This window comes from Lycium ferocissimum, chromosome 3 (assembly GCF_029784015.1).
Source record: "Lycium ferocissimum isolate CSIRO_LF1 chromosome 3, AGI_CSIRO_Lferr_CH_V1, whole genome shotgun sequence".
Taxonomy (NCBI): Eukaryota; Viridiplantae; Streptophyta; class Magnoliopsida; order Solanales; family Solanaceae; genus Lycium; species Lycium ferocissimum.
The window spans coordinates 3993941-4065824 of NC_081344.1; the positions used below are offsets into that span (position 1 = coordinate 3993941).

The 71884-nt window shown below is 34.6% G+C and overlaps 6 protein-coding genes and 1 non-coding gene across 7 annotated transcripts; 5 read left to right on the forward strand and 2 right to left on the reverse strand.

The window, feature by feature from the left end:
• Positions 1–3416: 3416 nt before the first annotated feature.
• LOC132049339 (glycine-rich RNA-binding protein 2, mitochondrial-like) lies at positions 3417–5527 on the forward strand. Its single transcript, XM_059440095.1, has 4 exons — positions 3417–3591; positions 3678–3746; positions 4352–4458; positions 4726–5527. Exons 1-4 carry the CDS (start codon positions 3453–3455, stop codon positions 5227–5229), a joined length of 819 nt encoding a protein of 272 aa, XP_059296078.1. The 5' UTR covers positions 3417–3452; the 3' UTR covers positions 5230–5527.
• Positions 5528–12126: 6599 nt separating this feature from the next.
• On the forward strand, positions 12127–17454 carry LOC132049341 (leucine-rich repeat protein 1-like). The gene is made up of 6 exons (XM_059440096.1): positions 12127–12524; positions 15001–15072; positions 15174–15317; positions 15609–15680; positions 15762–15833; positions 17128–17454. The coding sequence occupies exons 1-6, from the start codon at positions 12304–12306 to the stop codon at positions 17198–17200; spliced, it is 654 nt and encodes a 217-aa protein (XP_059296079.1). The 5' UTR covers positions 12127–12303; the 3' UTR covers positions 17201–17454.
• A 1385-nt stretch (positions 17455–18839) lies between these two features.
• On the reverse strand, positions 18840–26334 carry LOC132049342 (uncharacterized). Its single transcript, XM_059440097.1, has 4 exons — positions 25958–26334; positions 22953–25831; positions 20399–22252; positions 18840–20281 (listed from the first exon to the last, which is right to left on the reverse strand). Exons 2-4 carry the CDS (start codon positions 25710–25712, stop codon positions 19199–19201), a joined length of 5697 nt encoding a protein of 1898 aa, XP_059296080.1. The 5' UTR covers positions 25713–25831; positions 25958–26334; the 3' UTR covers positions 18840–19198.
• A 4922-nt stretch (positions 26335–31256) lies between these two features.
• Positions 31257–34417, forward strand: LOC132050842 (replication protein A 14 kDa subunit B-like). Its single transcript, XM_059442190.1, has 3 exons — positions 31257–31412; positions 33442–33704; positions 34323–34417. Exons 1-3 carry the CDS (start codon positions 31375–31377, stop codon positions 34385–34387), a joined length of 366 nt encoding a protein of 121 aa, XP_059298173.1. The 5' UTR covers positions 31257–31374; the 3' UTR covers positions 34388–34417.
• A 1597-nt stretch (positions 34418–36014) lies between these two features.
• Positions 36015–39916, forward strand: LOC132049343 (chaperone protein dnaJ 72-like). The gene is made up of 3 exons (XM_059440098.1): positions 36015–36433; positions 38723–38792; positions 39507–39916. Exons 1-3 carry the CDS (start codon positions 36024–36026, stop codon positions 39567–39569), a joined length of 543 nt encoding a protein of 180 aa, XP_059296081.1. The 5' UTR covers positions 36015–36023; the 3' UTR covers positions 39570–39916.
• Positions 39917–63013: 23097 nt separating this feature from the next.
• On the forward strand, positions 63014–63087 carry TRNAR-ACG (transfer RNA arginine (anticodon ACG)). The gene has a single exon. It is a non-coding gene; the product is annotated as a tRNA-Arg (tRNA).
• Positions 63088–68573: 5486 nt separating this feature from the next.
• Positions 68574–69803, reverse strand: LOC132050769 (uncharacterized). Its single transcript, XM_059442131.1, has one exon. The coding sequence runs from the start codon at positions 69801–69803 to the stop codon at positions 68574–68576; it is 1230 nt and encodes a 409-aa protein (XP_059298114.1).
• Between the last annotated feature and the right edge of the window lie 2081 nt (positions 69804–71884).

Here is a 71884-nt window from a genome sequence, read left to right on the forward strand (position 1 = left end):
ACACACACACACATATATATACATATATATTGCATAATTTGTGAAAAAATAGCATATATATACACATATATATACATATATATTGCATAATTTGTGAAAAAATAGAGACTAGTATATATATACACATATATTGCACAATTTGTGAAAAAATAGCATAAAGAAGTCATCTCAAATTATTTTTATTAATAATTATTGATAAATCTAATATTTACAATAGTTTAGGCATTTTAGTAAATTTACCAATTACAATACAGTATGATACGGTCAATTCAGACAAAAAAAATGTTATTATACAACAAAGAAACGATATAGTCTATCTAAATATTGTATTTACAAAAAAGTAAATCACAATACAATACAGTACATTATGAAAAGATAGGTAACAACGATCCAAACAAAGTGTAACTAGAGTTTGCAGTCAAACTCTACTTAGGGTATAGTTTGCGTTAGGGCAATTTTTTTTTAATCAGTTGGAATTTTTCAAAACTCTATCCCAAAGCCTAACTTTTGCCCAAATAAGCGTAATTTGCTACGAAACTCTGCCTTGCAATTTTTTTGTTTGTTTTGTTTTGACTGAGCCAGGGTTCGAACCCCAAACCTCATGGTATTATGCGAAGGGCAAAAATTAAAGACTAGCAATTTGTGGGGAAAAAAAATTAAAGACCAGTGTCTTTGAAGGGTGATCCGCACAAAAAAATGAAAAGATTTTCGGATATAGGAAAAAAACATTTTTTTGTGCAGATTGTCCTTCTTTTGGGGTGGCCTTTAATTTTTGTCCCTCAATTCGCTGGTCTTTAAGTTTTGTCGTTCGCTTAAAAAGGTGGCCGAAAATACCCCGAGGTTTCAGGTTCGAACCCTCGCTCAGTCAAAAAAAAAAAACTTCGCAAGGCAAGACTTTCGCAAAAAGTCTGTCTTTCGTTAAGACATAACTAAAAATCTGCCTTGTAAGGCAAAGTCTTGCTTATGCCTTAAGGCAAAATTATGCTTTAAGACATAACTAAAAATTTACTTTACAAGACAAAGTCTGCCGTCTCTTGCATGAGTTCTATGTAATTTCGCCCGAATAGGCATAGGATCATAGAAACCTATGCCATGCAAAAATATTATTATTTTTGACACTACTAGGTTCCGAAACCAGAACCTCAGAGTAGGGCTGGGCATAAACACCGAAAATCGGACCTAACCGAATTAATTCGATTTTTCGGTATTTCGGTTCGGTTTTCGGTTTTTTTTAATAACAATTTCGGTATTCGGTTCCGGTTCTTCGGTTTTTCGGTTAAACCGAAATTATTATTATTTTTTTTTTTTTTTGAAAATTTACTACATGAATACAATTTTTTTTTTTGGGAAAAAAACATAAGTAGACAATAATATTATAATATTTACATACTCTTAGCAACTAAATGTTATTAAACATTACATGACAAGTTAAATGTTTTATAGTAAATCAAATTACTATATATAAGGAAACCCTTTCGTACGTGAATAACTCCAATACCTATTTGTTGTTCATAATAGCTTTTATACAATTTCATACTTCCTCCTTATTCTCGCAAGATTTTTTTCCGTTTTTTTCTTACCTTTTCTACTTCCTCCTTATTCTCAACTTCTTTCATTGTTCCATAAAAAATAAAATCTCGCCATTTAACACTACGGATATTGAATACAAGTATACTAATAATTTGAGTGTTGATTTTTATTATACATAGTATAATAAAAATGTTATACAGAGAATAATATTCATATAATTTATTTCACCTATTATAATAAATTAGATATAACTCACATAATTTGATTATACACTATATAAAATTTTATATACCTCGTATGATTTTATTATACGTTGTATAATACATTATATTTTGTATATAGAATTATCTTATGTGTGGATGATCATTATTTTTAAAGATCAAACCTTCAAACATTTACTAGAAACCTCCGTAACTCGAAGCAATCAAGAAGGAAAAATGGAAATAAATGGAGAGATGTTTAAAAAAAAATTAAAAACCGAAACCGAACCGAACCGAACCGAACTAATTCGGTGCGGTGTTCGGTGTCCACTTTCAAAAAACCGAAACCGAAAAACTCAATCGAACTTTGAAAAAACCGAACTCCCACCCCTACCTCAGAGTATTTTCGGCCATCTTTTTAAGCGAACGACAAAAATTAAAGACCAGCGAATTGAGGTGCAAAAATCAAAGACCAGTCTTGTCCAGAGGATTTGAAACTAACAGGCCCAAACTCCATGTAGCGGGTCATACTGAGCCCAAATATTTTGTACCCTATTTAAAGATCATTTCCGCCCTATTTTCAAAATTACGGCTGTCTTCTCCGGCCACCCTAGAAACTTCAAAACACACAGCGTTTCTCCTCTTTAATTTAAAACTCGTAGGTTTGTCTCTTTTCTTGTATTGTTATACTTTTTTTTTTCTTGTAAGTAACCGTAATCCCCTTTTCCAGTTAGTTTTGGTGTAAAAAATAGGAACCATTGATTAGTTTGCTATGTTTATATCTATTCTCAATGCTTAAGGTAAGGTGCAAAAGCTATTTGTTCTCTTCTTTGTCTCTTGCCGTGTCTTTTTGCTCTGTAAGAAACCCTAATCCATTTTTCCAGTTGTTAAAAACAGTAACTATTAATTAGTTTGCAATGGTTGTATCTATTCTCAATGCTTAAGGAAAGGTGCAAAAGCTATTTGTATATTTTATGTGATTTTTACTTGGTTCTTTTTGTTACACATATTTTATAAGTTAGTATTCATTCTTATTGGCTTTAATGCAGGGAGGTTTCAAAGTTGTTCAGTGGAATATAAACCCTAAACCCTAAATTACAAATATGACTAAATTTGCCCATTCATTTTTTTACTTTTGTTCTGGTGTTTTGTACTCTTTGAGCTGAAGCTTTAATTTTTTAGAAATTCTCAACTTTAAGCATTACATTTGTACAAATTTACCCTAATGTCCTTATGGGTCAATCAATAAATGAACATGCTGGTGTATTGGATAACTCTATAACTAATTTTTCTAACGATCATTAGGGAATGAATCGTAGAACAACTGGTCTATGAAACTGTAAAATTCAAATGCTATCTTTTGGCACTAGAAAAAGGTTGTGGAAAAATTGTTTTTCCCACCCTCCTTGTTCGTCTTTCCTTGTGAATGAACTGGCTTGTCCTGAAGGAAACTAAAGGTTACTTGGAATGGTCGGTTGTCTTGTTTGCCACCCCCACGTAAGCTAGGGGTAGTTGACTATATAGAATAATATTGAGACAAGTTCTTATGTAGCTTAGTTGTTGTGTCACATTTATATATTGTATCAAGCATCAACTGAAAGATTAATCTTAAAGTGTAATTTGATAAACACTATGTTCCCTGATCAAAATCTAATCATGTCATTCACACTTTTACCCTTTTCATCAATTCACTGATACGTGTTGTTCTGCCCCTTTTCAGGAATGGCATTCTTTAGCAAAGCAGGGAACATTCTTCGGCAGGCTGTTAGCAACCAGCACATCAATCATGAAATATCTGCATCCAAGCCTTCAATTTTTCAACTTATTAGATGCATGTCTTCTTCAAAACTTTTTGTGGGAGGTGCATGTAGTTTCTCTTATCGCGAAGCACAGTATTCATAACACTTCTTCTCGTGTCTGCTGACTTCCTCTAGTTTGACAATGTAGGAATCTCATGGAACACGAATGACAACACTCTTCAAGAAGCTTTCAGCAAGTATGGAGAGGTCGTTGAAGGTTTGTCTAATCTAAAGCTATATGTAATTTTTGACTATAGAAGTCAGCTGTCATGCTTGTATAATGTTTACAGATTTTCATTTAGAGTCCTTGCAGTTAAATCTGGACTGTTGCAGCCGTGCTTTCTCATGATCACGTGCATTTGCATGCTAGTGCATTGTTTTCCTTATTATGCAGATGGTTATTGCACATAATAAAGAGTGTCTGGGCAGAGTTTGAGTAATTTCGAGGAAGTTTTTTGACAGTATGGAGTACTTTTTTAGTAGATGTTCCCTCAACATGAATTTCCAGATCATTTTGTTTCCAAACTCCAGAGGAGGGCCTTAGTGATGGAGTGGCATTTGGTGTATTGCTGGTTGGACTTATCAAAAAAGTAATGTATTGCTGATTGGAATTAGTAAATGAAGTCGCTTCGACCTATGGAAGAATTACTTCTCCATTTTTTTTTTTTACTAGTTGAAGCTGTATTAGAATTCCGTGTATGCATGAGTTACAAATACTTGCTCATTCATATTTGGTCATGTGAACATATCTGTATACGAAGACATGTGTGTTGGACACTAATATCTACGTGGAATTACTTAAGAAGTTTCAATTTGTTGCAGCAAGAGTCATTTATGATCGCGAGTCTGGAAGGTCTAGGGGATTTGGCTTTGTTACTTTCAATAGTGATGAGGATGCCAGTGCTGCTATCCAGGCTTTGGACCAACAGGTATGTTGGCTTCTCTTCTCTCTGCTGGTGCAGGAATAAAAAGCCATGTGTTTCCTTTGTGTTTGGTTTCACATGATGGGAACAACTTCAAAGGGATGTTCTTTTATGGTATCTGGCATCATTTTATCAGAAACTTGTGTGTTTAAATATGCCTGATAGGTTTGTTTATGGGGACTGAAGAGGGTTATGTTTGCATGTGCCTGTATGCATCCATGCATTTCTGTTTGCTGGTTAGATCATGACAATTAGTTTTTATGCATCTTTCAGGAGCTTGATGGTCGGACGATTAGGGTAAATGTAGCTAATGACAGGACTAGAGGATACGGTGGTGGTGGTGGTGGGTTTGGTGGTGGTTATGGCGGTGGTTATGGTGGCGGCGGTGGTGGTTATGGTGGTGGTGGTGGTGGTGGGGGTAATTATGGAGCCTCTGGTTATGGAGGGGGAGGTAATTATGGAGCTCCTGCTGCTGGTTATGGTGGCAGCGCAGGTGGTGATGCTAATGTTGCTGGTAATTACGGAAGTGGAGAAAACAGTTTCGGCTTTGGGACAGGTGGTCGTAACAACTTTTCAAGTGGTGGCGGCTTTGCCAGCAGTGGAAACACTGATGCTGCGAGCAACAGTTTCACTAGCAGCTTTGGCAGCAGTGATCAACTTGGCACCGACAGTACCAGCAACCAAGCTGAAAGTGGTGATCTTAATAGCCCTGTTGGTGCAGGTGAAGATTACAGAGATGACAATGGGGAGCCCAATGATTATGCCAACAGAGCCTAAAGGTTGTCTTCAAAACCTTCGCTTCCCGATGCTATTGATAAAGGAGAAGAAATCGATGGAAGATGACCTCTCTTCCTTCGATTGTTTAGCAGTTCATCTCTAGCTATATTTCTGTCTTCCGTTTTTGTCATGGACTTGAGAATTTTATTCGCATTTTGCATTTATTTTACCTCGATTTGGATGGTTCATTTTGGCTGTATAAGAGCCAAACATTGTGTTAACTATAATTAGAAGTACTCCACACTTTTAGGCGCTGAAACTAATTTTATAAACAAGTAGTATTTGCATGTTTGGATAATAGTATTGAAACTAATTAACTATCAGTTGGTGTGTTTCGTCTGAAGTGTTGAAGCACTTTTTTGGGGGTAAAGTCATTGAAATGCCCTTAAAAGGGAATGCAATTAACGGCATGTCATATAGAGACAGGTATTCGATTTTTCTACTGTATCGAAAAAAAGCCAGTGGAGATTCAGAATATCTATTTACTGGTGTTAACCAAAGACACCATGAATGTAGTCAAATGGTCAGTTAAGTGAACAAGTCAGATCACAGATGTAGTTGTTCGGAATGTTCGTCAGAAAGCGTTTTCTTATTTCATTTGTTAGAGCCCGTTTGGATTGGCTTATATATTGCTCATTTTCAGTTTTTTTTTTTTGTTTGGTTTGGCTTTAATTAGCTTAAAAGCCATTTTTGTGTTTAAAATAAGTTCAAAAAAATAATTGGGCCTGTTTGGTTTAGCTCAACTTATTTTTTTTGGGCTCACAAGTTGTTTTCAGCTTATAAGCTACATAAATGACAAAGATTTGGGTTAACTCAAGCCACATAGCATATGTTTCACTAATTACATTTTGTAGCAACATTTTAGCTACCAATGGTTGTATACGTTTTTTTCACCGTATTCATTTTTTATTTTCATTGTATTCATGAATACAACAAAAAAAAAAAAAAAAAAAATCCTATTGTTCACTGTGTTCATGAAAATGACTATCTGTATACATAAATTGGCTTGCTGTATTCATAGATATAGCGAGTAAAAATGAATACATAAAAATATAAGTACACCAAAAATTAACAAACACCATATTTTTTGATATGTATACAACAAATACAGGTGTATACAACATAGATACACCAAAATATTAATAAAAACCGGCGAAAAATACTGTATACAACATATGTACACCAAAAAAAAAAAACGAATACACTCAAAATATTGAATACAAAAAATAAAATTAATTGTATTCATTTGTATACAGGTGTAAATACACTCTATTCATTTGTATACAAAAAGATCTTCGAAAAACGCAAAAAATATTATATACCGTGTATGTATACACATATCTAAAAAAACTGTATGTACACACAGATCTGGAGAAAAACTTCCGGTCAAAAATTTTCGATCGGATCTGTGTACTCCTTCTTCTCCTTCACCTTCTTTTCTCTGTCATCATCACCGTCGCCTTTAGATTTGAAAAATTCCGGTCAAAAACTTCCATCTCCAATCGGAATTTTTCAGATCTGTTGCGCCGTTGCTTTCCTTTCTGGCTGTGCAGCCATGGCGGCGTCAAACTTCCGGTCAAAATAGAGCAGCCATGACGGCTTCAAACTGAAAATCCGAGGCTACAGTAGTTACACAACATCCTTCTATCAAACCATTAAAAATAGAGCAGCCATGGCAGCGTCAAAGTTCCGGTAAAAAATGAACTTCTGTCGATTTCGCCGGAGCTCCGGTGGTGATGGCCGGCGACGAACAGTGTGGAAGAGGGGAGAGAGATGGGAGGGTTGGGTTGAAAGTGAATAATGTGATGGGTATTCTACTTTGTGTATATATATATATAGTCACTAAATGTCATTAATATACAAATGTTTGCTATGAGAAGTAATTAAGTTAAACTATAGCTACTAAATGTCAATACCCACTATATGTTTGTTATGTCATGTAATTTTCCTTTTTTGAAGCCTATCCAAACAAGCTATTAGTCTTATTTTATTGTGTTTCACCCTTAATCTTTTCAGGAAAAAGTTCTAAAGTCATCCTTAAATGTTACACTTGTCTTACATTTGTCCCGGTTTATCGATGATCAGTCCATGAAAGCCCTATCATTATTTTTTGTTTCCATATGCCCTCTCTAAAGAGGGTAGCAGGTGGTCCAGTTGGCTCTAACATTTGTCGATTGCCACGTTAGAACTCTGTAGACCAACAAAAGATTCAATTTATCCCTAAATTATCAAAGTGGTTTATAATAATTTGATTTGAAGTATGCTCCCGAATAATTTTAAAAGGTTCACATAAACAATTTGAAAGGTCCAGGTGTATCCCTGCATGGCATCAACCACATTAGCCCAATCGGATCAATTCTCCCACGATTAAAAGCATCAACCATAAACAATTAAAAGTAGGAAGGAGTAAGGACATATTTGAGATAAAATATAAGGTGAGGACTTTTTATAAACCGACAGGTAAAAGGAGGACAAATGCAAAATAAATCACAGACGTTAGGGGCACATTTGACATTTCTCCATCTTTTTATTATATTCAACTAAACATAGGGTCTAGGGAGAGTCATTATACCTATTAAAAAGTTGATGGTTAATACAACTGCTCATTATAATGAGTAGAGAATTCGGTTAGGTGTAGCGTCACGATTAATGTTGTAATAATTATGCGTTTGTAAAACTTATATTAGTATAAAATATAAAATGTTTTAGGCAAGCTGGAAGAGGCAAAATGTGGGGTCTAATATCTTACTATGAAGCCACAATTTCAAAATTTCTATGGCATAGAACTCTCCTTGGATGGAAAATGGCAACGTACTCAAGACTTGTTAGTTTTTCTTCACCAATTAGTCAGATTTACTAGTTCTTTTAGAAGAAAATTATTTCCGACTTAATAGATTTCTTCACCAATCAGTCACGCTTATTAGTTCTTAAAAAAATTATTTCGGACCTTTTTTGGCATCTTTATTTATTTAAAAAATCTATAGAAATCAAATAAAAGCTTAAAATGTACATGTTTGATAAGACAGAGGTAACATCTTAAGGAACCACCACCGAGATTGTGGTGGGATGGATAAACTCCCTCTGCCCTTAGTTTGAGGTCTCGAACTCAAGCCTGAAAATGAAAAAACTCAAGATGACTTCGTCTTTATAAACCCGCAGTGCATATCTCGATTAGTCGAATCAGTAGTTCCGGATACCATATGATTATACAAAAAAAAAAATCTTAAGGAATCATCATTAAGTGGTGTGGTCAGATGGATGAGATCGCTTCATTCTTACCCAGTGATCTCGTGTTCGAAACCTGAAATGAAAAATCTCTTGTAGAGACAGTTCCATTTATGTACCCTATGCAACACAAATCGCGAATAGTCATATCAATAAGTTTCGGATACTAAAATAATTATACCAAAGAAACCTACCAATTAACAAAATTAATTCTATGGGGTTTCATGATGGAAATTTGGTAGATGCTTCGTTGACCCTTAGGTCTTGGCCTCCAATTTGGACCAAGAAAACAATAACTGTACATAGGTTGACAGACGGATTAATTAATTTGATAGTAAAATACACGTTAAAGAAAATGGGACCATCAATTTGGAAAGAACCACAACGTATATTTATATCAAAGTTGACTTGGAAAAAAAATCGAACATGATTCGGTCTTCCTAACACCATAAAATCAAAGGAAAAAGCCAAATCACTAACTAATGCTTTCAAATCATAAACAGTAATATAACGTAGTGCTTAGGGTACTTATTCTTTTCCTTTTTGCAAGCACCCAAAATAAAAGTGATGGAATCGTTTTAAATACGTCTGAATAATTTGGTTGAAGTTTGAAAAAATGGTATTCAAGTTAAAATTGATAATTACTATTTAGAAGATGAAATTGTATTTGACTATGTATTTGATATGGAAAAAAAGAGTTGAAGATCTAAGGGGAAAGATGACTATATTTTACTCGAAATGCTTTTCTAATAGTTTTTTGAACGCATATTTTACTTGTATTTTGACTTTTAAGATATATAAATAGGAGAACATGTACAAGCAAACAGAGGTAAATTCAAGATTTTTAAGCTATGGTTTCTGTATATAATTTTCTATTTATTAAATTATGAATAAATTATTTATTTATGTTAAATAAATAATTTAATATAAACTTAGGATTTGAGGTGAAATAATTAAGTTCTGGCGAACCAATAATTATATCGGTGAATTATTTGAGCAGTTTATGACATACTGCAATATTTATCTACAAATAATATCTTAAAATATATATTAAATTATTTTTCCTTTTTTTGAAGGGGAGAACAAGGCTCTTTAGAAGTTAACTTGACGTGACAAAAGCTAATAATTGGTCCTTCTTGGTAACACATGGAGTAGCAAATTTTGTTTTCACTACGAACCAATTATAGTCTTACTCATTTCTTGTACTGACAATCTAATGATCCTTTCCTCTTAAATCCATAAAAGAACAGATAAATTTTTCTATAAAGTACTCTTTCCACCCATTAGTTTCAAGTATATGTGAAAGAAAATTCAAAATGTTGAGAAATTCGATTTCTACATTATGCTTTTAATCTTTGCAATATAAATATGTCTTTTTAAAGCCTTTGGAAGAAATGAATTTTTGGCCCTTTACAAATTTTTTTTGTTTTATGATCTTTTTATAAGAGATTTTCATTTTTTACACATAAAAGATCTGGAAAAAAACACATAAGAGATCTGAAAAAGATATTTTTTTTCTATTCAATTTTTTTTCTTCTATTCAAATTGTAAGAGGCCAAGAGATTCTATTTCCTCCTTTTTTAACCGTCGAGGTGACATAGTTTTACCCATATTAAGTTGAACAGAGTTCAGGCGAAGTAAAATTAATTATTAAAATTGTATACATATTCATTTCGTTTAGAATTGAGTCTTGAGTCTTGATTGTATTTTATTTAATTTTCACTTTCAGCATTCTTTGGTCAAGATTCACTGATTCAATTAATTTAAATTCGCATTGATAATGTATATGCTCACTATCGAACGTACACTCGAGATTCCTTTAAGTGATGATATGCAATTGTTATTGAAATAACACAACACCTTTCTATTAAGATTAACCATCCGATATTGTTTTATTAGCATACTAAGAAAAAAAATAGGTCCACACACGTGCAATGCACGTGCGAGAAACAAACAAAAAAAATCGGCATACTAAGAGAATAAATTGCTTTTTATTTAAAAGTTTTTCATTCTTGAGACTTGAATTTTGGATGTCTGATTATGGGTAAAGAAATTTCAATTGTATTGCGAAACTTTTTGGCGGCGCGCACTTCACAAACTTCTCTCTATCTCAATCTACATATTACTATATTTTTCTTTTTAGTTATCGCAAGAACAATACCATACGATTTTATTTAGAATTAATTAAATTTGAAATTTTATTATTGATGAGAAAATTTATAATAACACAAATATATACAGCTTGGTTTCAATTATGAGTTTTAGAATCTTCTTTTACAACTGTATTATATTGTTATTCTAAATACAATGATTGTTTTGACTCTTATCTAAACTTATTGTATCCTATTGCTAAATCCGTCACCACGCAACAATAAAAGGTGTCATTTTATGTAACGATCAATTTGATGTGATCGTATTGTTACCTTTCCCCCCTCATCTTACTTAATTTTACTCCCTATCTTAGTTTTTTTTTTTTTTTAACAATAACTTCACTTGTATTGTATTCTTCTTTTTTTTTTTTTTGGTAATAATTTAAATTTATTCTTTAAATTATTGGGGTATAGCATTATGAAACGACAAAAAATATATATAATCTATTCAATCGTTATATTCATCAAAATAATACTACATACATTATAAAACGATGAGTAACAACCATTCAAACAAGGTGCAAATCTTGTGGCGACAATCTAACATCATCATGTAAATCTTGTGGCGACAATCTAACATTATCATGTAAATCTCGTGGCGACAGTCTAACACTATCATGCAAATCTGGTGGTGACAGCGTAACACTATCATGTAAATCTCGTCGCGACAGTCTAACACTATAATAGAAAAGGTAATACTTTATTAATTAAAAGTTACTGAGAATAATTACCTGATGGTGTAAGAAATTGTGTACACCTCCAACAGTGTACATAGAACTCCAGATTTACATGATAGTGTTAGACTGTCGCCACCAGATTCATACCTTGTTTGAATAATGGTTGTTACATATCATTTTATGTACACTCTAATAGAAAAGGCAGTACTTTATTAATTAAAGTTACAGTGAATAATTACCTTTAAAATTATCTGATGGTGTAAGAAGTTATGTACACCAACAGTGTGCAAAATTTAAACTCAAAAAATAAAGCATAAGAATATGGAATAGTTACTCTTTCTGTCCCAATTTATATGACACACTTTCATTTTTAGTCAGTCAAAAAAAAAAAAAAATGACACATTTCCTTATTTGACAACAATTTAACTTTAAACATTACTCCTTCCGGATAAAAAAAAGAGTCGACTTAGCCATTTGCACATTCGTAGATAAAAATAGGTAATTTGACTAAACTATCCCCAATTAAATAGGCATTAGGATTTGATCATATAACACTTAATAGGGGTCAATATGGAAAAATAAGGTTAATTCTTTCTTGATTTGGTAAGTGAACTCTTTTTTCTATCTAAGAAAAAAAGGCTAAATGGACTCTTTTTTTGATTTGGAGAGAGTACCTTTTACACTTGACGAGATTGATTTATAACAATATAAATATCTTTAATTTATTTTAGATCATAAAATTAAAAATCTTTCATTATTTTTTAAATTCCGTATCCAATTTATAAACTCCGTATTGAGTCAAAGTATAACGCGTAAATTGGGATGTAGGGAGTAATAAATACAGAAAGGTATGTGGAAAGTAGAAAAGATTCCCTAAACGCACCCACCACCAAGCTCTTCTCATTCCCAAAACTGATCCTTTTACTCCCCCACTTTACCCTTTTTCTTCTTCCTCTTGTCCAAACAAATCCCTACAAAAATCTAAGCAACACCCAACAATTTTCTTGCTTGTGAGTATAACCATGGCAACCCATAGTTCATTCTTGAAATCATGGGTTTTTTTGGGAGTTGTAGTTGTTCTAGCTGTGTGTGTAAAGGGAAATTCAGAAGGGGATGCTTTGTATGCACTTCGTAGGAGCTTATCTGACCCGGAAAACGTGCTCCAGAGCTGGGATCCGAATCTTGTTAATCCCTGTACTTGGTTTCATGTTACATGTAATGGTGATAATCATGTTACTCGTGTGTAAGTCCTAAAAATTCAATCTTTTTTCTTGTTTTTGGGTTAAATGATTGTTTGGGGTGTTGTTAGTTTTGGGAAATTGGTTGATTTGTATGTATGTGTACACACAGTTACAATTATTTGTTTTAAAGAATTAATAACCAAATCTTGTTAACCCTTGTACCTGGTTTCATGTCACTTGTAATGGAGATAATCATGTTACTCGTGTGTAAGTCTAAAAATTTAATCTTTTTATTTGTTTTTGGGTTAAATACTTGTTTGGGTGTTGTTTCTTTTGGGAGATTGGTTGATTTGTATGTTTGTGTTTGTATTTATGTATGTGTACACACAGTTACAATTATTTGTTTTAAAGAATTGACCTAAATAACCGAATCTTGTTAATCCTTGTACCTGGTTTCATGTCACTTGTAATGGAGATAATCATTTCACTCGTGTGTAAGTCGAAAAAATTTCATCTTTTTTCTTGTGTTTGGGTTAAATACTGGTTTGGGTGTTGTTATTTTTGGGAAATTGGTTGATTTGTATGTTTGTGTTTGTATTTATGTATGTATACATACACTTTCATTTTCTTTTTGTTGTTCTGGTTTGGGTGTTCTGTTAATTTTGGGAAAATTAGTCGATTCATATGATTGTCTTTGTATTATGTATGTGTACACACAGTTAAAGAATTTTTTGGCATATTATATTCATTGTGTTTAGAGATTTGTATGACAGTTTAGTGATAAGCCTGAGATTTAGAGTTCGAGAATCATTAAAAGTAAAAATTATGAGCATTGGTGTAAGGTCTGCATACACGCCACCCTTCCCAGACTCCACTTGTGCGAATACACTGGGTACGTTGTTGTTATTGTTGTATGAGTATTGGAATGAAATGGGTTATGGGTCCAAATATAGTTGGATTTATATATAGAGAGGATTTGTTGTTAAGTCGATTTGTGAGTTTGAAGTTTGTTTTATTTGTTCTTATTCATTCTGGGCTTATTGAGATGGTAAATATTTAAGCTTTCACTTGACTTTCTAGCTGACAAGTCTTAGTTTTGAAATTAGTAGCAAGCTTATTCCTTTTTCCAAGGGAAACAAGTGTCAGTATTACTTTGGTTTAACGTACTCGAGGTTCCTTGTCTTAATGTGTACTCTATGATCTATATGCTAAAGATGGAGACGTGTGGTTTATTAGTGATCTTTGTCGTTGTTATGTTTCTGATCTCACGTGGTTGCACTTTTTGTAATATCTAGGAGATTTTGTTTGTTTTAAAGTGTGGCAAACATTTAAACTTACTCCCTCCGCCTCAATTTGTTTGTATTAGTTACTATTTACAGTCAAAGAAGATATTTTTTACCATAATTTTTTCAAATACTTTCTAAATATTTTGAATTGTTAACTAATGTGACTTATAGTACGTTTTAGTCCCTACTTTTTACGTAGTTTCTAGAAAAGGTAAATTTTATTTCAAAAAAATTGAAGATATATATCTAAATTCACACCGAAAATTAGTTAGTTTGGCTATCTTACTCCGAATCAAGCCACATAAATTGAAGCGGAGGGAGTGTTTGATTGGTGACAGTGTTTCTATAAGGTAGTGCTGAAGTTTTGTGAAATGTTGTAGCAAGCATGATCATTTGCTTATGTATCTTTTTTAGCAAATGATCATTTATTGGAAATTTTTTAGATGTTTATGAATGATTGTATAGAGTTGCATTTCTTGTATATATGTGATCTTGGAACACTTGATATTAGTGGGTGGATTTTTATATTGATTGGGCTCCTTATTGATACATAACACTTAACAGATGATTTATGAAATGAGAATGAGGGCAAACTAATATATTGAGATGCAAAAATCCTTCTTATATCCTCATTACCATGATGTCTTCCACATATTTAAAAAGCTTGAGGTACTCAGTCTGACATTTTTCGTGTACGAAGGAATCATATCAATTTCCAAACCGGAAGTTATTCTATCCTGAGACGAGCAGTAGCTATAACAAATAATTCCTTTCTAATAGTTGTGACATGCGTTGTTTGGCCATTGAGAATTATTCACTTTTTTCCGGAACAATTTTTCATTTTATTTCAAAGTCAGCGTTTGGTTATAAAATTTCCAAATCCAACTTGGAGCTGGATTCCAAATTTGGAAAGTGTTCCAAACTTGTTTTCCAACTCCATCTTCATAAATTCCAAATAAAGTGCTCTCTTCTGTCCTTTGCAAAAAGTATAACCAAACACAACTCCATCTTCAACTCCAACTTCATAAATTGCAAATAAAGTGAAAAATGTTTGAAATCTATGGCCAAACGCCTACTAAAATTTCTGAAATAAACTTGTTTTGCCTAAGATCAAAATTTCATGTCTCCTCCTATGTATTCTCTGCTGGTTAATGGAAATTCTTTTATCTCTCCCTCCCTCTCTCTTATGCGTGTCCTCCCCTCTTCTACAAAGAAAAGTCTGAAATATATCAGGGTGTTAATGTTTCTGCAGGGACCTTGGCAACTCAAAATTATCTGGTCATTTGGTACCTGAGCTTGGAAAGCTTGAACATCTGCAGTATTTGTGAGTAATTATTTAAACTCTTAAATTGACTTGCCATTTCTTGTCAATGGCTATTGGTTTTCAAGGAGTCATAACCATAATTTAATTGTTTGTTGCTTCAGGGAGCTTTACAAAAATAATATTCAGGGAACCATCCCTAAAGAGCTCGGTAACTTGAAGAACCTTATTAGTCTGGATCTGTACAACAACAAAATTTCAGGGACAATTCCTACTTCACTGGGAAAGTTGAAAAAACTCGTTTTCCTGTAAGTTATCCTTTGCGATGTTTCCCAATTTTTCCAGTCATACTTTTTACATATCAGGGGGAAATGAAAAAGAAGGCTACTATTCTGCTTCTTGGGCAGTCCACAGAGTTCCCTTTTCTTTTTTTGACATAAATATTCAGTTTCAGTTTGGCCTTAAATTAGTTAGTGAGGTCCTGAGTGAACAACCCCCTCCCTTCCTTATTGTAAATACCCAAGTACATATGCTTGTAGTGAATTGATTATTGCACAATCCTCTTATGTTGATTAAAAGTTTCTTATCTAATCTATCAGGCGTATGAATGATAATAAGCTAACAGGACCAATCCCAAGAGAACTTACTAGTGTTTCTAGCCTGAAAGTTGTGTAAGTACATATTCTTTGCTTGTGTTATTATCATCATTCTTATGCGAAATAAATTTTAACTTTCTGCATTCTTTCTTCTAGGGATGTCTCAAGTAACGATTTGTGTGGTACAATTCCCACTTCTGGTCCATTTGAGCATATTCCACTGAACAAGTAAGATTTCCTTTTATATCCTACAAGTATTGTCATCGAAATTGAACTTTAGGAGTATTGACAATGGTGCAAATAGTAATTGTGTCTCTGTATGCTTTATGCTATCAAGTATACCTTTAAAAAGGATTCCCAATCAAAAATAAAGTATACCTCTAAAAACAACTATCATCTTGATTTCCATTCATCCAAGTTAAATTTGAGCTTCATATTTTGGACTTGTGGAAGGATTAGGTGAATGATATTGGAAACGGTGACTTCTAATTGTTTTTTGAAATAAGAAGACTTATTTGAAAAGGATTTGGATATGTGACCTTTTATTTCAGAACAGTTATATTGATTTGTTGGGAGGCCTCAAATAACACCTAATTGAAGAGAGTATATACTAACCAAAAAGAGTTTTAAGATTTCCAGTTATTTCAATTAACATTATGGTTGGTACCAATTCGAGCTATACACAAGATACCTTTGACTCCCATTTACTTCAAACCCAAAGGAAGCCCCATTGTATTTTTAGATATGCTAATTATATCTGCAACTCAAATCAATTAAGATGCTTTGTAGTTTGTTTCTCACTTTTTGTTTATCCTTTGGCTCCTTAATTCCCTCATTTCCATATTTATTTGTATTAGATTTTATTATTATTTGGGGAAAGATGTGTTAAGAGTAAAAAAGGGGGAAAATGAGGTGCTGGAAAAATAAATAAAGCAAGACAAGCAGATGAATAAACTTTGCAGTATATGTTTGAGGAAGCAATTGTGCTCTCGAATATAGTAAAAGAGACTACATGTTCCTGGTGCTGCCCATGTGTCATATGTGGAGCCTTACCTGTGTGCCTTTTGGGCTATGTATATTCTTTTTTTATGACTGAGATACCCATCTAGGGCCAAACCTTAGGACCAACCGCAGCCTTCGAAACTTGGAGATAATGGGCCCGCCTGTCTACCCTTCTCTTATGTTGATCTGACTTTTCGAAAATGTTGTCGCATCCATGTTGGATCCTCCAAAAATGCACTATTTGGAGGATCCAAGACACACCCTCACGCATTTTTGAAGAGTCCGAGCAACATAGCGCTTCTCCACTTAAATACGAGGCTTAGTTCGCATGGCGTAGGCTCAAACTTGTGACCTTAGTCATAAGTCCCTCAATCTTTGCCACCTGAATTAAGTACTCGGGGCTTGCGCTATGAATAGTCTTATACCAGTTGTTCTTCCGTTGCGCTATGATTCCTCTATAAGATTACAGTATATCCTAGTTGATTGTTTCTGATGAGTTTACTAAACTTCTAATTTGCAGCTTCGAGCACAATCCTCGACTTGAAGGTCCAGAGTTGTTGGGACTCGCCAGCTACGACACCAACTGCTCTTAGACACTTGATGAATAGGCTCACTAGAACTGCCACTTTTTGTGGAAGTTTACATATTCCCCCTCCCCTGAAAGTTGTTTATTGTTGTACTTACTGTGTGTCCAAGTTGTTGCAACTCTAAGCAAAGATATGATGATGTATGTAAGTTATTAGTAAGTTAATGAACGTGCGTAAAGCGGTCGCTATATATACTGCTACCAACTGTTAAAGTATTTCATATTTCAATGTCTAATGAAATGGTTCAGTGGGTTTAGAAAGGTCTATTTGCTACTGTTACACTGCTAGAGGTTGTTTGGTTGGGGGACAAAGTTATACTTGGACTTCAATATAAAGATTAATAAGCATTGGGTTATCTAGTGCATTTACTTTAATGGCGGATATTTGGTTCATTGCATTAAAAATGAGATATACAATGTATATTCTTTCCTCTGTCCATTTTATATGATATATTTTTCAATTTGTTCAATAAAGAACGATGTTTGTTTCTTCGTGGCTAATATTAGCATCTCTATTTCGCTTAATGATATGACTTTGTTGGGTCTCACTTGATATAAAGTTCATGTTTTAAGGACAGAAAATGAAAAGATATGTGGAACTTCACGACCACTCGTTCATGTTTGAAGAACAGAAAATGAAAAAATTTGTCGAACTTCACCGCCACTCGTTTAAAAGTCGGTCTTTAATTTCATAGGTTTTGTGTCCAAACACCTTGGTAAAAAAGGAATGAATGGACTATGGAGTGCAGAAATTGACAATGGTACCCTTGTTTTTTCAAGTAAATAAAAAATAGAAAGATGAAATAAAGTCTTCTTTTGGTTTTTTAAATGTTTTATTAGTGTAAAGCTTTTACTGGTATAAGCGATTCCATGTTGGATTCATCATTATAAGATAAAACCAGTATTGTTGTATAAAAATATACTGATATTATTTATACCGGACCCGGTATGTCACTATGTTAGCCAAACGCAATATTAATCAGATTTTATATCAATATTATCTTACTCATCCCAGTAACCTGATGGTCCCCTTAATGTGTTTTATAAAGTTAAACTAATTTACATTTTGACAACCAAACTCATCTTTTTTATATGAATGAATTTACCAGTTTACCTTTAAGATAATTTTGAGAACTCAATAGAATAAAAGAAAACGAAACACAGCAAAAGATTAGCTTTCAAAAAGGAAAAAAAGAGATCATAAGTTTTAATATGTTGGAGTACTTAATCCTAACGGACAGTGTGATTACATTCTATCCCAGCTTTGGTGGACTAGAGTTACTTGCTACTACTGGTGCGAGATAGCAGATATTTCGATAGAATTAGTTGAGGTGTACACAAGCTGGTCCGGACACCACAATTATTAAAAAAAAAAATAGTATATATCTTGGAGTAATTTTCAAAACTGACGGATCCATAGTACTACATTGGTACAGTTCTGTTTTGATCATCAGACTAGACAATGAATTGCTGCAATCAAACAAGTTAGGACTTTAGTCGTTGAATAAATTCGATTTGCAATTTTATCAATCAAAATCTCTTTTATTCTTCCTTTTCATCCTGTCCTGTATATTTAAAACACATAATCCAAAAAAGAAAGCTTAAAAGAACTAAAGAAGTGAGGAAAACAGCAAAAAGAAGCAACAGAGGAAAGCATTGAGTCTGCCATTACTTTCAAGAAAACAGTCAACATAAACTCTCATACCAAAAATTACAAAATCCATATACAAGTTTAACAAAACCTTTTCTTCCAACAATCTCCAGAAACTGCTGAAAAGATGAAGAAAAAAAATATAAGAAGAAAGAATGCTTCCAGAAATCAAAACAAAACTCATTCTCGAAGAAAACCATCATTTCACAAAGCCACTCCAAACCATGCAATAAACACAAAAGTAAACCAACTTTAACTCCTGAGCATCTTCATTCTTTGTCGGAGTCGCTTGAACTTGAATCAAAGCTTGAGCTTGAACTTGAGCCCGTCTTGTGGGATTTATCTTTTTAGCCCTTAAGCATCAGCTGTAGTAGGCATATCAACAGCATGTTCTAGTTTTTCAGCTGTTAATGCCTTAGCTTCTTTTACTACAACTTTGTCATCTCCTTTTCCTGTTTCACCTTCACCAAATTCGGATACATCATATCCCCTAACACTCGATTTGATATCATTGGTAGAGCTTGCTCCACTTGGCTGTTCTTCCAAGATTTGTTTCAAATGCAAGTCTGTCTCGACATTTTGTGAATCCGAAGAAGCTCCTATATCTTTGGATTCCCTCATATGCTCAGCACCACCAACAGAATCATGATGGGTGAGTGTCTCATCATCACTCTCAGAGAGTTTTTCATGATCCAAATCAAAATATTCAGTTGGTCTTGTTTCAAGAATCGGTAACTGCATATCCCATGTCACACTTGACACTTTGAGGACCGCTGCATTGTCAGAACTCCCAGAAACTTCAGTTGCTAGCTCAGCATTAGGTTGCTCAAGAACATTCGATTCCTCCATTTCTTTCTCAGATATTCGCCTAAATACCATGTCCATATCTTCAACTGTTTGTGCTTCCAGCGCTGGCATTTCAGAACCTTCCAGTGCTGAACTTGACGTTTCAGCAGCAGCTGCTCTGTTCCCAGATTCTTCAGTTGCTAGCTCAGCATTAGGTTGCTCAAGAACATTCGATTTCTCAGCTATTTCTTGCTCTGATATTTGCCTAAATGCTGACTCAATATCTTCAGCTGTTTGTGCTTCCAGTACTGGCATTCCAGAATCTTCCTGTACTGAACTTGACAAGTCAATCACCGCTGCATCGTCAGCATCCCGGGACTCTTCAGTTTCAAGCCTAGCATTAGGTTGCTCAAGTACATCCGAGTGCACAATTTCTTTCTCAGAAGTAATTCTAAATGCTGACTCATTATCTTCAATTGTTTGTGCTTCCACCACTGGCATTCTAGAATCTTCCAGTACTGAACTTGACGCTTCAAACACCGCTGCAGCGTCCGAACTCCCAGGTTCTTCAGTTACAAGCTTAGCATTCGGTTGCACAGGTACATCTGAATGCACTATTTCTTTCTCAGAAGTAATTGTAAATGGCGACTCAAACACCGCTGCATTGTCAAAATCCCCAGATTCTTCAGTTACAAGCTTAGCATTAGGTAGCTCAAGAACATTCGATTTCTCCACTTCTTCCTCAGATATTTGACTAAATACCAAGTTAATATCTTCAACTGTTTGTGCTTCCAGTACTGGCATTCCAGAATCTCCCACAACTGAACTTGACACTTCAAACACCGCTGCATTGTCGGAACTCCCAGATCCTTCAGTAACAAGCTTAGCATCAGGTAGCTCGAGCACATTCGAGTTCTCCATTTCTTTCTCAGAAATATTTCTAAATGCTAACTCAATATCTTCAACTGTTTGTGCTTCCTGCTCTGGCATTCCAGAATCTTCTGGTACTGTACTTGACACGTCAAACACCACGGCATCGTCAGAATGCCCAGATTCTTCAGTTACCAGTTTAGCATTAGGTAGCTCAAGCACATTCGAGTGCACTATTTCTTTCTCAGAAGTACTTTCAAATGCTGACTCAATATCTTCAGTTGTTTGAGCTTCCACCACTGGCATTCCAGAATCTTCCGGTGCTGAACTTGACACTTCAAACACTGTTGCATTGGTGGAACTCCCAGATTCTTCAGTTACAAGATTCGCATTACGTAGCTCAAGTACATCCGAGTGTACTATTTCTTCCTCAGAAGTAATTTTAAATGCCGACTCAATATCTTCAATTGTTTGTGCTTCCACCACTCGCATTCCAGAATCTTCCTGCACTGAACTTGACACTTCAAACACCGCTGCATTGTCAGAACTCCCAGATTGCTCGAGCACATTCGAATTCTCTATTTCTTTCTCAGAAATGTTTCGAAATGCTAACTCAATATCTTCAACTGTTTGTGCTTCCAGCTCTGGCATTCCGGAATCTTCCCGTACTGAACTTGACGCTTCAACTGCTGCTGCATTGTTTGAACTCTCAGATTGTTCAGTTACTAGTTCAGCATTTGGTAGCTCAAGCACGTTAGAGTGCTCGATTTCTTTCTCAGTAGTACTTGTAAATGCTGACTCAATATCTTCAACAGTTTGTGCTTCCAGCACTGGCATTCCGGGATCTTTAGCATTAGATTGCTCAAGAACATTAGATTTCTCCATTTCTTTCTCAAAAACTTGCCAAAACGCCGACTCAATATCTTGAATTGTTTGTGCTTCTAGTACTGACATACCAGAATCAGCTTCCTCTTTGACTGTAACTTCTTGAGGCACTTCAGTCACTTCAGTTTGAGTAGATTTTGAATTTTCTACCTCAAAGACAGAGTTATGAGCTTCAGCTATTGGCATTCTTGGAACTACCTCTTGAGTATCCAAATTATCCTCGGGCAGTCCTCCTTCAATTGATCTAGTATCAACAGCATTATCAACTTCTGCTTCAGACAATTCTGTATGATATGCATCAATATGGTCAATAATGCTCATTCCAGAATTTTGAATTTCAGAAGCACACTCCTTATCTTCATGCTTATCAGTCTCTTCAACCGTGGATGCATTTAAAATCTCAGGGTGCAATGGGAACTTTCTTTCATGAACTTCAGCATGGGCCTCTTCAGAAAATTCTGTGGTGGCAGAATCAACAGCTTGGAATGCAGACAAACCCTCGTTGATGCTAAAGTCACCAACTGTATCTAATTCAGAGAGAAATAATACCTCATCAATGTCCTCCATACCGTCGGTCTCTTCAACTATATATTGCTCATCATGGTGAAAATCAGCTGTCTCTGGTGGCAATACATAGTTTTCTAAGACCTTGATCTGGTTATCATTTTCCACCTCATCGAGAAAGATGTTCTTTAGACCTACAGCACCTGCTGGGCCAACAACCTCATGCAGATTGGAAGTACAGTCGGGAGTACGTGGGGAGCTGATAATAGGAATTCCATTATCAAGGTCATGGATTTCTGAAACATTCACGTTCTCAGTGGTTCTTGCTTCCTCAATTGACTCAACCAGGATAGCTGGTGGCTCCTGTTTATCAGAAAAAAGATGCACTTAGATTTTACTAGGATTGATTCCCGACTAGAAGCATTTAAAAAGGAAAAAGAAAAAGAGAAGGAAAGAATAAATAAACTTGCTATGACATAAGGCTATAATAATGCATGGGTTTGGAAATAAGAGAAACAATAGTTAATTCTATCACAAACAATATTCCTCAAACACACAAATTAGTCCTAACATGTAGTGCTTCTATCACTGAGTCAGCCTTGGATTTCTACATCATAAAGTTCAGTTCATATCTGTTTACTTTTAATGCTTCTAACATAGTGATGCATTCGATGTGGGTGTGACAGCATTTTTGAAGTATCGGAGCAGCATAGCTTATAGCTTATTATCCAACAGGCAACATCTATATCATGGAACATATGCCAATTTCAGTTCCAGACTGTTTGTTCTTACTATTATAGGAGTCTAAGTTGCAGTTGTCTATTCCTATCAGTTCAGGTAAAGTAAATTATAAATCTTCACGTCATAATTTTGAAAACCAAGTAGATATTTCTTTTTTTCCTTAGCAGCAGGTCACACAATTACAAGTGAAAAATTAATCGAGCAGATTTCAGATTTCTAAGATCAATCCTAGTAAATGTGCTGCTATGACATATGAAATGATAATTACTGAAGAAATAAAAAGAAATGCATAAAAGAAAAGAGATGAGAAGAACTTGTTTACCGTTACTTCCCAATTCTCTGAGGATTGTTCATCTATGGATTTGTCTGTGTGTGCCAATTCTTCTTCATGCTGAGAGATGGACTTTTCTACAGAAGCATGTCCAACAGAGACCAGCTCTTCATCCACTTCAGTGTGATCATCAGTAGCCAAATTTTCAACAACATTTGATGAGCTGAGATCATCAAATGTTGAAAGGGATTCAACTGTCTGGTATGCAGCATGGTTAGACAGAATATGGGTATGTATATCCAATCCTGGACAAGTAATTCGCAGTTGTTCATGCTCAATAATTCCTTCCTCATACACAATATCCTCATTTTCTGATAATTTTGAATCCGCGGATGCCAAACCAAGAACGAACTCAGGCACTGGAGAGGCATTTGCACTGCTAAAGATTTCATCATTTTGAGAAATCTCTGCCTTTGCAACATCAAGCTCATCTTCTGGTGCCAAAATTTCTTCATTCGTTGGAAGGGACTTTTCAATGTCCTGACTATTTTCCTGCGATTCCCTCTCTATGAGAGAAACAGTTCTTATAGGGGAAAACCCTGTTTCAGATTCCACACGCTGATCTGAAGAAAAGGAGGCTGAGAATATGTTTTCCCTAATAGCAGAAGGACTGGCATCATAAATAGGTTGACCACGTGAAGTATGATCCACTGAAGTGCTCGTGACGTGGAAATTTGGTCCATCAAATGAAGCTTCCCTGGAGATCCCATTTTGTTCAACATGTCCCATTATCTCCTCGAAACTTGACCTCATTTCTCCTTCTTTATCAACAAAGACACTTTCACTCACTTCTGCCAACGACGAGGAGCTAGATTGACTGCTGTATCTTTGATAAAAAGTTTCCAGCTTTGACTGAATATCGGTTGGATTAAGTTCTCTTCCTTCCTGGAGCAAAGCTTTTTTTGCTTCATGATGATTTTCCAGAGTTCCCAGTTGCACCAAAAACTCCACTTCTTCGGAGGATTGACTTCCATGTCTGACATGCTCAGAAGTATGCTCTTGTTTAGATATCAGCTTTGGCTCCTCGGAAATGCGTTCATCTATGAGTTCTTTGTCTTCCAGATTTTCAACTGAACTTAGTGATTCTGTTTCGGGAACTGAACTTACTTTGGAATCACTAAGTTCACTAGATTGTCGTTGAAATGGCGCATAGCTTGTTCCTTCTGAAGCCATCTTTTCCGGAACAAAATAAGGTCTCCAATGAACATCTTGCTTGTCTTGCCTGTTCAGCCCAAAGATTGAGGGTCTTACAATAAAACTTTCGTGCCTCCGAAAAAGCGGATCCTTTGCTTGAAATGTTATAAACTCTTCGTCCTCCATAAGATCAGGTTTCTCTTCACTTGAGTCATAAGGAAGATCAAACGGGTTTCGCCTTGGTACTAAAACAGAGGGAGCGGACCCCGGGATTGGTGGCAGTCCGAGGTCATAGTTATCGTTCGGAGCATCAAACGGATTGTTTCTTGCCGTAGAAATGGAAGGGATGTTGAACGGAAGATCAGCGCTTTCCAAGTCGATCAAATTCTTTTCGGTCATCATCGTCCTCATTTTCTTCAATGCTCTTCTCCTTGCCATAAGATTCTCTAACCGTTGATTCCTTTCAACCTCGGAGCTTCCCAAGTCAATTAGATTCTTCTGATCCTCCTCTGTCCATGTTATAGCTGACTTGCTTTTATCTTCCTCGTCTCGCTTTTCACCATCTTCATTCTCGTTGTCTGCAACTTCTACCTCTTCTTGATTTTCAAAACCATCATCAGATTCATTTTCACTCTCCGTGGTCTTACCGGAACTATCCGAAGCAGCATCAGAAACATCATGCAACAAACTAACATGTTGAGGAGTATCTTCATCCAAAAGTGGATGGAGCTCATGAAGCATCGGCATAATGTCAGCTAATGAAGCATCTGGAGACGAGCTCTCTGCTCGATCAGATCCCGAATCAAAAGACTCATCGTCATCATCCTCCTCCTCCTGTTCTTCCTCTTTTTCCTCTTCTTCGGTCTCCTTTTTCCAAGGGGAACCGGGAAGAGAATTAAGATTCACCATTTTAGAATCAAAGGAATCCGATCTATCAAAGTCAGACTCAACGCTCTCACTATCAACCGTCGGAATGGGAGAGTATTGACTCTCCATAAGATCCCCATCATCATGTTTCTCTTCATTCTTTTCATTTTTTTGCTCATAAAAGTCCCTCGCTGCTTCCTCGAAACCCTCATCAACCGCTGGAATCGGAGAGTATTGACTTTCCCTAAGTTCCTCATCACCATGTTTCTCTTCATTCTCTTCATTGTTCTGCTCAAAAACCCCGTCCTCAAATTGAAAATCTCGAGATCTTTCCTCGAGTAGAGGGGAAAGATCACTAATCTTATCAATCGACTGCTCTACGAGGTCCCTCTCCGTGTATCTCTCCACATAGTAACTATCTTCACTCTCAAAATGAGTTGTATCATATAATACCCCAGTTTTTAAAGGCACTATATCATGAGTTGTTGTTTTTTCTTCCCTTTCGATTTCGGGTATATTAGGCTGGCCAAAACTTAGTAAAGTTCCAAGCAAAACAGCAGTACAAACAAGAACTGGGGATGCAGCTAACAATATTGAAAACAGAAATGGGAAAGTTCTGTACAAAAATGCTATGAAACACAGCATACCCACAAGAAATGGATGATTCAAGACTGTAATATAACATCTTTTAACTGAAAACATCAAAATTCTCCTCATTTCAACTCCAATCTCTAATAATCCAACACCCATCTTTTTTTCTCACTATAAACAACTATCAATTCTCAAAACTTTAAAACAAATATCAATTACAGGAAACAACTCAATCCCCTTGTATCAACTTACCAGAGCGGAAACTTCAAAGTTTCAAACTGCATCAAAAATGAAAAATACACATAAAGAAATCAGTTCCAACACAACAAAAGAACCAAAGAAACAGGAAAATATGATTCTTGAATTGAAATAACAGGAACAAAATAATAATTCAAGATACATACCAGCTCTTTGAGTACATATCAAAATCAACTCTCCACAAAAAGTAAACTCAACAACCACTCAAGCTTTCAACACATTTTTTTTTTTTTAACTCAGCTAAAAAAAAGGCTAATTATATTTTTTGGATTAATGGGTCCTTGTATTGAGTGTTCAAATGTGTAAAAGCTAAAACTAAAGAGAAAGGAAGGTATCAAAAGAAGGAAAAAGAAAAAGTTTGCACCTTTCTCTTTTAGTCATCCTTTCTTTTTCTTAACTTTCGGTTTTGTTCTTGAGATCCCACCAATGGGACCTTCACTACTTGTCTTAAAATTCAAATAAAAAAATTAATCTTTTCAATAGCATAGACTTTTTTGAATAAAAATATATCAAGAATTCATATGACCAACTTCAATTAATTGAAAGATTATTATTCCATTAGTGATTGAAAAGTAAGTAACAGACATGCCACTAGTGGAATAATTTATTAGACAGCTAAGTTGGGGGGTGGATCTACAGTGCAAAAAGAATGATGGAGAAGTTGTTTTTGGCAGTTGTTTAAATAGTTTAATGTAACTTTTGAAGTGGCAAGGAATGAGGGTGATCATTACTATTTTTGGCTTTTTGATTAAGTTAATGTTGGTTAATTGCTGTCAACAGGACAGGAACACAACTTTTACAGTATTTATAGGGTATCTTGTCGAGAAAAGGACCTAAATGGTCCCTGAACTATGAGAGTAAATTTAAAATAGTCCCTTAACTATTGACTTAACATTGGTCCTTCAAGTTTACCACAAGTTAATAAAAATGGCCCTTTAACTATGAGGGTTGGTCAAAAATAGTCCCTTAAGCATGCACTTAATAGTTTTGGTCCTTTAAGTTCGCCAAAAGTTAGCACTTCTAGTCATCGACAAAATATTCATCGGACTTTGTTTATTAGATTTGACGAGAATTATGAAGAAAAGGAAAAAAATTAGGGAGAACTCACATTTACAGGTGCACATTACTAAAGAAAAGGCCAAATATCCTTGGACAAAACCGACGTAAGTAAATTAGAAATAACAGAAACTACAAAAATTATGACTATTTAAAAACAAGCGAAAAAACGATGGACGGAAACAATAGATAAAATTGAGGGACACTATTTTAAAAAAATTTATCGTTTTTTTACGAAAACCAATGATGTCCATCAATTATTTTCGAGAAAAAAATGCGCGGAAACTTTTTTTTGTTAACGAATCACTACGATGGAAGTATTTATTTTTATACCGGGTTTTCAGTTAAAATGAGTCTGGTGTATTTTACTTTGCCGATGGACTCTCGCGGTTTTAATCGACAGAGTCTGTCGTTCTTTGTGTTTCGAGACACTATTTTATGACATTATCAAGTCAGTAGGTTTTTCCTCGATTTTCCCTATCATCGACTGACGTCCGTCAGTTTTGTCCCGAAATATTTGGTCCTTTCTTTATTACTGTGTACCTCTAAATGTGAGTTCTCGCTAATTTTTTTCCTTTTTTTATTTTATAGTTTTCATCAAATCTAACAAAGTTCGATGAATATTTTATCAGAGACTAAAAGTGTTAACTTTTGGCGAACTTAAAGGACCAAAACTGTTAAGTGCATGCTTAAGGGACTATTTTTAACCAACCCACGTAGTTAATGGACCATTTTTGTTAATTAGTGGCAAACTTAAAAGACTAAAATCGTTAAGTGCATAGTTAAGGAACTATTTTGAACCTACTCTTATAGTTAAGGGATCATTTATGTCCTTTTCTCGCATCTTGTCTTTAGGACTAAACCCATACAGCTTTGTATTTTATATACTCTCTCCGTCTCAATTTAAGTGTCTTAGTTTGATTAGACACAAAGTTTAAAAAATAAAAAGAATTTTTTAATCTTGTGATCCTGAATTAAAAGTTTATGTAATATACTAAAATGTTCTTGAATCTTGTGATTTTTAAACTTGTTATGCAAGATATTTGACTTGTCAACTTAGTAAGTAGGTGTTTGGCCATGAAAATCAAATATTTTTCACTTTATTTGGTATTTTGGAGTTGGAGTTGAAGATGGAGTTGTGTTTGATGTTATAGTTTTTGCAAAAAATATTTGGTCGTTTGAATGTATTAAAAGTGAAAATAAGTTTTTTGGTGTTTTTCAAATTCCAAATACAACTTGAATTTGTATTTGGAATTTTCATGACCAAACGCTGATTCCGGAAAAAAGTAAAAAAAAATCGAAAAAAAGTGAATAATTCTCATGGCCAAACGGGTCCTAAATATAGAAAGGGAATAAATTAAAAAATAAAGTAAAACACTTAAATTGAAACGGAAGGAGTTGTAGTCATCACTGCAAAGACGTCTGTACATGAGGTGGATAACATAACGGTTTCTAGTTTGATAAATACTTACTCACCACTCAATATTTATAGGCAAAAGACATAAATTGAGCCTTAAACTATATCCCAAAAGTCATTTTCACACTTAAACTATCCTATCCTAGAGACCCATTACACATCTAATATATTTAAAAGTGATATTTTTTACTCCCTAATACAATATGACTAGTTGCACTAGGGGAGAGTGTACACACTCTCTCCCCACATCAATGCCATGTCAGTCCACGTCAAAAAATCCTCTAATTTTTAATTTTATATTTTTTTCCTTTCACCTTCTCCCCCACCCTCCCTTTCTTCTTCATCCCTACTCCCTTTCTTATTGTATAACCACCATTGTTTCCAATGAGCTTCAATATTTTCCTGTGAGCTTCCATTTTTTCCGATCTTCTTCATTTTTCGGTCACCAAATTTGCATCTCATCTACCTATAAAATAAATGTGTGATATTAAACTCATCAAGCTATTTTCAAAGAAACAAAAACAAAAAAAAAAAGAATGGCACTGCTCCGCAAGGAGGAACCACTGCTTCGCCTACACTACTCTTTTTTATTTTATTGTATTGTTATGTATCTTTTTTTTTTTTTTTTTTTTAATATGGAGACTACTGGGTTTATAAAATGAAAACGACGAAGAAGAATAAGGGTTTTGGGGGGTGGAGGTGGCGTGAAGGCGGTGGTGGTGATGGTGAAATGAAGAAGAAAAAAGGTTTGGGAAGTGGGGGTGGGGGTGGGGGTGGAGGTGGCGTGAAAATGGCAAAAGAGAGGGGTGGGGTGGCAGTGAGAGGAAGAAGAAGAAGGGTTTTGTGGGGTGGCGGGAAGGTGGAGGAGAAGGGGGTGGGGTTGGGGGTGGCGGGAACGTGGATGAGAAGGGGGAGGGGTTGGGGGGGGGGGGTGTTTGAATAGAGAAGAAGAAGTTGTAATTTTTAAAAAAAAATTGACCTCACTCTCCTATTATTTAAATATAATTCTTTTTTATGCCACATCAGCTCTGGAGGGATAAATAATATCACTTTTAAATATATTAGGTGTGTAATGGGTCGCCAAGATAGTTTAAGTGTGAAAATGACTTTTGGAGTATAGTTTAAGGGTCAATTTATGTCTTTTGCCATATTTATATCATTAAATTACATTAAGTTATTGTGATTATATGATAAATTAAAATGAAAATACAAAATAGCTAACTATAATTAAGTGAAAAAAATTATTCATGTCATGCTTTACTAAATATGATGTAAATATTGTGTATTCAAGATTAACATTGACAGGTATTTTCAATCATATTTTTAATAATCAAAAGTATGCACAATATTCAAGAAGAAAAGATTAATTTACTTTTCTTAAATATGAATAACTTAATGAGTTATGCCTTTATTTATTATTTTTTAGTGAACGTGAAAAGAGTTTAAGCGACAGTTAAAATAAGACAAAGAGACTAATTCCATAGAGTTGTTTGCAACTTGCACTTCGAATTCTTTTTTCTTTATGTTTTCCATTTACACATTCTTCTTTATTTTTTCCATATAGTTTCCCAATAATCTATTTATTTCCTTGTAAAAACTCCCAAAAATCAAGAAAATTTTATTTTTAAAAAGTTAGTACCTTCACTCTGGAATATTAGGTTTGATGTGGAATTTGTCAAGAGTTCGTGGGGACGCATCAAGACATGGGGCATCTTTTTTTGATGATTATTTGGTAGTTGAGAGTTGCCGGCCTCACCTCGACTTTACTGGTGGCAACACCAAAATTTATTTTGCCTATGATTACTTAATTTTACTCGCTATAATAATAAAAATTATAAAATTATTTTTTCAAGTTATAGTAATTAATTTTATTTACTTCAACAACAAAGTAACTAGATTTTATTTAATTTTAAAGTAACACATTAAAAATAACAATAAAACTACAATACTTTATACAGTAAAATCATCTCGATGATAGATTATGTTATTACGGGGGATAAAATTTAATGATCTTACTGTTATACTTGATAAAAAATGCGACAAATTCAATGACCATACTTGAAATTAATCCAGGGCGACACAAAATAATCATACATAAATTATATAATATTCGCATTTCATCTTTAAGTTGCTGATGGCAGTTAAGACATTGTTAAATTCGAGTTGAGAGCATATTTTTAGTATACATCTAATTTTAATTTACTTTTCTTTACATGTGGATATAAAATTTGACCTCAAAACATTATCTTTTAAGTTTTATTGAACCCATAAATTCATTATTGGATCCATCACTACTTTCGTTTTTTTTTTTTTCAGTGTCTTATTTCGTGTCAAATTCAACCTCGTCGTCCTTTTCAAATATGATGGATCAAACGATATACATAATACAAGTAGCATAATAATCAATTAAGTAAAATAAGATGTCTACTGTAGTAAATGAAAAGATGATATTACTCCCGCTGCTACAATTTATGTGATACTTTTCGCTTCCAAAATTCAAACTGCATGAACTTTAATCAACATTTTAAGATGTATTTTTTCATCAAATTGATATGAGAAAAGTTACAACATTTAGTACTTTTCAAATATATAACTTTTAATCTTAAAATATTGAGTTGATCTAATTCAATTTAACTTCAAAATTTAGTCAAGTTCGCTCTTGAAAAGTGAAAAGTATAACATAAATTGAGACAGAGGGAGTAATATTTATACAACAATAACATACCCAGTATAATTCCATCAAAAATATAGTAGGTAAAAAAGGAACAGTAACAATAATATTATAATAAGAAAAATTAACCTAAATAGCCACCTACTAAACCGCTTTAATTAAAAATAATTTGTGAATTTAGAATATATGTTTATTTCATGTATGATATGGTTAAAATCTTGTATATTCAGTGTATAATATATGTATACCGGCTATGAAAAGTAGCCAGTACATTCGGTTGGTCATTTGTATTAAAAAAAATGGAAATGGCCAAAATTTAAGGATAATAATTAAAGAAAGTGGCATTTTCCCGCGAGAAAAATTTCACAAAATCACACACTATTTAAAAAGTAGGGTTTCGAGGTCTAATAATTATCTTCATGCTTTCAATAAAATCATCAGCTTCGAAATCTAACCGGTAAGTTGTTGATCTCATCTATTTCTTTGTGATTTAAGCATACCAGTTTTGTTTTACCAATTATCAGAATTTGTTGATCATTGCAGTTTTCCTAATCCGATTTAATGTTTAAAATCTGAGTTGAGTTTTGGAGTAGTATTGTCAAGTTGCGTTGTTTCCTTTTATTTTGCTGTTTTTGAGGAAATTAGGATGATTAACTGTGACAAGACAAGTGTTTGTTATAACTTTTTAGTCAGCGGGAAAAGAGAAAATCAATGCACTTGTTTATAGATGCAAAATAAAATTGTTCACTTTAGCAAGTATTGTTAAAAATTGTAATAGAACTGGGAAATATTGTGTTATTTATGAGTTCTAATGACATTTGGGGAAGGCCTTGTCGTGAGGGAGGCGTGGGTTTTTGGCAGAGGAGAATGCAGCCTTATAGTACCGGGTTCATTTGAACGTGATATTTGAGAATGTGGAGTATAAATTTAAGTGAAAAAATGCATTAAAATTGGAACAATAGTAGGTCTGAACCCATAATACGTTCAATGATCTATCATGCTTCGAGCCGAGGGTCTATCGGAAACAACCTCTCTACCCCACAAAGATAGGGGATAGGTTTGCATACATCCGACCTTCTGCAGACCCTACTTGTGGGATTACACTGGGTATTATGTTGTAATACGTTAAATGATACAAACCTTAAAGATTAAATCCGGAATTCGCCTCTGGTTTTGGGAGGTCATGCTCTTGGAGAAAACAAGTGACCAACATGGACAATGAAGGAAATATAAAGGTCATGAGCTTGTTGTAGGAGGGAGGAAAGAAATGAAGCAGAAAGTAAACTTCTTATAATCTCCTTTGGCATTAGTATCATGGGGGCATTTTGTTTTCCTTGTCACATTTAGAATCTAGAGAGAACTTCTGTCTCTTTTGCTACAGTTAGGCATTAGAGATTAGCATAATACCATTTATAAGTATTTATTCACAAGTCTTCAATCAACTTAAATATCTCAGCAAATTGTAGCTGGACTTAGCTTAGGTAGGTTTCCAGCATATAAAACCTGAACTTTGAGGTTCTGTGGGAGTTGCATTTCGTTCACAGAAACTCTGTAGCTTTTAGGATTTACCTGCTGACAAAATTATTTTCAAAAAGAATTAAATCGATAATTTTAAGTTTTCTCGACTTTGAGTTCAGTAGTAAACACAGCACAAAGTGCTGAAAGGGCACCTCGTGTGCTTGGTTCTGAGTTTATTCCTTAAAGTGCTTGCTTGAGGAAAAAACAAAATCTAGCTGCAAAGTAAACTAGGATAGAGCATGTATGCATTCTGCACCCCTAATAGCATGAAGTGCTTGAAGAATAAAATTCAGGTGTTTATAAGTTTTTGTCAATATTAGGTTTGTTCCAAAATGATGTTGAGACGCCTTTTTTTCTTTAATAAACAAAATGAATGCATGATGTTCATGACCTAAACCTTGTGAAAAGAGATTACAAAGGCAAAGAAGGTACATAAGGTTATGGGTTCTGGCTCTCCTCCTCCTTCCTATTGCTATAGTTGGTTTATTTGTTTCGCTCTTCTTCCTGTTGTCCCTGTCTTGAATGCAGATTTCATTTTCTTCTTCCCATCTTCCCTCCTAATTCGGGCTTCTTTTCACTTATGTCCATATCATTGTCTTCATCTTCCTTAACTGTTTCTTTTCTTATTGAATTTGGTACTATTATTTTTTTGGTAGAATATTTTTATGGGAAAATATGGAATTACAAGACCAACTATTTTTCTCAATTCTAAGTTGGTGCTATATATTTGCTGTGCTTCCATGAACCCTCAAAACTCTGGTCATTTTACTGTTGCATAACAATAGATCTACTAATTGAAGAATTGATAGCTTAGACTGAATAGTCCAGTCAAATGCAATTGTCCTATCAAAGCTGAAATAATGCTACTGTGATATTATAGATAATAATGGTAGAAAAACAGTGTTTAGTCTGCTAATACTTGTGATTGATCGTTCAACTCTTATCTCAATTTTCCTATTTTCGTTTAGAGGTATGGATACATCAAATCCTGCAGTCTTCGTCAATGCTGAGCTTCTCCGCTTGCATATGGGAAGGAGGGTCCGAGCTGTGATTCAGGTTATGCGCTCTGATGGTGGCGGTACAGTGATTGGGAGATCTACAGATGACCAGCAGATAGTTGTGAAAGGCAATCCCCCTGGTCCTCTTACAACATTTGTTGAGGTCATAGGTATCGCCGACAGTAACCAATCTATCCGTGCTGAAATATGGTCCAACTTTGGGGATACACTAGGTATCACTTCAAATCACTCTGTTAATATTTTTGATTTGTTTAACTCCCTACGTCTTTAGGTGCTGGAATCCTCTGATTGCTTTCTCTGTTTGATTTATGTCGGTCCTGCACTTGCTTGAAAGTCGCGAATCATAAAAGTTGTCGAGCTATTTCCCTGATAAAATATGCTGGACGAAAAGCAACCTAAAGTTATTTGCTTCTAGATTTTCTTTCCTAGCTAAAGTTGCATTCAAAGTTTCTGCGAGTTATTAGGAGTATATCATTTCTTGGTTGTGCAGCGTGGATCTATAAACAGATCACTCGTATATTTGGTTTTTGTGTATACACCATGAGCTTGGTCATCTTTATAGCATTACAAGAGTGTGAAGTGGGCTCTCCTCCTCCTTGGAGATCAACAAAATAAAGCTTTTAGGATTTGACTTCGTCCGTTTCCTTTTTCTCGAAAATGGAAATCATGCCAGTGAGGTTTTACTTGATGAAATTGGAAGTGCAAATTAGTGAGCTTTGATACAACTCACACCCGTCTCTATAGATTCATACTGCTTAACTTTGTTTGCTTGCTATATAACTCAGAAATTTCAAAGGAATGAATTCTGACATGCCTCTTTTCTGTTGCAGATACATATAGCTACAACCGTGTTTGCTTGCTGGCAAATGGTGATTATAAACACTTGTTCATATGAGTACTCAAAATCGACATGGTTTAGTGGATGTCTGTGAAAACTTGTTTGGAAGTTTGTTTAGTTTGGGATGGTTGTTATGTTGTGGTATACGTGCTGCTGAAATCCAGAAATTCTATTACTTGCACTACGATTTCGCTGTTGCTTGGCACTGTTAGCTTTTGCTGATTTGCAACTCCATATATTGATAGTTGAGTAACAACAACCAAGTGTTCCTCTTAGAATGTTCACTTAACAAGTTTATGATGTCATTTTTTCCTTAAAAAGAATAACATAAAACGCTTATCTTCACAAGCTGATCAGACTAATTGAGCTTAGCTTAAGTAGGTTTCCAGCATATACGAACTAAATGAGGAGGTTCTGTGCAATTTGCATTTTCCTAAACAGAAACTCAGTAGCTTTTAGGCTTTACCTGCTGATACAAACTTTTATATTTGGAAATATTTTTAACGAGAAGATTTTTTTAGCTACATAAATCTTATGCCATATTTTAAGGTCATAGGTTTCAAAAGTTTTTAGTTGCACAAATGTTATGACATGTTTAAAATTACAAATTTTAAATTTTTATTTCTTTCTTAAACTTTTTACTAATCTTATCGCAGCAACATCACTTAATTGAAATGAAGGGGTAAATACTATCATAATTTTTAAGTCCTTGCTTAAATAGTTTGGACAGTCGAGTTAACAATATGAACAGCACAGTCACTAGCTCCAGTCCACCAAAATTTTCCTTCAAGCAATTTAAACAATTTTTTTTGTTCTTAAAGTTACAAAATTGCAGTAGTAATGTGAAGTACTCTGACGAGAAAAAATGAAGCATCTCCCTGTTTTAATTTAAGTATTTTATTCTTCTTCTAGTCTATTTAAAAGTTTTTGTTTATGTATATATTTGTTAACATGTTGACAGGTTACATACATTTTTGGTTTAAAATTTGTAAAAATTCTTAATTTTCTTAAATTTTATCTTGAATATTAACATCAAGGAGAAGTATATTTTCATATTGTTTACTTCATGCTTGGTCCCGCTTATGGGGTCAAATCAATACGTTCTAAGAAGAAAGATTGGAATATCAATCTCATATCAAATATCAAATCCCATCAATCGAATCACTTTTAAAATACGAGACATCTAAATTAAATGAAAAGAGATCTATTCATTGATAAGAAAAAGAAAAAACTTATTTTAAATTTTTTTTTTTATTAATATCTTTATCTTATTTCTTCCTTTTATTATTACTCCCTCCGTCCCAATTTATACATCACAGTTTGAATTTCCAAAGTCAAACGGTTTAATTTTGATCGCGAATTTGGGCATGAAATCTTCCATTTTTTTGAAATAAAATTTGCATACTACCTAAAAAGTACTTTAAGTCGCAATAAAAATACTGTCAAAAAAAGACTTATTTAAATAAGTGTTACATAAATTGATAGAAGGATTACTAAGTTCCCGTTCTTTTTTCGGGGAAAGCTTCCATTTGGACGTGTAACTAAATTTGCACAAACAATCTTCGAATCAAGTGATATTAACGTTTACATCAACTGACAAAGAGCTCACGGCCATGGAAGCTCCACGATATCACGTTATTCTCTCTTTTTCTACACATACATAGCTCCAAATTGACCCAAAAAACAGCAAAAAATGGATCATTACAAAATATTAGGGTTAACACGAAGCGCAACGAAAGAACAAATCAAACAAGCGTTTCGTAAATTAGCAATGGAATTTCACCCAGACAAACACGCACATTCTTCGAATCAATTAAAGGAAAACGCTACACTCAAATTCAAGCAAGTTTCTGAAGCTTACGAGACTCTAATCGATGATCGCAAACGCGCTGATTATAACATCCGTTATAATAATAGTTACCGCAATTCTGGGAGTAATTACGGCGGTAATAGTGATTATTATTACCGTAATAATAATTATCAGAACAGTTATAATAGGAATAGTTATGGTTATGGAGGTTCAGCTAGCATTGTTACCAAATTTGAGATGGTTTTACGGTACATGACAACAAGGGCGTTTCTCCTTAATGCTGCTCTTGCTGGGTAATCCCCCTTTATTCTTTCCTACTGTTTTTGTGTTCTCTACATCCATTTTTAAATGATGGTATTTGATTGACACGGAGTTTTAAGTTTTAGAGTTAATGTTCAAAAACACACTTGAACTTAGGGGCGGAGGTGAGCACCCTTGGTAAAATATTACAGTGTATATATATGGTAGATTTTCTGTGTTTATGTACCTATATTAACTTTTGAATACCCTGAACAAATGGAAAAGGTTAGATTAAGTGATCCATGGTGTACAAAATTATCTCTAGCGTCCTAGGTTCGATTCCCGTCGACAACATTATTTTTTATATTTAGCTTTTGTTGTTTTTTTCGAACCCCATGGATGAAAATTTTGGATCCGCCACTGCCTGAACTATTATTTTTTTCGCGAGTTTCACACTCCAACTATCAGTAGTTCTCTTTTCGTACCTGAACTATCAGTAGTTCTCTTTTCGGGTAGGAAAAAGGAACAATTGATAGTTTGGGTGTGAAACTCGCGGAAAAAAATAATAATTCAGGTCTGGTTTTTACCATTATCTCTAAGTTTTATTAATAGTAGTATGACAACAACAACAACAAAATAGTTGTGCTTCAGTCTAGAATTAGTTTAAGTTGTGGCTATATGAAGAGAATATACCACATCGGTGACAGACGAGATCACTGGGCTCCTTATAAGGCTTGGGCATTCCTTCTCCTTTTGAGCTAGCTTTTGGAGTGTGAGTTAGGCCGATGCCTAATTTGACACTATATGAATGCTCGATATCCATTTTGCTGAAATTGCACTTGTTTGATTCCAAATACTCAATGATTCTGGCTTTTAACTTATATTAATGATAGTGGGAAAATATGAAATTTATGTTCAATTAGTGAAGTAAAAGAAAAATCACATCAAACATTTAAAGCTTGAATAATTTCATAAAAGTACTTCGGAACACAATAAAATAGAGATTGTCATATAAATTGGGGAAGAGGGAGTATTGAATTCGTTTATAGTTCTTGAGGCGATATGTATTGTGCAAAAGCTGTGATCTTTTAGGGCGTTTTTGTTCCATTAGACCTAGTGGTTGAGTCATGTCACATGTGAATATGTGATTATAGTAGTTTACCGAAGTCAAAGTGGAGATGCTGAGACTAACGAGTCTTAGGTTCTAATTGTCATCTAATATGGGATTGTGTTAGACCTATATGTTGGTATTCTTCCTACTAGTGTGCTAGAAGCCGTCTTTCTGCAGCATTTGGTGTTGTATAATTGTAAATTATATATTTCTACTACTTGACCCCTCCCCCCCAAAAAAAAGGAAAACGAACATGTATTTAAATTGTATGGTTGTTTTGAACAACTAGATATTGTAAGTTGCTGCATTTACTGGTATGTGGTGTTATGTACGCCATATTAACTGCAGTTGTTTTTCCATTTAATTTGAAGTTTTATTCTTCTCTGTGTGTTTTCTTTTGGATATAATAAGCTTTGACGAAATAAGTGAATTGCAGTTAAAAGTCAGAATCTTTGTGTTACTTCTACTTTTGCATTTGTGCCTTACCAAGGTTCATGAATTAGTCTTATTGCAAGTTTTGAATGTGGATATTCAACGATTCTGATGTTCCAGTTCAATTTTGATGTGTTTGTAATGAGGGAACTGTGGCATATTGGCATTTTCCTGAACAGTTTTACTGTATGTTATGGGTTATAGCACTTTAGCTGGATCGTTAAGGGAGACAAGCAAACAAGGGAAAACACCTATTTCTTGGGTGAATGTCGAATACTATTTGTAGTTTCTGAGATTCTTCTGATGGAACAGTCATCAAGATCAAATACGAGCCTATAGCTTGAACAAAGATGAACGATCTTGCTGAGGGTTTACTTTTGTTCTAGGAACTTCCGTGAGAGTTTCTGTGCTGTATTATTTGTGATGTAAAACTGTTATGTTCAAATTTAGAATTGATTTGAGGGCTTGAAGAGTTCAAATACCACCATATTCACAAAGCTAGTTTGTATATCAGAAAGTTTTGTCTTGCATCTTATTTTCATAAGTACGGTGGATATGACGAAAATTTGGCATTTGAAATTTGTCCCATTGACCGGTCCAATCTCATCCATTGTGTTTAGGTGAAATCTGTGTATTTCTAGTTAAACTTCCTTGATCAATGTGAAACAACTTGATTCATTAAAACATCATTTTGTTCTTTTATTTTACCTCAATGTTTTTGTTATGGATAAGTTATTTACCTCAATTTTGACCCAATTAAAATCTTCTCAGGACATCGCTGATATATATTTCTTTGCAGTGTATTGCTAGGTGCAACATATGTAGTTGATGCAGGTGGGGAGGCACTATGGAAGATGCAAAATTCTGGAGTATGACTTCTCTTCCTTCTCTCCATCACTATCTACACAATTTTCGTTGATCAACTGCATAGACATTAACGACCAAACTATTTGACTATGAGCAAGAAAAAGAAATGTAGTCCAAGGTTTTAGTACTGCCTTCACTTTATAAATTTGGTCCGCCTTTTTCCTTGTTTCAATTATAGGATTAGATATGATTCTCTAATTTCACAGTGCTACTTGATATAGAATTTCTTTTGTTCAAGAACTCTTATCTTCTCCCAGATTCTTATGTGCCCATCAACCTATGGTTCATACAGCATTCATGAAGCTGTGAGTTGAGTTAATGTGGATAACTTAACTAGGGCAGTCAGTGAGTTATGGATATCTGTTTTCAATGCCTTTACATATGATATATATTTTTTTGAAACCATCCTTACAGTTTCAAAAAAATATAGCTTTTTCTGTTTAAATATGCTTTCTGAGAGGTCTGCCAAACTGGTTACCTCGGGCTGGTCATAGTCTTGGGATTAATCGAATCTTTTGACATGCGAGCAGGAAGTGATTCTTAACTTTTGCAGTTTTACTTTTAAATCTCATGCATCTGATCTACTTGTTTCTGTGTAAATTTATATAAGACTTGAATTTAGTCATGCAGTCCTTCTAGTTTTTATTATATTTAGTAGGCAGTAAACAGCTGAATAATTTTCCCTAACAAGTCTTCTTTGTGATATTCGAGTGTAGAAATCGTTTGAAGAAGCAATGGAATCTGTAGAAAAAGCTAAAGCATTTGATGACAAAAGATGAAGGGGTTCTGCTGTATAGTTGTTTGCTTTTGCTGATGTATTCGAAATTGCTCCTGGACACCCTACATCATACCTTCTGAGACGGAATATAAGCTATTGCAATTTGCAAATGGCTGAGCTGAGATCTTCAGTTGCAATCAGAATTGCTCAAACTTATGACAAAAACAGAAGGGACAGATAGAAGGAATTTGGTAAGGGAGTAGAGCATCGATGCATCCTTGTATAAAAGAAACAAATTGTATTGAGTTGCATTGCTATTCTTGCATCGTGAAATACTATAATAATGGTAACTAAATAAAACGTGTGCATAGATGTAGTCAACTTGTATAAAACATTAAGTCTTAATGATGGGCAGTTTGATTGGTGGACAAGACTGCAAAACTTATCCTACAAGAAAATCTTTTTGAAGTATAACACAATCCAAATAAGTTAAGAAAATTCAGGCCAAATTCTAACCGTCATCTCCATCTCCTCCAAAAAGAAGCTAAAAACAGCAAAAAAATGAATTACTACAAAATATTAGGGTTACCAGAAAGCGCGAGCAAGGAAGAAATCAAACGAGCGTATCGGAAATTAGCAATGGAAACTCACCCTGACAAGCACATGCATTCGACACAGCAGGTGAAGGAAGACGCCACTCGTAAATTCAAGCAAGTTTCTGAAGCCTACGAGACTCTGATCGATGATCGCAAGCGCGTCGATTACAATTACCGTAATTATGAGACTAGTTATAGGAATAGTTCTGGTTATGGGTATAGTTGGCCTGATTATAGCAAGCGCGCTGATTATAGCATGCGGGCGTTTCTCCTCGAAATCGCCCTCGAAACTGCCATCAAAATTGCCATTAGGGGGTAATTTCCCTTTCTCCTCCCTATTCGTTTTCGTGTTTCCCTGCATCCATTTTATATGATGGTAGTTGATTGACATAGAGTTTAATTTATATTAGTGGTACAATAAAGATAACTAATCCTCGATAGTTTGAGTCGATTATATGAATTTTTAATATCCTATCTTGTTCCATTTGGACTTGTATCATTCCAATACTCAATGATTATGTTTTTCAGCTCTAGAGGAAGTCATATTACTGATAGTGGAAGAATACCAAATTTATGTTCAAAAAGTAAATTAAGAGAAAAAATCACTTCAAATGTTTAAAGTATTTCGGAATGCCCTAAAATTGAGACTTTCATATAAACTGGGAAAGAGGAAGCATTAAATTCGCTTATAGTTTTTTAGGCAATATGTCCTTATTAAAAAAAAAAATTCTTGAGGTAATATGTCCTCATTAAAAATAGTTCTTGAGGCAATATGTCCTCATTAAAAATAGTTCTTGAGGCGATATTTAGTGTGTAAAGTTGTGATCTTTAAGGGCGTTTTTGTTCCAATAGACCTAGTGGATCAATTCATGCGAATATGTGATTATATTAGTTACCAAGTGAAAGTGAAGGTGCTCAGTCTTAACAGTCTTAGGTTCCAATCGTCATTAAATGTGGGTATGTGTTGAGACTTAGGGTGTGTTCGGTATGGTAGAAAATATTTTCCACGAAAACTATTTTCCTGGAAAACGTGTTTTTGGAAAATAAGTTAAATTCTAGTTATTTTCTCATGTTCGATTGGGTAGTGGAAAATAAGTGAATTTCTTACTTATTGTCTCATGTTCGTTTGGTTAGTAGAAAATATTTTTTGAAAAATACTCACCTAAGCCCCATCACCCCATACCACCCACCACCCACCCTCCACCAACCACTACCCTCGAACGCACCTCATCTTCGCCCACCCCTACCCCACATCGCCACCCAACCCCAACCCCAACTCACACCACCGCTCCACCCAACACCCACCCCCCAACCCACCCGTCCACCCCTCCCGCATTTTCTATTTCATATATTTATTTCACTTTTATAAAAAATGAGATTTTTTTTCTTACAACCTCCACCCCACAACTACCCGCCCCACTAACCCCCACCCACCCCCACTCAACTTGCCCCCACCCCCAGCCCACACCAAATTTAACCATGCAAACTTCCCATTTTTTATAAAAAGTAAAATAAAAAATTTTCCACTTGTGGAACTTGTTTTCCTAAAAAAAATATTTTTAAAATTTTTTGAGCAACGAACATGAGAAAATTGAAAAACACCATTCCAGGTCCACGCATGTTGAAGATAGTTGTTATAAAATTAATAGAATCTAAAATGGATGAAACACCAGATAGATGAAGACTAGAAATTGCTAAATCAACTGCTCCTCCAAAAGGGCTGGTAATACCACTTAAGGGCGGATAGCGGGGGTACTTCTGCGTTATCGGCCTTTACTAAAATTGCATTCCTCCATACCGAACACACCCTTATATATATATGTTGGTGTTCTTCCTACTAGTGTGTGCTAGATGCTTGCTGTCAATGTGCAGCAGTTGGTGTTGTGTAATTGTCCCCAAAAAAAAAAAAAACATGTACTTTTAAATTGTATGGTTAATTTGAACAATTATATATGGCAGTTTGTTACTGTACATTTGTTGGTTTATTGGTTTGTTGTTATGCAGTTGGATTTTCATGTAATTTGAAGTTTGATTCGTCTCTACTTGTTCTCTTTTGGATGTATATTAGGTTTTGACTGAATAAGTGAATTACAATTAAAAAGTTAGAATATTTGTGTCATCAAGATCAAATAGGAGCTATAGCCTATATGTCACGTCTTTAGTCTTAAACTGCACTTGACAACTTTGATTTTTTGAAACATCATTTTGTGCTTTTATTTACCGCAATGTGTTTGTTATGTACTTCCTCTGTTTCAATTTATGTGAACCTGTTTTCGTTTAAGTTCGTGTCAAAATAAATGATCTCTTTCCTAATTTAAAAACAAATTCACTTTATAAATGATTTACAGCCACATAAATATTTAAGACTTATTTTGAACCACAAGTTTTAAAATTCTTCCCTCTTTTTTAAATATCGTGCCCAGTTAAATGGGTTCATATAAATTGAAACGGAGGGAGTAAGTTATTTACCTCAATTTTGACCTAGTTAAAATCTTCTCGAAACACCGTTGAACGTTGATATATATTTCTCTGCAGTCTCGAGATAGGTGCACTATATGCAATTGATGCAGCTACGGAGGCACTTCGGAAGAAGATGCGAAATTTTGAAGTATGACTTCTCTTCCTTTTCTCCATCACTATCTATACACTTATCGTTAATTGAAACTGCATAGAGAATAACAACGAAAAAAAAAAAAAAAATAGTCCGGTGCATAAAGCATTCCTTGTTAGCGGGATTTGGGAAAGGCCATAATATAAACAGTCTAACCTAATGAAGGCATTAGTGATTGCTTTCACGGCTCGAACTCGTGACTTATAGGTCACACGGAGACAACTTTATCGTTTCTCCAAAATTGCCCTTCAAAGAGGGATGCAACACGAGGACTTCCCAGGATCAGCCATCCCAGTACTACTCTAGGATAGAGATTAACGACCAAACTATTTAACGAAAGAAATGTAGTACAAGGTTCTACTACTGCCCTCACTTAATAAATTTGGTCCCCCTTTTTCCTTGTTTTAATTGATAGGATTAAATATGATTCTCTACTTTCACACTGCTACTTGATTTAGAATTCCTTTTGAGTTACTGTGGATAACTTATCCAGGACAGTCAATGAGTTATGAATATCTGTTTTGACTGCTTTTACATATGAAAAAAATGTAAAAAATGTTTTTAACTTTTGCAGCTTATTTTTCAATCTCATGCATCATAGCTTCTTATTTCTGTAATTTACACTATTGTTTCTGTGTAATCATTCATCGACTTGAATTTCGTCATTCTGTCCTAGAAGTATTTGTTGTAGTTAGTAAGTAGTAAAGTGTCTGGATAAGTTTCTCTAACAATATTTTTGTGATCTTTTGAGTGTAGAAATCGAAGAACAATGAAATCTGATACCTTATGAAACAGAAATAAGCTATTGCAATTTGCAAATGGCTGAGCTGAGATCATCAATTGCTGTCAAAATTGCTCAATGTCTTTTTTACATAAACAGAGAGAAAAAGGATAAGGGATTATAATCCTGAAATAACTTCTGGAATTATGCTATCCCATGTTTAGTAGTACAATTTTGTTTTAGGTATCATGGGAAGTGTGCAGAAGTATTCATGAATTTTCTGTTGTTAGCTTGAAAATCAAACTGTTATTTTTATTACAACAACATTCGAACCATCTTGCGTAAACGTACGACTAGATGTAAAGGCAGTTCAAAATATTACTTGCATATATGCAGAAGGGATCACTATATAGTAACCTTTTCAAGACAAAAATGAGTCATTTGAAATTGACATGATTGTGCATTAAGTAGGCAGGGAAAGCAACTTTTTGCACATTCATACATTGTTGAATCCCCTTGACAAGTAGTAAATGTTGCGCTCTACTTTGAATACTCTTGCTAAAATTCTTGGTTCCGCATCTGGAACAGATATATCTAACATCAAACGCTAAGTTGGATACCACTGTTATAAAGTTCAAAAGCAACTTGACTTCAATCTTAAGAAACCAATACTATTGTAAGATCTATGCTGGCTAAACAAACAGAGAAATGAAAGACGAGAAATGGGAAGCAGCTCATGAAGTGCAAAGAATTCTTTACAGAACTGGATTTTCAGTAGGAGGTGTCAAAGCTACAAAGACTATTTTCAGTGTGCATAGGGGTTTAACTCCATCTACTGCACCTACGTAACAGATAAAGTTGAAAGACATAAAAGTGAAGGCAATAATCTTTAGCACCTCAACTAGAATATCTCACAAAGAGGCAGCACACCTGAAGGCTATAACCTTGATCTACTATTTGTTTCATCTTGTCTTGATTTCTATTCCTTGGCTACAAAAAAACAACTATTAAAAGGGCCTCTACTAGGATTACTTAGCGCAATAACAAATTCAGCTTACTTTTTCTCCACATTCTTCAAACGAAAAATGCATAAAAGGATAAGACCCAATCCAAATGAGATATTGTCAAGGTCCACAAAGAAACAAATTCTTTAACTCGAAACTTGCCATAAACAGATGCAGCAACTTCAGTTTGAGTGACAACAAAGTTCACTCTCAAGTCAGCTGGTGCTGCTCAGGAGACATGCAGGACTGAGACAGTTCTCCTGCGTCTTTATATCCAAGGTGAACCCACAATGGCATCTATCGTGCTTGTTCAAGTGAAACTGAAACTAAGGCAAGCCTTTTTTTTTTCCCAACTATATCACGCAACTTCAGTACACACACCCAACAAAAACAAATTTGAAAGCACTTACAATCATCAAAGTCATTTTACCAAGAATAAGTAATGAAGAAATTATGCACATATTCTTCATATCTAAGGACAGATTAAATCTAGACTTTGATGTGAAAACGTGATTATAAGCGAAGCTTCTGGCAAAAATCTGCTTATAGAACAAACTTTTAATGCCATGTAAGACGAGATGAAATGGAAGGGCAATTTGAAGCAAATTCAAAAGTAAACATAATTTATGGAGGTACAAAGTCTTTCCAGCATCCTATTAAGAGCTAGAATCTTGCTAATTCCATAGCAGTAGCTCAGTTTACTATTAAATAGTTCTTGCTTTCAAGATGATAATTTTATTCCTCTAACCAGAGAGTTGTTCCCTGAAAATCTTTTATGATTAGTTCACTTATCAAAATTTGAAGAGATGGATTTTCCAATCCAGTAGAGAAAGTAAGCAGAATTAGTAGAGACCACGTACATACAGGGGCGGAGCTACGGTGTTAAAGGAGGGTTCGGACCACGTACCCAAGGCTTTTGCGTAGACCCTATATTTTTACTATAGAAAAACATTAAATATAGATATTTTAGATATTATTTACTTGCGAACTCACATACAGAAATAAGCGGACGGTTCAGTAGTAATGCAGAGGCGAGAAGCTCTCTCTTTCCAGATATGTGGGTTCGAAACCCTACCAGTGCTTATGTTTTTTTCTTTTTTTGTTATAATAAGTAAGATTCTCTTTTAATTCACTTTTTAAAATTAGAAGAACGTATAAATTGAACTCGTGCAGTTCTTTTACTTTGGAGGTAACTTTTTCCCTTTTTGCTGTCATACAGAATATTATACAGAATTTCTTTTAACACTTTATATTTTAAAAACAAAATATCAAAATTGACAAATTAATAAGCAAACTGAATTCTCCCGATACTTGCTGCTACCATTCTTTTTCATCGTTTTCTTTCACAAAGCCAAATCCAAAATTAGATTTTCAAAATATATTAAATATTGATACTTGTTCATTAGTTTGATGGTTGTTATCAGGGGTGGCTCAAGGATGAAGCTCGTAAAACCTTTGCTTTAGCCCCCCAAACTTTTGAGGCCCTAAAATTTATACGGATGAATTTTATGATTTTTTTTATACAATATTGAAGATTGTAAAAAGAAGTCCAAAATTTATATAATAAAAGAAGGGAAAAAACTATCTACTTTTTAAGAGAAATATTTTAGAACTTTGAACTAAATTACTCAAAATCTTCATATTATGAAATAAAGTTTTTACAACAACATCTAAGGTAATGTATTTAAAACACATGACTAACATCTTATTAACTTGAATTAATCCTCACTATTATAAATATTAATAATAATGTTACTATGTGAAGTAAATGCAACAATTATAAAAAAAAATAAAAAGGAAAGACTAGATTTTTTATTTTTATTTTTTATGTATGTGTATATATTTAAGGTCTCAGAAGCAGTTTGGGATTCAAAATTTAACCCTGCTTTTTGCAGAGCAGAAATCAGCTGATCCATCCGGGCCTTCTCCTGTTGTTGATTATTCAAAATCCTATCCAATTTAACATCACAAACATTTTCCAGGAACTGTGAAAATAAACAAATACAACAAAGTGTTAAACTCAAGAAAAAAAAAAAGAACAAAACTTTTAGAGCAAAAACATAGAGGACCCATGAGAAATACCTCAATGCGACGCTACAGAAGAGCTTTTCGGTGGTTTTGCCAAGCAATATTGGCATCTTTAGATTCGCTTCCATCATCACTTGAATTATCCGGAGATTCATCAACCACCCCTTTACCTCGCTATTGAAATAAAATCCACACAACAATAAATAATAATGACATCAAAACAGAAAAAGAAAAACCACATTAAAAGTTTACACGAAAAGTAAAGGGCAATAAACACCATTACCTTTCTCGTGTACTCTTCGGATACAAGTAATTTCTTGACATCATTGAATTGTGGAGATTTATTACTGACATACGACAACATCAGAGGTTCACGACAATTGCCAACAATTTCAACATATTGTCTGCGATAGTCATTGAACCTAGACCAAACCCAAACGATAAAGCCATAAACAAAACCAACAACACCATAATCAATGGTATGTACATTTATCCTTTGCTTATATATTGATTTGAAACACCTCAGGAGTTCAGCAAAACACAAAGACCCCCAATTAAACTGCTCAAACAATTCACTGTCCTCTATGTATACAATATGCTGCCACAATACCTTCTTATCAATCCTACCGCCCAATAAGACACGACCAAGAATATATACCTCTGCTAGCATCACCGCATCAAGGTCATCTTCAAAATCTACATTTTCAGCACTCATCACATTCTTCAACTCCCTCATTTCCAAATTCCTTTTACCATCTTCAACACCAAAATATCTTCTCAAAAGACATTGCCCGTTGGTTTTGTTATATTTAGCATAGAAAGATCTAGGAGGTTCAGTAATCGATAACCCAGTCACTCTCTTAAATGATTGGTCTGTAAATGTCACAAGTTTATCTTGTATATTAAAATGCATTTCATTGGTTTCAGAACAGTGAACTTATGACAACAACATAAAATTCACCAAGATACCCGACATTTTTATATTATGCAATTCCATAAACTTCCCAAAAGGACGATTCTTCAAAATTACCAACTATTCTTTTGCAAGAAATTTCTCAATAAATTTAACAAACTTTTCGTCCCCTCGCCATACAACACTGATGTGTGTGTCTGTCCACTCTTCCGGAGGAATATAATAGTCAACTACTTGTCCAAATTGACGTCTCATGATTTAGCACACTGACATGAACAAAACATAAAATACAATCAGGAAAAAAAAGGAAAAAAAAAAACACATAAAAAACATTACCAAAAAATACATTAACACAATGCATTACGAAAAAGGTACAAGAATAACAAGGAAAAAAAAAATAGAAAATCCTATTCAAATAAAATACAAACACAAACACATGAAAGAAATAACTTATGCACAAGTAATAACATAGTAACTAATAACTTACAGATGAAATTGAAACCCCACTAAGAGAAATCAATCAAAAAATTGATAAATGATATAGGAAACGTGACAAAGCAACTGCCTTCTTCAGCTTTATAATGAACAAATGAAAAGAAAAAGTAAATTACAGGAAGAGCGGGCAAATATATATTGAACAAAAAATTTTTAAAACTGCACACGTGCTAACCACGTGACAAAACTTATGCCGAACGAGGCATAATGTAAGTGTGCTAAGAATAAAAGTTTGCCGTTGTGGGCATAACTGTGTGGCTTTATATAGAAGTTCAAATTAGTCGATTTTAAATTGGAATAACTATTGAAACGATTGGATTTCAATTGAATGAGGATATAGGCAGTTTTTCAGTTTTTTCTAAAAAAAAAACAAAACAGTTAGTGAAATTTTAATTGAAGTAACTGTTGCAATTATTGACAAAAATACAAAAAGTTTTTCAGTTTTTTTTTTAAACAAAAGAATTAATACATTTTCAATTGGAAGTAACTGTAGCACTACCTATTAGAGATATTCGGAATAAGAGTCACTTTTTCATTATATTTTTTATTTCTAGAAAAAAAAAAACTGTTACTATCAATTTAGAAGTATGCCGGAAGGAGCAGAACTTCTGTTCACAACGGGCAAAAGTATGCCGGGGGCGGCAAGCTCACTTGGCTTGACTTTTGCATATTAAGCGCTTCGGATTTCAATTGGATCAGTATACAGCAAATTTTTCCGTTTTTTTTTTTTTAAAACCAAAAACAGTTTATGAAATTTGAATTGGAGTAACTGTTGGAACTATTGACAAAAATACAAAGAATTTTTCAGCTTTTCTTCATATATTTTTTTAAAAAAAACAAAACAATTAATACATTAATTGAAGTAACTGTAGCACTTATTCGAGATGTTTTGGAACAAGAGTCACTTTTTAATTATCTTTTTTATTTTTAGGAAAAAAGTTACTCCCATCTTAGAAGTATGCCGGAAGGGGCAGAACTTCTATTCACAAATGACAAAAGTATGTCGCGTAAGGCAGACTACAATAAAGTACAGTTTGAAAAAGTGAAGCTTCATTATATGTACAGAAATGAAAAACCAATTTACATATACATCATTCGAAAAAGGGGAAAACATAATAACATAACACTTGCCTTAAATAACAACCAAAAAATCAATTCACTTTCCTAACTCTTCTGCGGTACAGTATATATCAGTCCCAGAACTCCACCGTTTCTCAACTGGAGTACTGCTTGGTGTAAGCAAACACCAATTAGGATAACCATCATCTTCTTTGTTTCCATCTTCGCATCTCGAACGTTTTCTACAATCTTCAATAACAGCTGCTACTTCATTTACATTTTGTGATGCTTCATTAGAAGAAAACACGTAATCTCCGCGTTGAAAAGCATCATTAATTGCGCAACTTCTTTAAGTGCTTCTTTTTTTGTGCGGTCTTCATTTTCTTTCACAAATTCCTTTTCAAGGCGAGAAAGAGTTTGAGTTCTATCGAACGAGTTGACTTGATGAAGAAATAGCAGCATCACAGAGCATATCGAGCATGGGAGAGGTCACATTTTTTGTAGACCTTGCTTTACAAATCATATTCTCCATAAGTTCCTGCAAATCTTTTCCAAGATGTGCATCTAACTTCACCTCATCATTCACTGAATAACCCAAATCAGGTTGTATTTTACCAGATGCACAAGCTTTACAAGATTTGTTTTCGCTATGCGATCGAACTAAACTTTCAACACAATGCATCACATAATCAAATTTACTTTCCAAACTGTCAAGTCTACTTTCTAAACAAGTTCTTTTAGCACTTTCAGAAGCTGCTACACATGACTTTGTTTCATTATGTACATGAACTAAGCTATCCACAGCATTAATCGCACCAACAAATTTTTTATCCAATTCTTCGAAACGGTTATCCAAAGACTACAAAACAAGGAAAAAAAAAATTTAAACAAAGAAGAAAAGAAAATGAGAATAAACAAAAACAACGAAAGCAACATGCAAAGTATACATATCATATTAACAAACTCAAAAATAAAAAAATAAAAAGCCATACCTTTACTTGATTGACAATTGTAGATCGTTCATCATCAAGTTGCTTCTTCACACTAGACAAAACACCCCATGTAACGAATCAATAAAACAACACATTACTTTTGATGTCATTAAATTAATGTTGAACAAGTATGCTTTCGACCGGCGGTGAAGTCTAAAAATGAAAACAGTATGCCAGTAGGGGCAGAATTGAAATGTGAAAGGAGAAATGTATGCCGGAAGGGACAGATTTTAAGTTTGCAAAATCAAAAAGTAGCCTCAAGGGGCATAAACTTTCATTTCCATAATCAAAACAGAGAAGACTGCAAAATGTGTTACCTACTAAAATAAGTCTCAAAATGAGAACGAAGATGCCTGCAGTAGGCGAAGAATCGAAATATGAAATGAGAAATGTATGCGGAAGAGCAGATTCTAAGTTTGCAAAACCAAAAAGTATGCCTCGAGGGCATAAACTTTCATTTTCATAACCAAAACAGAAAAGACTACAAAAATGTCTCCTACTAAAATACTCTACCAGAAGGCCTCTAACTCAGAATTCAGTTAAACAACCAAAAACACAAAAGGAAAAGTACAACTCACATCAACTATCTGAGAAGTAAGTTGAGATGGCAAAACCGCACTGGAAGAACAAGAGCCTGAATCATCAGGAAATTTAAGTGCAACTGGATAATCCAGCATCTCTTGTTCCGTACCAACAACAACAGCATGGACAATAAATTTCTTGAATCTCTATAACACAATATAAACACATCAATTAGACAAAAACACAAAAAATAACAAGAGGGAAAAAGAACCAAGAAAAAGAAGCATCAACAAACAGGAAACACATACTTTTTCAGCATGGAAGAAATTATCGGTAATAACTTTATAATCAACTTGCTTTGCGGGACCCCAAGACAACATACGAGGAGACTTGGACCATGAAAACTTGAAAACCCTCGAAAGATAGGAAAACCTCCAACGACCACACATTTAAAGCGTAAGGGAAACCACTAATCATATAACGTGTAGATGGCATGCTCTTGAAAGTCTTCACCCAACCACGAATCGATCGTACCAACCAATTAAAACTAACAGAACCCCAAGGATAAGACACTCGAAGACTGTCATCATCAATTATCTTCATTAGATGACCTTTAACAACACATTTCTCATTACGACCCAACAAAACCCTCTCCATTATATAGACCTCAGCAAGTCTAACAGGATCACTAGATCTTTCCCAAAATCCACCACTACGATTACTTGACTTCATCTGTAAGAAACTCTTGAGATCACCCAACCTTATTCTATCCTGATTTGGAAAATAAAGTCTCAACAGTCTATTTGGTCTGCTAGACACAACACTAAAATCGCCAACACAAGAATCCAAACCAGTACACACACGCGATCAAATATCTTAAACTTTAACGCACTATCATTACTAGATGAAAGTTGGGATAAAATCAAGCAATGGAAAATACTATCACTCAGGTGGACGTCAACCAAATCCATAAACTGTCCAAAAACACCTTTTTTCAACAAGTCCAATTGACAGACACTCAAAAAGGACAAAATCAAACTCCAAAAATGAAAATCACCACTCCACATGCCACCTCCTTCAACCCAGTGTTCAAACTTAACCAAGGGATGTTCCTCCTATAAAAGAAAAATTAATGTCAACAGAAACCAAGAATTTACATAAGAATAAACCAAAAATAAGAATGAAAAAAATTAACATATACCATAATACAAAATCAGCTCCTAGACTGATACACAAATACTGCGCATAATAGAAGAAAGAACCAAAACACATAAGATTGCATAAAAAACCAACATTATTAACAAAAGAACACCAAAAACACATAAGATTGCATAAAAACCAAAATTATTAACAAGACAACACCAAAAACCCAAGACACACATAAATTAACTTAATTCATGAAGTTATGCTTAGAACGCAGGCATAACTTCCAGTTTCAAAACCAAGAACTTCTGCCGGACCGGCATATATGTTGCCTCAGACAAACACAGTCTTCATGAAAACACAAGACTAACAAAAGACAACATCAAAAATCTTAAACTAATGTTCACAGGCAAAAATAAACATATTCAACACATTGAAAACCAAAAAACATACAAAATAACTTCATTCATGCAAAATATTACCACCAAACTTCAAAAAATGCCTAATTTTTTTTTTCCTATAATCAGGAAAACATATAAACTTTCATAAAAACCAACATTATTAAAAAAAAAAAAAAAAAAAAAAAAAAAATCAAAACACATACAAACTAACTTAAATCACGAAATTATGCCGGAATAGGCATAAATTCAGTTTAAAAAAACAAAAAATTTGCCGGAACAGGCATCCTCGCACAAACACATTCTTCACAAAAATTAGATTATTAAACAAAAACAACACCAACAACATAAAACAGCTGTTCACAGGCAAAACTTCAAAGATTCAACAAAGAGAAAACCAAAACGCATATCAAAATCAACTAAAACATATTACGGCATTCATAATACGACATTCAAAAAACCAAGATATAACATGGGGAACGAAACTAAAGTTCAAAAAATTATACAGACACTTTAACAAAACACGTTAGAAAATAATTTTAAATAAAAAAGGATCAATTAAATATAAAAAAACGACGAAGACAAAGATATCAATTCAACAAACAATAATTTAACATAAAAACAAATATTGAAACGAGCAAAAGATCTAAATTCGTACCTAAATTTTAGAACAGATAAGACAGACACAAACAGAGGAGGAACGAAGAAGCAAAAAAAAGAAAAGAAAAGGGCAAATAACGAAATAGAAAAGGGTTTTAATGGGGTAAGGGTAATTTCGTCAAAAAAATTTCATTAAACAGGCGGCAGGGGCAAAAATTAAAGAAAGCATAAATGAGGGGCAAAATATAAAGACCAGCCCAAAAGAAGGGCACTCCGCGCAAAAAAAAGGTGTCCTTTTCCCAAAAAAGAATGTGGACAGGCCCAAAATTAAACAAGTAGAGGGGTGAGGCCCAATCTTAATAACCATACCAGGACAGCTACGCTGCTACGGTATATGGGACATACCCATTTTCGTTGTCAAAGTAGTAAAAGGGATAAACAGGCCTCAAACAATATTAAAAGGCCCACAGCATGCATTTCTCTTAATGAGATACATGATATACCTTCCCATATACACCCAAGTGTATATTTTCGATGCATATCTCGTATATTTTGTGTATATAAGCAAGATTTTAACCAAGAAGGCAGCAGAAAATGAAACTAAAGAATGAGGCAAGCCTATACGTGTTAACACTCAATACATAGCTAGGCAAGATGTTGATTTCAATTCAAACAGAGCAAAATAGAAAAAAGGGCAAGTTCTTTCAATTGCCAACAATGTGATCCTCCTAACATGGGACAAAACAGCAAAGCATAGAAGGGTCAAAACAGCAAAGCACCACTATACAGAGCGGCAAAATTTGTTTGTCAGTGTCTTGTAAAGCAACCCCCTCCCTCCTCTTGTTCCTACTTTTGCTGACAGATGGAAAACAGAAAAATTGAGTGCGCATAGAATAGAGTGGCTTTCTCATCATTAATGTGGTAGAGTCAACCGAAACGTCCCATGACTGATCCAGATTAGAAAGAATTGTGAGGCTATGGTCCCTTGTCCTCCTTCTCTAGTCTGGAGAAATTTCTTTTCTTCTAAAACAAAGTAGATAAAGCTGCAATTGAGCTTGGTCTGTAATAGATTGTGCACGAGGGGAAATTTATGCCATTTTCTATCTTTGTGTATTGATGAGTCCCGCAGATGTATTAATGAACCCTTCTCTTGCAGAATTCTCAACTACACAATTGCTTAATAATTGCTACTCTCTTGTTTGTGTGCCCGAATATATAAATAAATAAGAATAAAAATCTTGAATTATTATGAAATAACTAAAGTCTATCAAGTTATTAACCCTTTCAAAATGCAGCCAGTGACGGATGATAGCAGGTTTCCTGAGAGAGGAAGAACTCTGAGTTCTCGACCACGACTGGAAATCAAGATTCAACTTTACAGGCGAGGCTCCTGAGTGGTAGCAACAGCCCTGAGAGTGTTTCACCTACAACGACAATGGGTGGAGAACGGAGCTTAGCGGGAAGGAGCTAGAAACATACTGTTATTACATGCTAAGTTGTTAATAATCATATCGGTTTCGTATGTTTCAAAATCATTGGTCGGTGCATTAAGATAGTTTTGTGTTTATTGCATTTTCATTTTCACGTGCTGCTGCCCATAGCCACTGTGTGGTATTGTATTGTGCTGTACTGTATTAATGAACACAATATTTGGATGCACTGTATCATTTCTTGTGGTTTAATAATATTTTTATTGTTTGATTTGACTGTATGGTACTGTATAATAACATGTAAGTTTACTAAAATATCCTTAAGCCTTAATTACAAACTATAAAGAATAAAATATTACTAACTTAAAAAAAAATAGGTGGTGGGTGGGGATGGTCATTAGGTGGATGGAGTGGGTGACGGAGGGGTGGGGGGTTGTGGGTTGGGTTAGTGTGTGGGGGGTGGTAGGGTGGGGGTGAGTGGTTGTCGGGATGGGTAGTGGATAGTGGTGGGGGTGGAGGGTGGCAGGGTGGGGGTAAGGGTTGGTGGGGGTGGATGGTGATGAGGGGTAGGGGTAGTGGTGGGGGTGGATGGTGATGAGGAGTAGGGGGTAGTGGGTAGTGGGTAGTGGTGGGGGTGGGTGGTAGAGGGTGAGGGTTGGTGGGGGTAGGGGTGTGTGAATGAAGGTGGATAGGGGTATAATAGGAAATAAAATACATAACCACGCAAAAACCATTAAATCCGTGGTTATAAAAATTGAAACTTTTCATGGTAATATAACTATGGAATTACAACGGGTTTACAACACCATACTGCGTAAGTTTAAGAACACTGGAAACAAATATGGTTTCGTAGAAAACCATACATTAATGAACCATGGGAAACAACCATCCAAACAAGGGGTTACATATACTGATCTCGGATTGAATGATTAGCAGGAAAACAAGTTTTTTAAATTGGCCGATCCAGTAACCAAGTTTAAGTCATATCCTTACAGATAGGAGAAGCTGGATTTTCTTCAATGCGTTTAGAAATCTCTACAATCTTTTACACTGTGTAGTTTCTTCTGAATTTTCTAATTTTTATCTAGATCAAAGTAGAACCCCCAATTACCATAATTACCTAGTATTCTTATTGTGAATCGACGTTGATAGCTCGAACTTCTATTGTTAAAATCGTCGATCTGATCTGATATGGGTGGCTGCCATGGCCTCCAGAGGCGTATGTAGCCTTATAGGTGGGGGTTCAATTTGACCCTTAACTTTCGATGCGGAGTATAAATTTATATGTAAAAATTTATTAAAACTGCATTATATAGTAAATATGAATCCATAACTTTTAAAACATAATTAGTTCAACTAAGGATCTTAAAAGGCTGAACCCCTAAAGTTTAAATCCTGGATCCGTCTCTAATGGCCTCGAGTTGCCGGAAACCACGGAGATCGAGTAGATCTCATATGAAAATTCAACTGTCAGAACTGGACATGATATGAAAATCGTCGATCTGAGTGTATTTGATATGAAAATTGTCGATCTGATCTCTTGCCAACAATAGAAAGACCCCTCAGGGTAGTGATGCCAAACCCATGCCTCCACATGGGAAATTCTGAGTGGTCCATCTGTTGATCCAGAATTTTACCACATGCACGTAGTTCCCCACTTTTCAGGCACAGACAGTCCCCACTTTTCGGGCACTTGATGAAGCAGGTCGGGGAAGTGGAAGAGTTTCAAGTTTACGCGGGAAAAATAACCGAAATGTTTTTTGACTGTTTAGCGACAAGACACGCGTCATTGCCGAAATTAATGCCATTGAATCTCATTCGGCGTCGTCTTTTCATCTCTTTCATTGGGACACACGGCGTTTTTCGACTGGGCGCAACTCTAGGTTTTTCCTGTTGTGGTGATTACTCCTCCCCCTATTTTCCGTCAGAGTAAAACTATATATCTTCCTTATCGCTTTAGAAACGCTTGTAGAGGTGTTTTTTTTCAGCCAACTTCTATTGTCTTTCGCGAAGTTCTCTTCAACATGTTTTCCTCATCGTCGTCTTCTTTCTACCAACCTGACGATTAAGCACTTTTTAGAATAAGTTGAAAAGGCCACCCGACTGCTTGATCGTCGTCGAGGATAAAGCCCCCGCCGATGGGACGTCACACGAGGTTGATATCGGATCTCTTGCGATTGACATCGTCCCGAAGACCTTTGTTATGTGAACCCATAACTTTCGACACAGAGCATAAATTTAGATGTAAAAAATTACTAAAAGTGTGATAAATACTCCATCCGTCCTAATTTATATGATATGCTTTCCTTTTTAGTCAGTCCCGATAAAAATGATACCTTTCAAAATTTAGTAACAATTCAACTTTAAATTCACGTTTTTTCCCTTAATGAAATGATTTATAGCCACGCAAATTTCTATAGTTTGTTTTAGACCACAAGGTTCAAAAGTCTTCTTTTATTTTTTAAGCTTTGTGCTCAATCAAACGCCTTTCTATAAAATGGACAGAGGGAGTAGAAGATATGGACGCATAGCTTTAAAATATAATGGGTTCAATGCTAATCTTTAAGATTGAATCCATAGAGTTTAAATCTTGAATCCGCTTCTGGAGGTGGGGGTAAGGTCTACGTACATTCTAACCTCCACATAATCCACCTTATGAGATTACAGTGAGTATGTTATTGTTGTTGGAACAGGGTTGTTTGTTAGCTGGCTAAAGTTATGCAGATATTAGTAAATAGTACATGAATTAGTTAGTTATGCAGAGTATAGTTATGAATAAGTTATTTCTTTGGATATTGGTTTGTTATATTAAAAATTAATAAACATGCTATACTTTAAAGGATGTGATGCTTGATGTTAGAAGATATCGTATTAGAGGATGAGATTGTTTACACATAAAAGGGAAGCATTTAAGTGAGGAGTGGATAAGGGTAATTTTGTAATTTTAACTTTTTATTCATGTATTAATTATTCCCATCTTGTAAAAATATACAAAAATTAATACTCCACATAAGTAAGTTGTCTCCTACCAAACGAACCCTTACTTCCCTAATAATTCCGGGTTTTAAAAAAAAAGGAAAAAAGAAGCCTAGGCACGTATATTGCGATATAACAACCCGCTTGCTCTAGGATCCCTTTTTTAATTCCATCTTCATATCTATTTATTCTTCAAGGTAATCACTGTTTTCACCTTCAATTTTCGGATGTTTTTTTGCCTTTTTATTTCTAGCCTTTTATGTACCTGTGATGATTTGAATAGGATTTTGATACATATGTGTTGATTTTCCTCTTATTTGGTTGATTTTCTTACACGTATGTTGCTATTTTGACCTCTTTTACACATTTAGTTGGAAAAAAATAACATTTTGGTGCTTCTTTTATCATCATTTCAGACAGATTGCTAATTTCTCCTCCTCCTCCTCCTCTTCTTCTTCTTCTTCTTCTTCTTCTTCTTCTTTCTTTCTTTCTTTCTTTCTTTCTTTTCAACAGGACTGTGTTATGGCTTTCCGAGGGTTGGTTCCCCTAATTTTGCTTTATTACCCACTCTTTTGATTTATTAGCTTTTCATATGATCGTTGCTTTCCTTTTTGTGCTGACAATTGGCTAAGGTTCTTGGTCGTGCTAGTGTGAGGGATGTTCTTAGACTTGGTCGTGTGGTGCACAAATAATAAAGTACAAATAATTACTATTATTTTACATAGTTTGAGGTAATATTTCTTCTTCTTCTTCTTCTTCTTTTTTTCCCAGGTCTAACAAAAGAGTTTAAGCTTAAAATTACTTTCGTTGTTTACTGTACTACTAATTTTAATATTAGTCTAATAGGTAATTTTGTCTTTCCAGTACATCCTATTAAAAAAGAAATGGTTGACGTTTGGCTCGCTGACTATCTCTTGGTTATGGTCCTAAACAAATTAATATAACATAAAATCTGATTGCTTAGTTCTAATTTTTTTTTTCCATATGTTATTTGATTATAGCAATTTTTTTTTTGAAATTGGTAACATGTTATATTCATCGGCACCCCACCCCCCCCAAAAAAAAAATTGCCTGGTATATCATATCTAAAATAATTTCTTTATCAAGAACTCTTGATCTTCTGGATTGAACTGCCCTTGCCTTCAAAACATCTAGCATTCTTTTCTTTCCAAATAGTCCACCATATGCAAGCTGGAACAACCTCTCTATCTCCCAAGATAAGGGTAAGGTCTGCGTACACACTACCCTCGCCAGACCCCGCTTGTGAAATTACACTGGTATGTTGTTCATTCAACCCCCCTGACATTCAATGAAATAATGTTGACGTTTATTGGTAACTGCTCCTTACAGATTCCCCCCTTTCATCAAGCTAGGCTCCTGAAAATTCATATTGAACACCAAATTTTACACTTCATGGCTACCTTTCTTCTGTTTCGGAGTCTGCATGTCTTTAATAGATCTGCCTCTTTCTTCTCTTGTATGTGCCTGACCTCTGTTTCTTTTCTGTAATATCAAAAGATTGTCAACGAGAATGAAGTAAATTCTGTTAACCATGACTAAGAAAAGATGAAAAAGTGTCTAAACCAATAAAACCAGAAAAAAACCATCGGAAGAGAGACTTTGATGCTTGAAAAGGTTTTCCAACCCTATTCTAGGGACTCGCCTGAAAGATAATTATATGTCACCAGTATTTGTGCTTTTCCTTTGTAACTTCTCATTAATAGCCAGTTTTTTTTTTTTTTTCGAAACAGTAGATATTGTAGCCAACCTTTTGATTAGCCTTTGATATAATTATCACTTAATTTTTTTATTTTTATTTTTTATGCAGAAAATTGGCTAATGCTAGATCTGACCTAGTTGTTCACATGGGTAAAATACTATCTTTATCACAGACCCACTTCATTTAAGTCTCAAGTTTAAATTTCCTTCATTGCATTTTAACTCTTACATGCGGTCCCTTGCAGCTATTGCTTTCGTTAGCAGAGCATTCATTGCTTATTATGTCAATCGTTGGTGGTGCATATCAAACTCACTTTATATTCTTTTTCATTTTCTCATTTATTGCTAATCAATTTTGTTTTTGATATATTTGCTTTTAAGAATCTGAGAAGAATGAAATCTACTAGAAATATCAAAAAAACTGATAATCATATTTTAAAGGGCTTTCACCTTTTTGCACGCCTTTATTTTTCTTTTTGACATATATACATGCTAGTTTTTGGACATGTCAATTAGTAGAAAATTTGTGTTGAAAATAATTAATTTACCGACCCGATAAGATTATTTGTTATTTACTTCTCCTCTTGCACACTTGTTATTTTAAAACATAATATGAAGTTTTTTATGATAATAGTGTGCGGACCAACTGACATATATTTCGGCTTTTTAATCAAAACGTATTTGTTATCTTCCTCAACAAAGATAGCCATGTAACTTTCTTAATAAGACTTGGGCAAACTTTTTTTTTGCGCGGATTACCCTTCATATGATTTGTATTGAAAAAGAAATTCAAGAACACTTGATTAAAAAAAAAAAAAATAGTATGTACAGATGAACGCTATATGATTTAAAAGCTAGTCAAAAGTAATAAATATTTCGAACCTCCTTTGAGCTAGGAGATCTGCACATAGATCTTTCACCAACTACACAGTGGCGGAGCCAGGATTTCTGCCGAGGGGGTTCAAAATATAAAAAAGTAAACATACGAAGAAGCCTAAGGGGGTTCAACATCTACTATATATACATAAAAAATAATTTTAACCTTGTAAAAATAGTGTTTTTTTCCGCCGAGGGGGTTCGGATGAACACCCTCGGCAATATGTGGCTCGGCCACTGCAACTACATGCTCATATGGCAGGTAAACATTGTTGGTTTAAAAGCATATAACTGATATAAGTTGTAAAGTGTGCTTTAAAGCTTCTTCTTTGAAGACAATCCATGCTGTTATGGACCAGTGATCCAGCATACAGCACTTTAAAACACTATTTATAATCCTTTTCCTAAGAAAATTTGGAGTAACACCAGAAGGTTTTGTTTGTCTTATTTCTGAATTTATTTTGGCATGTTAACGCCATAGATGGATGAGTACAAGAAGTAAGTTACACCACACCTTTTTCGTTTATTTTTAATCAAAGACTCCATGGCCTAATGGATAAGGCGCTGGTCAACGAAATCAAAGATTCTGGGTTCGATCCCCAGTGGAGTCGCTTTCTATTTTCTGCTTAAATTTAGATTTAAAAAAAATAGTTTTGTTTTAATCTTTGCATGAATCTCTGTATCTAATGTGATTTGTGCGCTAGTTCTGGGATTTTTAATTCACTTTGATATTTCTCATGTAGGGCTCTTAAAGAAACCGAAGAGAGTGCTGCTAGGTGTGCTGCACTTAGCAAGTCCAAGTGATTATTCGAATTCTAATTTCCTCTGGAGTTCTTAGAAGCAATGTGTTGTTTCTTGTACGAATCTATCCTTTTGTATTTGAATTCATGACACATTCAATTTTATGTATAGCTGGAAATTAAAATTATGAATGGGTGAATGAACAATTTTTGAATTAATTCTGAATTAGAGTGTGTTGATCTTTGTTTAGAAAAATTTATCATATTGTGGGTTTTGACGAAATCTTATTACTCTTTCACGAATTTGAAAGCAGAACCTTGAAATACTCTTCCAACATTGAAGTGATCAATTCATTAACTTGAAAAACAAGTCCAATCTAAAACTAATGCTCCTATTACTGTTGTCAAATCAATATCACCAGAGATTTTAATCCAAGGAAAAGGGTTAAAAATGGCTTTCAAGTATGGGGACTAGAAAATTAAGATTGTCACCGATATACTCTAGGATTTAATTCCACTATATTAAGATCGGACATAAGACGCCTTACCGGACCAGTATGTCAGGGATTATAAAATCTGATTGCTTAGTTCTAATTTTTTTTCCTTATGTTATTTGGATATAGCAATTTTTTTTTTTTGAATTTGGTAACATGTTATATTCATTAGCATCCCCCAAAAAAATTGCATGGTGTATCATATCTAAAATAATCTCTTTATCAAGAACTCTTGATCTTCTGGATTGGACTGCCCTTGCCTTCAATTCTTCTCTTTCCAAATAGTCCACCATATGCAAGCTGGAACAACCTCTCTATCTCCCAAGATAGGGGTAAGATCTGCGTACACACAATCCTCCTCAGACCTCACTTGTAGAATTACACTGGGTATGTTGTTGATTCAACCCCCCTGACATTCCATGAAATAATGTTGACCTTCATTGGTAACTGCTGCTTACAGATTCCATCCTTTTCATCAAGCTAGGCTCCTAAAAATTCACATTGAACACTAAATTTTGGATTTCATGGCTTCCTTTCTTCTGTTTCGGAGTCGTGCATGTCTTCAATAGATCTGCCTCTTTCTTCTCTTGTATGTGCCTGACCTCTTTCTCTTTTCTGCAATATCAAAAGATTTGTCAACAAGAATGAAATAAATTCTGTTAATCATGACTAAGAAAAGATGACAAACTATCTAAACCAATAAAACCATAAAACAACCATCGAAAGAGAGACTTTGATGCTGGAAAAGGTTTTCCAGCCCTATCCTAGGGACTCGCTTGAAAGAAAATTATGTGTCACCAGTCTTTGTGCTTTTCCTTTGTAACTTCTCATTAATAGCCAGTTTTTTTTTTTTAACGGTAGATATTATAGCCAACCTTTTGATTAGCCTTTGATATAATTATCACTTAATTTTTCTTTTTTCTTTTTTTATGCAGAAAATTGGCTAATGCCAGATCTGACCCAATTGTTCACATGGGTAAAATACTATCTTTATCACCCGCCCACTTTGTTTAATTATCAAGTTTAAATTTCGTTCATTGCATTTTAACTCTTACATGCGGTCGCTTGCAGCTATTGCTTTTGTTAGCGGAGCATCCATTGCTTATTATGTCAATCGTTGGTGGTGCGTATCAAACTCACTTTATGTTCTTTTTAATTTTCTTATTTATTGCTAATCAATTTTGTTTTTGATAAATTTGCTTTAAGAATCTGAAAAGAATGAAATCTACTAGAAATATCAACAAAAGTGATAATCATATTTTAATGGGCTTTCACCTTTTTGCACGCCTTTATTTTTCTTTTTGACATATATACATGCTAGTTTTTGGACATGTCAATTAGCACAAAATTTGTGTTGATCAATAATAAATTTACCGACCCGATAAAATTTATTTGTTCTTTACTTCTCCTCTTGCACACTTGTTATTTTAAAACATAATATGAGATTTTTTATGATAATAATGTGTGGACCAACAACTTTGTATTTCGGCTTTTTAATCGGAACGTATTTGTTATCTTCCTCAACAAAAATAGCCATGTAACTTTCTTAATAAGACTTAGGCAGACATTTTTTTTCGTAGATTACCCTTCATATGATTTGTACTGAATAAGAAATTCAAGCGCACTTGATAACAAAAAAATTAGTATGGGAAGATGAACGTTATATGATATAAAAGCTAGTCAAAAGTAATAAATATTTCAAACCTCCTTTGAGCTAGGAGACCTGCACATAGATCTTTCACCAACTACATGCTCATATGGCAGGTAAACGTTGTTGGTTTAAAAGCCTATAACTGATATAAGTTGTAAAGTGTGTTGTAGGGATCTAGTAGCTCAGTTGGTTAGCTACCTGAACTTTCATCTTGTTGGTCAGGGTTCGAACCCCACATCGTAATCCTCTCCCCCATTTCCCCTTCCCCTACTCCCTATTTAATTAAAAAAAAAAAATGTAAAGTATGCTTTAAAGCTTCTTCTTTGAAGACAATACATGCTTTTATGGACAAGTGATCCAGCATATAGAACTTTAAAACACTATTTTTAATCCTTTTCCTAAGAAAATTTAAAGTAACAACAGAAGGTCGTGTTTTGCTTATTTCTCAATTTATTTTGGCAGGCTAACACCATATATAGAAGAGTACAAGAAGTAAGTCACACTACACCTTCTTAGTATTTTTTTTTTTTAATCAAAGACTCCATGGCCCAATGGATAAGGCACTGGTCTACGAAACCAGAGATTCTGGGTTCGACCCCCCAGTGGAGTCGCTTTCCATTTTCTGCTTTTATGGACAAGTGATCCAGCATACAGAACTTTAAAACAAATTTTATGACGTTTTTTGCGAGTCACGTGTGAAAAGGCTTTCGTCTTGGAAGCATGGGTTCTATAATTTGTGTTATAGTATATTTTCTTTATTTCAGATTATTTGAAATACTTTAAGAGGCTATATATTTGTGTGGTAGTAAATTATTTCATTAAGCATAAAATTAATACCGAATAAATATTATTAACATAGGAAATATTATTATTATTATTATTAAGAACAACAACAATATTATAGTCTTTGATTAATCTTTAATATTTTTTGTAAATAAATATCAATAATGGAGTAATTAACATTGGAATTATATGAAAAATTGTTTGACTTAAATAAAAAACATTTGATTTGCCACTAAAATGAACAATTTATGAAGAAGTTGCCAGGTAAACCATAGAGACACACGCATTCTGATCCAAAATTAATACGTGGGGTCCACTGGTGTTAAATAAAAGGGAATCCAAGAAATCAAAAGGCAGGAAAATAGAAAAAGAAGATTGGTCCTACAGCATAGGAAGTTCAAGTGCAGCTTCTTTTTTGAAGGACACAAAGGTCAACAGAAAAACATGGGTGGTTTTTGATGTCCAATAATAAAAAAGTACACGTTATACAACAGCTAGGTACAATAATCTTAAGGCATGGAAATCAAGCAATACCGAAAATGCCCTTTAATTGGCAAGCAAGCACACATGTCTACCAACGCCTGCGTGCTCTAGCCTCTGCCAAATAGTATTTTATGATCGACTTGTTCATAAGGAGGAGATGAAAAAGAAAAAACACAATCTACTGCATTCAATTATTTTCTAGGTGCTTGGGTAGCCAGCTTTCACTGCGCCTTTGACGAAAAAATCTTTAAGTTTGCAATTGTACTCGGTAGCCAGCTTGCACTGCACTAATGTAAGTGGCTTTTGATAAAATCACTCTCCTCTCTTCTCTCTTCTCTCTTCTCTCTTCTTCAATCTCTCTTCTCAAAACTCAGAAAAAAAAATATTTCCTTTCTCAGAAAAAATCGAAGGTACATCAGTTACTTTCTCCATCTATGCATAAAAATGGCAATGGTTCTTCAATGCCCTTTTTGTTTTTTTTATATTAATCTGCCATTTTAAAAGAAGAAGAAGAAGAAGAAGAAGAAGAAGAAGAAGAAGAAGAAGAAGAAGAGGAAGAAAAAAAGCGCTATTCTTCACTCCACTAAAACTCAGAGAAATCTTTCCTTTCTCAGAAAAAATCAAAAGTACATCAGTTACTTTCTCCATCTATTCGTAAAAATGGCAATGGTTCTTCAATGCCCATTTTTTTCATATTAATCTGCCATTTTAAAAGAAGAAGGAGAAGAAAAAAAAAAGCCCTACTCTTCTCTGCTCTCTTATCCATTTCAAAAAAAAAAAAAAAGATTCTTTGTTCTTTTTTGTTTTCTATTGCATTTTCTTAAAATGAATTTGGATGAAAAAATGACATATACTAGTGAATTTACTATTGGTAAATGGACGGATCATAATATTTTTCAAGGAACAGTGGTAGACAAAAAGGAAACTAGACATGTTTCTGTTTTGAAATTTGACACTTTTCAAGAAGCTGTGACATGCATCAATAATTTAAATAGGTTTAATGTGCTCCCGCTTGTAGCTATAGGCTACAAGTATGCCACAGATGCTTATGGAAATGGTTACGCATTCACGGAACGTTTGGTTTCAATTAAAAAACGTTTCTTGAATAACGTTAATAAGGAAGGAATGTGGAAGGATGACCCTACTGATAGCTTCTATTTGGGTGTCGGTCCAAAATTTCAAAAGGTTTTTGGGTGAGTTATCCCTAATTTCAAATGGAGGAGAATGGGTTGATTGATTTCTTGAAATGACGAAGAAGAAGAAGAAGAAGATGTGGCAGTGACGTGGCGCTAATGTGGCGGAGAGTGTGCAACACTCTCCACTGTGCAAATCGGCATCAAATTTTTTTTTTGTGCCACGTTAGTCAAAAAAGGGTATAAAAATACAGAAAAAATAAGGTCAGGGGGTAATAGGTCACCCGCAAAGGTTGAGTGCGGTATAATTAATTCGAGTATACGTTGAGGGTATTTGTGCATTTTCTCTCAAATAAATAGACCATTTTAATAAAAAACTATTTAATAATCATAAAATTCTTAATTATACAATATAATATACCGTGAAAAGGAGGAAAACCATGCTCATATAATTAAATCCTTTTAGGAGTCATGATCCAATACTCGATCTAACAATTCACTGAAACAAGGACAAGACCCTATGCTCACTATTATCTCAACACAATTAATGCACAGCAAAATAAAGTAATCTCAAACATGAGAAGAATATCTAACATGCTGCTCAATCACCAAGAAACCATTTAAAAGGATCTTAAACTTAACTAAAAGAAAACTTTTTACTGCCGCCAGTGACATCATTCAGCTTTATACGTTTATTTTTTTAATTTTATAAAAGGTTGTTTGTTAACCACAATTCACAAATAATGAAATTAAACCCATTCCGTCAACACGTGTTCCGCCGTCGAACTGGCACGACAAGCATTCAGGTTTGCACATGAATTTTTTTTAATTTATTTAACAATTACGACAAAACAAATGGAAAACTTCTGCACTTTACATAAGACTAGACGGCCTATGCCGTCTTTGTACCAACACTTGATTTATATTATAGTGCGTAGTGTATGTTGTTGTGTTTGGATGGTGAATATATATATATATATATATATATATATATATATATATATATATATGTTCAAAACACGATTAATATAACATTGTAGTTTGTATAACCGTATCTAAAACTTTATTATATTAATGTTTGCTACGAATACAAAATGGGCAAATTTATTAATATTTTTAAAAGAGAAGACTTGTTTAAAAAGAAACTATTTTCCTCTCTTTGAGATAAAACAATAGCAATATTTAAGCATCAGTTGATACTTTCAATTTTAATTCTATTAATTTAAAGATGTAAAATACTTATTATTTTTTATCAAATTTTGATTTGGATAATTCTAATTCAAATTATTAAATTAATTTTACTTGTTTAAAACGAAACAAAGTAGAAATTGATTTTCTATTTAAACGAAGAAATACTATATTTTAATTTTTGGTAAATATTCTCGGTTTAGCTCATTACTTGTCATGTTGTCTTTTGCATGTTTTTTTAAGAAAACGTTGATTAGAATTATAATTTGACATTTACCTTATTCATTATTTGATCTTCATTTGGTATATTTTTTTTTTACGACATTAATCTCTTTTCACATTTTTTTTTTTTTTTGGTAACTAAGCTTTGTATTAATCACCAAAGTAGGACTTTACATATCAAGGCATAGCTATACACAGCTTGCCGTTCCGAAAGAAGCAAAAAAAGGCAACAGAATCAAAGCAAAAGTGTAAACTAGCTACTATATCACTAATCTGTTAGTGGGCCCTTACACAAACAACGTATGCAATCTCCCGTGCCACACTTCTCCAGTCTCGACATTTCTTCTCAAATATTCTATTGTTTCTCTCCATCCAGATGCCATATACAGTTTCTGAGTATATCAGTTTGTACACTTGAGCTTGCTTTGTGTTTCCTCGTGATTTACTCAGCCATGGGTCATGTGTTGCTCCCATGTGGTAACTGGGCAGTGTGGAATTCCCATCCATTGTTCCAGCTTCGTCCAGATTTGCTTTGCATAAGCACATTGCACAAATATGTGTTCTCTAGATTCGGCATGTTGATGGCATAAAGAGCATTCAGGATCCACTTGTACTCCCCACCTTATCAACCTATCCGTGGTAGATAACCTTCCTAGCATGAGGAGCCAGGTTGTAAATCTTGCTTTAGGTCTTGCTGCATTATGATACATCAGGCCTTTCCATGCAACTCTAGGCAAAGGCATCAATAGTTGGTAATAAATTTGTCTTATGATACCTTTGTTACCTCGATATCTTTATGGCATTGGAAATGATTTCTGCATTCAAAAAATTTTCGAATCAGCCAGCAAGCTTGTTTTGGCACTTGCATCTCTTCGATCCTTTGGTTCTTTATATAATACACATGAAGCCACTTTATCCACAGCCGATCTTGTTTGTGAGCTATGTCCCAGAAAGTTTTGATTAGAGCTGCTTTGTTCCACAAGAAGATATTAGTGAGATTGAGTCCTCCAACACATTTGGGAGTGCACACTGATTCCCATGCAACTAATGCTTTTTTTGTGATTGTGCCACTGCTTGACCATAGATAGCTTCGACAATGGGCATCAATGAGGTGTAGGATCTTAGCTGGGATGGTGAAGAGTTGGGCCCAGTATGCTTGGATACCAAAAATGACCGATTGAATCGGTACGTGCCCTTCCCCGCGTAGGACAAGTTCTTGGCGAGTCCATGACGAGATTCGGGATGTGATCTTGTCTACCAAAGGTTGCCACTGGATGAGAGAAATTTTCTTAGTTGCCAATGGAACTCCTAGGTATTTAAAAGGAAGCTCACCATAGCAGTAGCCTAAGTGTTTCATTATTTGATTCTGTTCACTCACTGATACTCCACCAAAGTACACAACACTCTTTCCAAGGTTTGCTTGAAGGCCAGAACATAAGGAAAACTCCGTAAAGGACTCGTGTAAAGCAGTGATTGATGCTAAGTCGCCTTTGGAAAATAGTAGTAAGTCATCAGCAAAACAAAGGTGGCTAATATTGAGCTTGGCACATCTTGGATGAAAACGAAATGACTTAACATCTGGCAAGCCGTATAGTAATCTACTAAGATATTCCATTCCTATAGCAAATAGGAATGGTGACATTGATCGCCTTGTCGCAAACCTCTAGCCGCCGCAAATGGTTGTGTAGGTTCGCCATTGACAAGAATACTATAACTGTTGTTTGCACACACTCCATGGTCCATTGGATAAATTTATCAGGAAATCCAATTTCATGCATAACTTGTTTCAAGTAAATCCATTCTAGTGAATCATATGCTTTCTGGAGGTCAATCTTAATCATACACCTTGGGGATATGGCCTTTCTTTTATACCCTTTGATTAACTCATGCGCAAGGATAATATTATCTCCTATCTTCCGACCCGGTATGAAGCCTGCCTGCGCCTCACATATAATGCTAGGCATGATCTTTTGTAGTCTGTTTGCAATTACTTTTCCAATCAGTTTGTACAGTACTGAGCAGCAAGCAATTGGCCTATATTCCTTGATTGTGGCGGTGTTTTGAATTTTTTGGGATAAGAGTAACAAGTGCACGGATAGGTTTATGCATTTTCCGTTGCAAAAAATTCCTTGATCCCCTACGTGACTTCGGTTTTGATGATGGGCCAAGATTTTTTAAAAAACACTGCATTATACCCATCCACTCCAGGTGCTTTATCGTCCCCAATAGCATTGAGACTATCCAAGATTTCTGTGTCAGTGATCTCGGTAATCAATCGCAATCTTTGGTTACGATTTAAGATCGGTCCTCTCTTCGTGACTTGCGTGTTTATGGCTGGTAAGGCAGTCTTGTAAAGTACCCATAAGATTCCTATAAAAACCAGTAATTTCATTTTTGATAGCCTCTTGCTCTACTAGGCGTACACCAGTGATAGACGTAAGTTCAGAAATTTGTTTCCTTTGTGTCCTCTCTTTCAATACTGCTGAGAAGTACTTGGTGTTAGCGTCGCCCAACTTGATCCATCTTGCCCGAGATTTCTGTCGCATTATACTCTCCTCTATCAAGGACCATTTCTCTAGTTCTTGCATCGTTGTTTTCTCCTGGTTCTGGAGGCTATCTGTGTAACATAGCTGGATTTGCTTTTGTATGTTGATCAGATCAAATCTTGCCTTATCCAATATCTGCGTAATATTGCGATACTCTGCATTATTTAGCTGCTTTAGTTTTGGCTTTAGATCTTTTAATTTTGCCCAGATGTTCCGCATTTTGTTGGCATTAGTTTTCTTGCACCAGGCAGCTTCGACGATGGCAAGGAATTGCTTGTGTTCAGCCCACACATTAAAGAACCTAAAGGGGATCTTAATAGTGTTCTGAGTAGCTTGTATAATCATGACCATAGGTGAGTGATCAGAAATATTGGGCAGCTCATATTCAACCATGACATGACCCCATTTCATCATCCATTCAAGATTACCAAATGCCCTATCCAGTCGACTACAAATTCTGTCACCACCTTGTTGTTTATTTGACCATGTATAGTAGCTTCCTCTCCAGTGTAGTTCATTTAGTAACAAATCAGTAATGCACCCGGAGAAGTCCTTAATTTCAGCATATTGAACTGGATTACCCAATAACCTATCCTGTGCATATAGCAAGGCATTAAAATCACCGGCTATCATCCATGGTGTTGAGATCCCCTGTGCAATATCCCTGAGTGATTGCCATAATGTTTTCCTGAGTTCCCCTGTGTTAAAGCCATAGATAATAGTAACCAAGCATTCAAAATCCTCTCTTATCCCTTTCACCTGACAGTGTATTAGCTGGTCCTCTTCTCTAAGTTTATGGATTTGATATTTATTAGTATCCCACAATATCCATATTCGCCCATTAGCAGCAGATTGGTAGTTGTCCAGATAACCCCAGCCAGGTGCGATATTTGCTAAAATTCCTTTAGCCCGATGTTGCTTTACTCTAGTCTCTATTAAACCAACAAAATTAATCCTCTTTATTTGAAGCATCTTTTTGAGTTCTTTTTGTTTATGCTTCTTATTCACTCCTGATATTCCACATCATCCACTTTTGGGAGATAATTACTCGCCCTCTATCGGGAGGGGGTTAGAATGTTTCCACGAATGCCACTCGAGATCTAGCACCTTTTTGTGGTTTTGACAACACTAGTACTCGACAAAGGAAAGTTCTCTAATGTGTAGACATTATTTGAGTCATGATCCGCGGCAGTTGTAGTCGCCTCACTCACCTTCTCAGATGTAGCATTTGTTCCCATTACATCATTAGGCATTGGCGGTTCTATCTGATTCGCACGGGCTCCCACACTATCACCCTGTTCCTGCGATACACTATTCTCAAGTTGTTCTACTTTAGGGGGTTCATTACGGGAGTAGGATCGACGCGCTGTTGTTGGAATAGGTCCCTTTGACATCCACGTTGGCACCAACCTCTTGGGAGGTACTTTCTTTCCTTTACCTTGTCTTCTCCTTTGTTCGTTTTGTTGCTCAGGATCACATATATGCCCCAGAGTTTGACACTTCCCACAATACATCGGTTTCCAATCATATACCACGTCTTGAGAGAAAATTCTACCTATTGGGTCCATCACATTAATTACATCAGGGAGTTTTTTTGTAATATTCACTTCAATGAGCATCCGAGCATAAGAGACCCTTGTTTGCTTGTTCGTGCATTCATCCGCGTACATAGGAGTTCCAATAGAGCTTGCTATCCTACTCAAAGAATTACTACCCCAACAGTTCATAGGAAGTTTAGGGAATTTCACCCACAAAGGCAGTTCAGTGGGAAATTCTTCAGAGAAATCAAAAGTTGCAGTCCAAGGTTTTAAGATTATGGGTTTATAGTTGAGTGTATAGGGACCCGAATATAATACCTCTTGCATATCATCCATGGACTGACATTTAACAATAAAATAACCTTCTTCGTGCAGATATATGTCGTTCGGAATATTGACCCAATTAAGGGTCACAAAACGATGCATTGCATTATACCCGGAGTTTCTCACCTATTACATACACGATAAGGGCACAATTCCATTTTAGTGTCTCCCTAGCAACCTCTTCTTCTCAAGTTGGACCACAATTTCGCCGTCAACGATTTGCGGCGGAATATAAGTCAGCGCCAAACCATTCTCCACTGCTCTGTTACGCTGAAATAGATTAGCCCATGTAGGCTCTGCTGCTTGTTCTTTTCACATTTATTAGAGTAAGAATAAAAATAAAAAAGTAATTAAATTCTATCTTATTTTAAAATATGAATATTTTAAGTATATTTATTTTAGTAAACATAACAAATAAATCACATGGCGGAATAGGAAAAAAAATTGTATGGTTTGACTACTTAACCTTTTGAAGAAAAGCAATTTCATTTGCTCCCACTAATGGATTGATACGCACGTGGCAATGAATCCATCATTATTGACTTAATGAGATACTTTAGAAATTATATGAATATTGTTTGATTTTTTAATATGGGTGCACTTTTTTTTTGACATTATTAATTTGCACTATTTTTATGCATATATATATATATATATATATATATATATATATATATATATATATATATATATATATATATATATACATTGTAATTTGTGTTCCGTATCTAAAAGTTTATTATATTAGTGTTTGATACGAATACAAAGTCTGCACTTTTTTTTTAACATTATATTTTTTTTAATATGGGGTTCACTTTTTTTTTTATATTGCTTGATTTTGTTAATATGGGGTCCACTTTTTTTTTCGCATGAGTTCGGAGATGGTGAGTTTCACTTTTTTTTCTTCCTTTTTTTTTTTTTTTTTTTGTATTGCTCGGTGTTATTTAGTATGGGGCCCACACCCTTTTTTTTTTTAAGGGACAACGGACGACGAAGCATGGGTCTAAACCCATGCTTTATATGGTTTCTTTTTTTTTTTTTTTTATATTGCTTGGTGTTGTTTAGTATGGGGCCTACTCTTTTGGACATTATTAGTTTGCACTATTTTTACGCATATAATATATATATATATAAATATATATTAACATATATTGTAGTTTGTGCTCCGTATCTAAAACTTTATTATATTAG

Coding starts and splice junctions, on each gene's coding strand:
- LOC132049339 (XM_059440095.1), top strand. CDS start 3,453: ATGGCATTCTTTAGCAAAGCAGGGAACATTCTTCGGCAGGCTGTTAGC. Junction 3,747..4,351: donor GTATGGAGAGGTCGTTGAAG/GTTTGTCTAATC, acceptor AATTTGTTGCAG/CAAGAGTCATTTATGATCGC. Junction 4,459..4,725: donor TCCAGGCTTTGGACCAACAG/GTATGTTGGCTT, acceptor TGCATCTTTCAG/GAGCTTGATGGTCGGACGAT.
- LOC132049341 (XM_059440096.1), top strand. CDS start 12,304: ATGGCAACCCATAGTTCATTCTTGAAATCATGGGTTTTTTTGGGAGTT. Junction 15,073..15,173: donor CTTGAACATCTGCAGTATTT/GTGAGTAATTAT, acceptor TTGTTGCTTCAG/GGAGCTTTACAAAAATAATA. Junction 15,318..15,608: donor TTGAAAAAACTCGTTTTCCT/GTAAGTTATCCT, acceptor CTAATCTATCAG/GCGTATGAATGATAATAAGC.
- LOC132049342 (XM_059440097.1), bottom strand. CDS start 25,712: ATGGGTGTTGGATTATTAGAGATTGGAGTTGAAATGAGGAGAATTTTG. Junction 22,253..22,952: donor CAGAGAATTGGGAAGTAACG/GTAAACAAGTTC, acceptor TCTGATAAACAG/GAGCCACCAGCTATCCTGGT. Junction 20,282..20,398: donor CACAAACAGTTGAAGATATT/AACTTGGTATTT, acceptor GCAGCGGTGTTT/GAGTCGCCATTTACAATTAC.
- LOC132050842 (XM_059442190.1), top strand. CDS start 31,375: ATGCTTTCAATAAAATCATCAGCTTCGAAATCTAACCG. Junction 31,413..33,441: donor TCAGCTTCGAAATCTAACCG/GTAAGTTGTTGA, acceptor ATTTTCGTTTAG/AGGTATGGATACATCAAATC. Junction 33,705..34,322: donor CAACTTTGGGGATACACTAG/GTATCACTTCAA, acceptor TTTCTGTTGCAG/ATACATATAGCTACAACCGT.
- LOC132049343 (XM_059440098.1), top strand. CDS start 36,024: ATGGATCATTACAAAATATTAGGGTTAACACGAAGCGCAACGAAAGAA. Junction 36,434..38,722: donor CTTAATGCTGCTCTTGCTGG/GTAATCCCCCTT, acceptor ATTTCTTTGCAG/TGTATTGCTAGGTGCAACAT. Junction 38,793..39,506: donor GGAAGATGCAAAATTCTGGA/GTATGACTTCTC, acceptor ATTCGAGTGTAG/AAATCGTTTGAAGAAGCAAT.
- LOC132050769 (XM_059442131.1), bottom strand. CDS start 69,803: ATGCTTCAAATAAAGAGGATTAATTTTGTTGGTTTAATAGAGACTAGA.